We start from the raw sequence: 65,211 nt of genomic DNA on the forward strand, positions 1-65,211 counted from the left end.
CAAATTATATAGTGTCTAACGTTGGCAAAAAGCATAAAGTAGAGGACAAGCAAGTAATTGTGAGAGAAAAACCCACTATTTTGTATTTAACACAAGCATTTGAAAATTTTTTGCCTGTAAATATAAAGCACACTTTAAATGATGATCAAGGTGAATGACACATCCAGAATAACTACGGTGAAAATTGTAATATCATCCCCTGAAACAGTAACTTTCATAACGCAACTTCTTAGCAAGAACCAGTTTTTTCTTTTTTTCTGAGTCTACAGTTCTGTGAAATTTTCAATTGGTGAATCAATCTTCAAAGAACAGGTTTGAAGCCACCTGTCTTCCTGAATTCGTTCTAGGATTTTATTTGCACCAGGGTCCCGCCCTTTCCTTGTAGACATGGCTGCATGTCATACAGCTGCCACTAGAGGGCAGGAGGGACTCAGCAAGTTAATTCCTAGGTCAGAATTAATATATAACATACTGTCACTCCATTTAGGTTCTTTTCAATTCAATTCAGTTCAGTTCAGTTCAGTTGCTCAGTCATGTCTGACTCTTTGCGACCCCATAAACCGCAGCATGCCAGGCATCTCTGTCCATCACCAACTCCTGAAGCTTACCCAAACTCATCTCCATTGAGTCAGTGATGCCATCCAACCATTTCATCCTCTGTCATCTCCTTCTCCTCCTGCCTTCAATCTTTCCCAACATCAGGGTCTGTTCAAATGAGTCAGCTCTTCGCATCAGATGGCCAAAATATTGGAGTTTCAGCTTCAACATCAGTCCTTCCAATGAACACCCAGGACTGATTTCCTTTTAATTTTGTTTAAATATGAAAGTATGTATTAAGCATGTCTCCATGTACCAAGACCTGTGCTAGGAGATGGGAACACAGGGATGATAATGCTGTCCTCCCTCAGAGCTCACTGTCAACAAATCAACACGTCTACTCAAGACAGACTTCATTCACACATCCACTCTTTCACTCATTCATTCATTGAGCAGACTGTGGAAGGTTCAAAGATCTTGGCACTGTGCTAGGCACTGGATGTGATATGTCCTTGAGTTAACACTAATGGTGCCTTGAGGTGCCTTGAGGAGGGGAGAGGTGCAGTGAGCAGAGGTGGTGAAGGTGGTGGTCACTGGATTGAGCCTTGAGCATGTGGTCTGCGGAGGTGGGGGAAGGAACCACAAGAGAAGCTGAGTTGAGGAAGAGGAGCTATGATGGCTTACAGTAAACTGTATTGGATTCGTGATCTCTGAGGGAGAGAAGTTTGCTTTGGGACCAGAGAGGTGGCTTCAGTCACTCAGAGCTTTGTGTGGCAAAAGTTTTATTACTGTCACAAGGGACAGAGAAAGCTTCTGACATAGACATCAGAAGAAGGCAGAAAGTGTTGCTAGTCTTAAGGGATTTATATACTTTTTCAAAAGAATGTCTCAAGGTTGTAGAGGTCTTATCAGACCCACTCCCACAACATATTATCTTAAGATAATAGGATTAGTCAGAAGGTTCCTGTCAAGAAGGAGAAACATGTCCTGGATCAAGATACATTGTTGTTATGCAATCATTAGTACAAGCTTAAGGAAAAACACCCTTGAGTAAGATTTGGCCACCTCATGTGAAGAGTTGACTCATTGGAAAAGACCCTGATACTGGGAGGGATTGGGGGCAGGAGGAAAAAGGGACGACAGAGGATGAGATGGCTGGATGGCATCACCAACTCGATGGACATGAGTTTGAGTAAACTCCGGGAGTTGGTGATGGACAGGGAGGCCTGGCGTGCTGCGGTTCATGGGGTCGCAGAGTCGGACACAGCTGAGCAACTGAACTGACTGACATGTTTTGATTTGTTTTGTTTTCTGTAATCATTAGCTCTGGGCTTAAAGAAAGTTAGTCTTAGGCAATTTAGATTGTTAGCATAACAACTCAGAGCTTAAGAAAAAAATGTCTTTTGTGACTAAGATGAAGGAATGTAAGGGGAAAAAAGAGGTCTGTCCCTTTCTCCTCCTTAACGGCCCTGGTATCCTTATCAACCTGTGTAAGAAGAAGTTCTCTCCGCTAGACAGGACCCAGATGAGTAAGGAGCAATCCAGAGAGAGCTGTGATGCAGCTGCGGCACTGGGTGGTGTCCTCGTGATGGGGCACAGAACAGGCCTGGAGCTGCTGTGGCCTCAGTAGAGAGAGGGGATGCAGGGAGGCTGAAAGGATAGGTAAGAAGACCAAAGGATGGTTAGGGGGTCACTTCTAGGGTAGAATAGGAAGATTCCAGAACAGACTGACTGAAGGGCTGAGGGGAGACAGGAGATCAGTCCATTAATTAACTGGGAGGCAAATGGTCCAGCAGGTTCAGGGTCACTAATTCGTGTCCCAACAAGGAAGTTGTCTGTTGCCATTCTGATTTCTTGCACAATCCTCTCTTGTCCTCTCTGGAAATGGGAACCCCTATTTGTCTGCTTCAGAAGGTAAGGGCCTGAGCATGAAGCCCACCCAGCCCCATAGAGTGTCCTGGCCTGGCCTAAAACCAGAAACTGCCTGTGAACCAGTGAACAAAGTTCTAATTCACATTTCCTGACTTGCTTGACTTGATTCTGTGCTCAGGGTGCAGGTGCTTCCCAACAGGATTTCCTGCTGAGAGCAGAAGGAGGAGTTAGGAGCTAGTCTTTAGAGAGGTGGGCTTTGTCAGAAGACAGGGGGAGAGTGTGGGCCAAGGCCTAGGTGGCAAGTTCAGTGTGACCTATAGGGAAGGGATCACGGCTTGGTCATGTGGAGGACAGCCCTGAATCCCTGTCTCCAGCAGGGGTCAGAAGCCTCTGCTCACTTCCTTTTCCCATCCTGACCCAGGAACTGCTTAGGGAAGCAGTTCGCCACAAATGAGTTGAATGTGGCTGTGGCCCTTGGATTTGAACTGGCACCAGATCCCTCAAGAGTCCCAGTGCCCATTTGAAAACGTGTGTTGAAGTCTAAAAATGGGATCCACTTGTGGCTCAGGAAGATCCTCTGATCCTTTTGTGGACAGCACAAGCTCTGAGGGCCCCGCCTGCCAGCCTGCCTTGCTGTGTCTCTCTCCTGTCCTTGCCTCTTTGCCCACTTCCTGCTTCCATCTGCCCACCTACCAGCCTGCCTCATCTCCTGTTTCCTGCCCAGCAGACTTTCTGCCCTTCTCCTCTCACTTTTCTGAGAGCAGATAGGCTCCCTATCTGCTTATCTCTCCGTCTGTCTCTGACCTCCTGTATCTCTCACTGTCCACCTGAATCCCAATCATCAGCCCTCCTCCATTCTGTCTACTCCCTGCATTTCTCTCCTTCTGCCTGCCTATCTGTCCCTGTATTCATTTCCTTTTGCTGATAAAATAATGCACCACTGCCTTGGGGAATAGGCTCTGATAGCTCTGGAGTGAGAAATCTGAAATCTGTTAACCTTGAATATCCAAGATGTTGGCGAGCCCTCTCTCCAGGGATCTAGGACAGGGTCCCACTCTTTGCCTTTTCTGCATCGGGAGCTGCAATCTTTGCATTCCTTGGCTCCTGGTCCCTCCTCCACATTCAAATCCAGCGGCATCTCCAAATGTCCCTCTGCTTCTGTCTTTGCATCACGTTCTCTTTCATCATGACTTTGTGATTAGATGAACAATTCAGATAAGACAGGCTTGTTCTCCTGATCTGGGGTTGAGGACAAGGACACCTGGGCAGCCATTGCTGGACCTGCTAAGTCCTGTGACCAGCATCGGCCTGTCCCCTGCTCTCTCTCATGTGTGATGAGTCTTCCCATGTGTCACTCATACGGCTTCCCCTCTCTCGCCCTCCCTGGATAAAGTTCACAATGTCATATGGAGTGTGTGTGTCTTCTCTGAAAGGAGCTGGGAAGGGAGAGGGAAAGGATAGGGAAAGGGAGGGAAGACAGCGGAGAGGACAAGGGGAGATAACACCTGCTTTGTGGGACTGGAACCCCAGCAGGGAGAGCATGTCCGGCCCCCCTTCAGCCTCACACTCTGGCTTCCCTCATGCCCCACACCCTGCCCAGCGTCTGAGGCTTCTGTGACAGCTGAGTCAGGAGAAAATTCTCATCTCCAAAGGCTCAGAGGGAAGACGCTCACACCAACACCTGTCAGGGAAGGAGCCTGCCTCTTCCTCTGTGGTAGCTTTCTCACCACATCTGTAAAGGGGCCCAGCCAGCGCCCACCCTTTGCAGAGCAGGGAAGACTTACAGACTTGTTCAGGCACAAGGGTCTGATTCACCCCCGAAGAGATTTGAGAAGAGCCCCGCCTAGCCATGTCACCAGCCCCCTGGCAGCCCTTCCTCACAGACAGAACCTCAGGCTCCTCAGAGGCCACGGGTGATGGGGGCATGTGAGTACTGGACGGCCTGGGAGGAACCAAGTGGGCACAAATGTTGGCTGCTGGGAGAGGATGTCAGATCCAAGTCCAGGACAGCTGGTGGCACCTCCCACACAGGACAGAACCTTGGAGTCTCTGGTCTTTCTCCTCAGCCACCATGATGGAGGAGGGGCTTCTTCAGCCCTGGTATTCCCAGAGACTGGGAGGGGGTAGTCCTCCTGACATGGCCACTGACCAGAACAAGACCCCTGCACTCCTCCTCCAGCCTCTCTGCACCCAGCCCTGCTCTCTCCTGGCTCTGCACCCAGGTCCTCCTCCCTCCCACCCCTGCCCTTCCTAGCCCAGGGCCCTGGTGCCAGAGGAGACTTCCTGCAGCCCTGAGGCTGCGCTGTTATGGTGCCATGTGCCTCTTGAAGGGGCCTCTCCCCAGCCAGTGCCTGAAGCTGGAAACTTCAGACCAGTTTCCCTTTTCCCCCGCTCGCCCCAGGCCCTAGGGCTCAGGGCTATTTCATCTGCTGCAAGGATGGGCCAGATGGACATTCCGGGCTAGATGGAGCGTAGGGCAGGAGATTGACTGGGAGGGTCCTAGACAAGAAACTTCTCAGGTCCCCTGGTGTCAGGAGGCACAGAAGGGCTTTAGTTGGTCACTCTGAGAGCACATGACAATGGACTCACTCTCCTTTCTGTTCTTAGGGCTGAATCAAGATGCCGAACCAATAAAGGAAAATCTAGTCACTCAGAGTGTGGGGAGGAAGAGCTGCAGAGCCTTGAGAGGACCCAGGACAAGGAGGGGATGGATGGGCTGGAAACGGGTTGAGTGTAAGTGGTTACCCACCCCTGACCTTTAGTTTGGACAAGCTCCCCAAATGTGGCTCCATAGGTTGTGCATGAACCACCTATCAGGAGATCAGGCATTCAAGGAGAGTGTTGGGGTCAGAGTTACATAGGGTGGAAGAGTAGGTCAAGAGGAATCTTAAGGTTCCTGAGAGAGCTGGCTTCCAAGTAGATTTCATGGAAATCTTCGGTGTTTTACTTGGAATGGTAGGCATTGGATTTGATCTTAAGGGAGAGAATTAGGAAATAGTGATATAAGTCAATAAAGATGAAACTTCCCTCACCCCTTCCTCTTTTGCATCTGATCTCCATCTCTTTTCAGTACCCACTGCTCTAAAAGCACTCTCTGCTTGTTGAACTCTTATTCACCCTTCAATGCCCCATTCTTTTTTGGTTGGGGGAGCAGGTCAGTGTTTATTCCTGGACCACAAGAAGTATTTTTATTGTACTAGGGTAAGTTTCTACTTTTAATACAGCCTGTGAGCTCAAGAAATATTTGATGAATGAATGAATGACTGAAAGACCATTCCTGGGTGGTATGTAGGAAATAAATTATTATCCCACCTTTCAAAAGAGAAGCTGAGGCTCAGAGAGGACAAGTCACTAGTTTCACAAGTAGTAAAATTGCCCTGGGGCTGGGCCTCCTGGATCCAAGGCCAGTGCTCCGTCCATTGGCACAGTCATCCAGGACATACTCCATAGTGGACGGGACAAGCCCTGGGGAACTATTCAGAGGAGCTGAGGTGGGCAGTTCTGAGGTCCAACAGAGAAGGATTTCAAATTCACTGGGGTCTCTCAGAGGCTGTTTTCTGCTGACAACATCACTTTTCCTCTCTGAAGTTAGTTTTCCTCTCTGAAATGGGGATGATAATAAAACAAACCACATCTACTGAAAGTCTGCCAAAACAAACTGTGACTGACTAGTTTCAAGGCAGTTGAACACAGCTCTGCTTGCAGCTGTGTCTCAGCACCAGACAGATAGCACGGCACGTTGCACTTTCTCATTAAATATTTGGTAAGAAATAAGGAGAAGGAAAAGTGGGGGTATGCCTGGCCATTGTCACTGTCAGCTAAGAAAGTTTTTCTCCCACTCTTCCCCAAAGTGTACCCTGCACAATCAACTGAGTCCCAGGTCTGAGCTCTGCCTTCACCTTCACCCTCCCCCAGGTGGGCGGGGAGATCCTCCAGATCAGGCTGGGTGCTCAGGGAGGTCAGCCACAGTCAGGGAGAGTCAGTGATCCAGAAGCCACTGCACTATGAGTGTCTCTGCACTGAGCCCCACCAGAGGAGCCCTGGGCGGTGTCTCTGGGCTCCTACAGGTGGTCTCCCTGCTCGACCTGGTTCTGCTTCTGCTCAAGGCAACACAGCTCTACCTGCGCAGACAGTGGCTACTCAAAGCCCCTCATCAGTTCCCATCTCCTCCTTCCCACTGGTTCTATGGGCACGAGCAGGAGGTAGGATGGAGCTGGACCAGGGATTGGGAGGGCCAGGAGGGGCGGGGCTCTAGGGCATGGTCATGGTCAGTTAGTCCATGGGACAAAGGCTTGCTGTGTGACCAGCACATGGCTCCATGAAGTAACCCAGCTAACCTCTCAGGTCCTGGCTCCTCACCCAGTCCTGGGGGCTCACTCCTCCCAGGCCCTGTGCTGGTGTCCCCGCGTCTGTCAGACACCCCTTCCTCAGGGAGATCTCAGGCTGTCCTGGCAGCCCTGCCCTTTGAGGACAACGGTTGTTCCTTCCTGAGTCTCCCCGTTCTCCAGGCTGAGCACCTTCAGGTGTTCTCACAGGCTTCCAGATACTTCCCTGCCCCATCCCTCAATCCCACCCTCCCTGCCTGGCCCTGAGCTTTGCCTGGGAGCACAAATGTCAGTCTGATGGATCAGCCCTGTGGGTTCACTATGTGTGGAGACAACAGACAGGAATCTAAGACAGTGTCATGTCTCAGGAAAAGAGGCTCACTTGCTGGGTGGGGAATTATGTCCACTGAAGAGACAAACCAGGTCAGTTTGTTCAGACTGAGGGATTATACGATCTCATGATATCAGTGCCTAAACCCTGACATGGTCCTAGCACAGAAGAGTGAAGCTTCCCAGGATGGGGCCAGGTGAGAAGAAGTGAAATTTGAGTTGCCTGCCTGATGTCCTGTATCTGGACCCTGAGCTCTTGGAACTGAGCCTGTAATCCCCCTCACCCTGAGCACCCAGCACAGAGCCTGCACAGAGGGGTGTCAGTCCATTGTGTGGAGGGACGGGAAGGAGGGAAAGCAGCATTTTACAGGCTGGGAGGGCCAAGCAGCTCCCCACCCAGCACTGGCACCACTAGCCTCGGGGTTGGGAAGCTCAGAGCAAAGACAGAAGCCACGTGGAGAGGGGTCGCCAAGGGTGTGTGGCTTAAACAAGTGTTAGGAGACAGTCAGGGGTTGCAGAGAGCTGAGACCTCTGTTTCTCAACAGCACAATTAGAGCAGAGTGGAGCCAGAGACAGGAGCCCGAACCCCATGCGGCCTGGCCCAGTACCTCTCTCCTCTCTCCTTCCTAATCTCCAGCACCCTAGGTTACTCAAGGTCCTCCCCACCTGCCTATGCATTCCAGCTTCTGGGACTCTGCTCTCATGGGCCCTCTCCCTGGAATGCTGTTGTCCCTCATGTCCATCTACCAAGGCCCAACCCCAAGCCATCTCCTCCAAGATGGGTCACTCACAAATGCAGAGGACAACTTTTTTTCCCTTGCACATCCTTCTCCTAAGTCAGCGATAACCAGATTTAGCTATTTTAGTCTTCAGTCTTCTAAAGACTATTTTAGTCTTTAGTCTTCAGTCTTGAATACTATGAGCTCCTTCTGGGAGAGCCTGCCTCTGGTTAAACTTTGTAACCCAAAAGCATCTTGGTAAATGATGAGTCAAAGAATGAGCAAGTGGAGGAAAAAGAGCTTTCTAATGTCCAAGTCTGAGTTAGGCCCCCTTCCCCAAAGCTTCCCCATAGGCTCTGTCTTCCTTCCATCACACATTCATGACCCCCCTCCTGTTATGACTACTTCATTTATCAGTATCCTCCTCTAGCCTGCAGACTCCAAACAGATTAGCCACATCCTAATTCTGTGCCTTAAATCAGAGTCTGGCACAGAGTAAATGCTCAGTAAACACAAGCTTAGTGAAGGAACATGACCCACAGTAGACAGATTGCCTCAGAGCTCCTGAGTCCTGATGGGAGAAGGATGCAGTCAGAGATGAGACACCAAAGTGCAAAGGGTTGCTCTGAGTTACACAGAAGTCACTGAAATAAAGATGATGTGACTACATGGAACATGCCTGGGACCAAATGTTGGTGAGAAACCCAGAGGTGACCAAATAAAGCTGAGTCTCCAAAGTTGAGGAGAGACAGTTGCTCTCTGGCAAAGAGGACAGGCCACCAGGTAGAGGGAAGAACATGAGCAAAGACCTGGAAGATGAGCAGGTGGACCCAGTGCAAGAAGCGCTGGCAGCAGCATCCTGGGGGCAGAGCAATGGGTCCTGTGGAATCACCAGCCTGTCAGGCAAGAAGAGAGAGAGGAAAATCAGAAAGGAAAGGGCTTGGTGGTCAACATTCAGGGGTGTACAAAGATTCCACTACAAGATGGGAAGTGCACATAAATTTCTGGATATTAGTAAATTAAAATGAGGCAAAAAGTTCACATATCAAAATCTTAGTTCAATACAATTTTTATAGGTGTACATCCAGAAACTATCTTGCAACTGTGTACATACTCAATTAGCAAAATAACATTATATAGATACAATTTAGTACTTAATTATTTTAAGTAGCCATATACATTCCAAACATTCTTTCATATTAACAAATGTTTACATACTTACTGGGATAATATTGAAGATATATAATAATCAATATTTAATTTAAATATGAATTTAAATCATAAGTTTAAGTTTGCCATTTCTTCCTCCCTGGAATCATCCCAACCCAGGGATAGAATCCACGTCTCCTGTGTCTCCTACATTGCAGGCAGATTCATTACTTGCTGAACCATCAGGGAAGCCCTTTAAAATATAACCTATTTTATAATCTAAATAAAATTATATGACAAAACTGCTGACCAACTGATATGTTTTATCATAAATTGCTCATGCAAATGTTGTAAAGATAACTTCCAAAAGTTTTGTACACCAGGGGTTCTCCTGGTGTAAGTGTCTGTAGGTAATTTGTTTGTTTGTTTTATTTTTTTGGATGATTATACTCCAATTTTATTATTTTTCATTTATTTTTATTAGTTGGAGGCTAATTACTTTACAATATTGTAGTGGTTTTTGCCATACATTGACATGAATCAGCCATGGATTTACATGTGTTCCCCATCCCAATCCCCCCTCCCGCCTCCCTCTCCATTCCATCGCTCTGGGTCTTCCCAGTACACCAGCCCTGAGCACTTGTCTCATGCATCCAAACTGGGCTGGTGGTCTGTTTCACCCTTGATAGTATACTTGTTTCAATGCTATTCTCTATGAACATCCTACCCTCGCCTTCTCCCACAGAGTCCCAAAGTCTGTTCTGTACATCTGTGTCTCTTTTTCTGTTTTGCATATTGGGTTATCGTTATCATCTTTTAAAATTCCATATATATGTGTTAGTATATTGTAATGGTCTTTATCTTTCTGGCTTACTTCGCTCTGTATAATGGGCTCCAGTTTCATCCATCTCATTAGAACTGATTCAAAGGAATTATTTTCAATGGCTGAGTAATATTCCATGGTGTATATGTACCACAGCTTCCTTATCCATTCGTCTGCTGATGGGCATCTAGGTTGCTTCCATGTCCTGGCTATTATAAACAGTGCTGCGATGAACACTGGGGTGCACGTGTCTCTCAGATCTAGTTTCTTGGTGTGTATGCCCAGGAGTGGTATTGCTGGGTCATATGGCAGTTCTATTTCCAGTTTTTTAAGGAATCTCCACACTGTTCTCCATAGCGGCTGTACTAGTTTGCATTCCCACCAACAGTGTAAGAGGGTTCCCTTTTCTCCACACCCTCTCCAGCATTTATTGCTTGTAGACTTTTGGATAGCAGCCATCCTGACTGGCATGTAATGGTACCTCATTGTGGTTTTGATTTGCATTTCTCTGATAAGGAGTGATGTTGAGCATCTTTTCATGTGTTTGTTAGCCATCTCTATGTCTCCTTTGGAGAAATGTCTGTTTAGTTCTTTGGCCCATTTTTTGATTGGGTTATTTATTTTTCTGGAATTGAGCTGCAGGAGTTGCTTGTATATTTTTGAGATAAATCCTTTGTCAGTTGCTTTGTTTGTTATTATTTTCTCCCATTCTGAGGGCTGTCTTTTCACCTTGCTTATAGTTTCCTTCCTTGTGCAAAAGGTTTTAAGTTTAATTAGGTCCCATTGGTGTATTTTTGCTTTTATTTCCAATATTCTGGGAGGTGGGTCATAGAGGATCCTGCTGTGATTTATGTCGGAGAGTGTTTTGCCTATGTTCTCCTCTAGGAGTTTTATAGTTTCTGGTCTAAGTTTATCTTTGTGTATGGTGTTAGAAAGTGTTCTAGTTTCATTGTTTTACAAGTGGTTGACCAGTTTTCCCAGCACCACTTGTTAAAGAGGTTGTCTTTTTTCTATTGTATATCCTTGCCTCCTTTGTCAAAGATAAGGTGTCCATAGGTACGTGGATTTATCTCTGGGCTTTCTATTCTGTTCCATTGATCTATATTTCTGTCTTTGTGCCAGTACCATACTGTCTTGATGACTGTGGCTTTGTAGTAGAGCCTGAAGTCAGGCAGGTTGATTCCTCCAATTCCATTCTTCTTTCTCAAGATTGCTTTGACTATTCAAGGTTTTTTGTCTTTCCATACAAATTGTGAAATTATTTGTTCTAGTTCTGTGAAAAATACCGTTGGTAGTTTGATAGGGAATGCGTTGAATCTATAGATTGCTTTGGGTAGTATAGCCATTTTCATTAATATTGAGTCTTCCAATCCATGAACATGGTATATTTCTCCATCTGTTTGTGTCCTCTTTGATTTCTTTCATCAGTGTTTTATAGTTTTCTATATATATATATATAGGTCTTTTGTTTCTTTAGGTAGATTTACTCCTAAGTATTTTATTCTTTTTGTTGCAATGGTGAATGGTATTGTTTCCTTAATTTCTCTTTCTGTTTTCTCATTGTTAGCATATAGGAATGCAAGGGATTTCTGTGTGTTAATTTTATATCCTGCAACATTACTGTATTCATTGATTAGCTGTAGTAATTTCCTGGTAGACTCTTTAGGGTTTTCTATGTAGAGGATCATGTCATCTGCAAACAGTGAGAGTTTTACTTCTTTACCTATCTGGATTCCTTTTATTTCTTTTTCTGCTCTGATTGCTGTGGCCAACACTTCCAAAACTATGTTGAATATTAGTGGTGAGAGTGGACAGCTTTGTCTTGTTCCTGACTTTAAGGGAAATGCTTTCAATTTTTCACTATTGAGGATAATGTTTGCTGTGGGTTTGTCATATATAGCTTTTATTATGTTGAGGTATGTTCCTTCTATGCCTGCTTTCTGGAGAGTTTTTATCATAAATGGATGTTGAATTTTGTCAAAGGCTTTTCTGCATCTATTGAGATAATCATATGGTTTTTATCTTTCAATTTGTTAATGTGGTGTATTACATTGATTGATTTGTGGATATTAAAGAATCCTTGCATTCCTGGGATAAAGCCCACTTGGTCACGATGTATGATCTTTTTACTATGTTGTTGGATTCTGTTTGCTAGAATTTTGTTAAGGATTTTTGCATCTATGTTCATCAGTGATATTGGCCTGTAGTTTTCTTTTTTTGTGACATCCTTGTCTGGTTTTGGTATTAGGGTGATGGTGGCCTCATAGAATGAGTTTGGAAGTTTGCCTTCTTCTGCAATTTTCTGGAAGAGTTTGAGTAAGATAGGTGTTAGCTCTTCTCTAAATTTTTGGTAGAATTCAGCTGTGAAGCCATCTGGTCCTGGGCTTTTGTTTGCTGGAATATTTCTGATTACAGTTTCAATTTCTGTGCTTGTGATGGGTCTGTTAAGATCTTCTGTTTCTTCCTGGTTCAGTTTTGGAAAGTTATACTTTGCTAAGAATTTGTCCATTTCTTCCAAGTTGTCCATTTTATTGGCATAGAGCTGCTGGTTGTAGTCTCTTATGATCCTTTTTATTTCAGAGTTGTCTGTTGTGATCTCTCCATTTTCATTTCTAATTTTGTTAATTTGGTTCTTCTCCCTTTGTTTCTTGATGAGTCTGGCTAATGGCTTGTCAATTTTATTTACCTTTTCAAAAAACCAACTTTTAGCTTTGTTGATTTTTGCTATGGTCTCTTTTGTTTCTTTTGCATTTATTTCTGCCCTAATTTTTAAGATTTCCTTCCTTCTACTAACCCTGGGGTTCTTCATTTCTTCCTTCTCTAGTTGCTTTAGGTGTAGAGTTAAGTTATTTATTTGCCTTTTTTCTTGTTTCTTGAGGTAAGCCTGTATTGCTATGAACCTTCCCCTTAGCACTGCTTTTACAGTGTCCCATAGGTTTGGGGTTGTTGTGTTTTCATTTTCATTCATTTCATTTCATTCATTTCGTTTCATTCATTTCATTTCATTCATTTTCATTTCATTCATTTCATAGTTTGATTTCTTTTTTATTTCTTCTATGATTTGTTCATTATTCAGAAGCGTGTTATTTAGCCTCCATGTGTTGGAATTTTTAATAGTTTTTTTCCTGTAATTGAGATCTAATCTTACTGCATTGTGGTCAGAAAAGATGACTGGAATGATTTCAATTTTATTGAATTTACCAAGGCTAGATTTATGGCCCAGAATGTGATCTATTCTGGAGAAGGTTCCATGTGCACTTGAGAAGAAGGTGAAATTGATTGTTTTGGGGGTGAAATGTTCTATAGATATCAATTAGGTCTAGCTGGACCATTGTGTCATTTAAAGTTTGTTTCCTTGTTAATATTCTGTTTAGTTGATCTACCCATAGGTGTGAGTGGGGTATTAAAGTCTCCCACTATTATTGTGATTTTGTTGATTTCCCCCTTCATTCTTGTTAGCATTTGCCTTACATATTGTGGTGCTCCTATGTTGGGTGCATATATATTTATAATTGTTATATCTTCTTCTTGGATTGATCCTTTGATCATTATGTAGTGTCCTTCTTTGTCTCTTTTCACAGCCTTTATTTTGAAGTCTATTTTATCTGATATAAGTATTGCGACTTCTGCTTTCTTTTGGTCTCCATTTGCATGGAATATTTTTTTTCCAGCCCTTCACTTTCAGTCTGTATGTGTCCCTTGTTTTGAGGTGGGTCTCTTCTAGACAGCATATATAGGGGTCTTGTTTTTGTATCCATTCAGCCAGTCTTTGTCTTTTGGTTGGGGCATTCAACCCATTTACATTTAAGGTAATTATTGATAAGTATGGTCCTGTTGCCATTTACTTTGTTGTTTTGGGTTCATGTTCATACAGCCTTTCTGTGTTTCCTGTCTAGGGAAGATCCTTTAGCATTTGTTGAAGAGCTGGTTTGGTGGTGCTGAATTCTCTCAGCTTTTGCTTGTCTGTAAAGCTTTTAAATTCTCCTTCATATCTGAATGAAATCCTTGCTGGGTATAGTAATCTGGGCTGTATGTTATTCTCTTCCAAAACTTTAAGTATGTCCTGCCAGTCCCTTCTGGCCTGAAGAGTTTCTATTGAAAGATCAGCTGTTATCCTTATGGGAATCCCCTTGTGTGTTATTTGTTGTTTCTCCCTTGCTGCTTTTAATATTTGTTCTTTGTGTTTGATCTTTGTTAATTTGATTAATATGTGTCTTGGGGTGTTTTGCCTTGGGTTTATCCTGTTTGGGGCTCTCTGGGTTTCTTGGACTTGGGTGGCTGTTTCCTTCCCCATTTTGGGGAGGTTTTCAGCTATTATCTCCTCAAGTATCTTCTCATGGCCTTTCTTTTTGTCTTCTTCTTCTGGGAATCCTATGATTCGAATGTTGGGGCATTTCACATTGTCCCAGAGGTCCCTGAGGTTGTCCTCATTTCTTTTAATTCTTTTTTCTTTTTCCCTCTCTGCTTCATTTATTTCCACCATTCTGTCTTCTACCTCACTTATCCTATCTTCTGCCTCCGTTATTCTACTGTTGGTTCCCTCCAGAGTGTTTTTTATCTCATTTATTACATTATTTATTTTTAATTGACTCTTTTTTATTTCTTCTAGGTCCTTGTTAAACATTTTTTGCATCTTCTCAGTCCTTGTCTCCAGGTTATTTATCCGTAACTCCATTTCGTTTTCAAGATTTTGGATCATTTTTATTATCATTACTCTAAATTATTTTTCAGGTAGATTCCATATCTCCTCTTTTGTTTGGCTTGGTGGGCATTTTTCATGTTCCTTTACCTGCTGGATATTTCTCTGCCTTTTCATCTTATTTATATTGCTGGGTTTGGGGTGGCCTTTTTGTATTCTGGTAGTCTGTGGTTCCTTTTTATTGTGGAGGTTTCTCCCAGTGGGTGGGGCTGGGTGTTTGGCTTGTCGAGGTTTGCTGGTTAGAGAAGCTTGTGTCGGTGTTCTGTTGGGTGGAGCTGGATTTCTTTTCTCTGGAGTGCAATGGAGTGTCCTGTAGTGAGTTTTGAGATGAGTCTATGGGTTTGGTGTGACTTTGGGCAGCCTGTATATTGACTCTCAGGGCTATGTTCCTGTGTTGCTGGAGAATTTGGGTGATATGTCTTGCTCTGGAACTTATTGGCTCTTGGGTGATGGTTGGTTTCAGTGTAGGTATGGAGGCTTTTGGATGATCTCTTATTAATTAATGTTCCCTGTAGTCAGGAGTTCTCTGGTGTTCTCAGGTTTTGGGCTTAAGCCTCCTGCCTCTGGTTTTCAGTCTTATTCTTCCAGTAGCCTCAAGACTTCTCCATCCAAACAGCACTGATAATAAAATTTCTAGGTTAATGGTGAAAAGATTCTCTACTGTGAGGGACACCCAGAGAGGTTCACAGAGTTACATGAAGAAGAGGAGAAGGGAGGAAGGAGACAGAGGTGAGCAGGAGGAGAAAAAGGGGGATTCAAGAGAGGAGAGACAGATCTAGGTTGTACTATGTTCCCTAAGTGTTCTCTGCAGCCCAGAACACCCACAGAGATTCACAGAATTGGGTTGAGAAGGGGGAGGGAGGAGATAGAGGTGATCTGGGGTAGAAAAAGGAGAATCAAAAGGGGGAGAGAGTGATCAAACCAGTAATCACACTCCTGAGTAAAAATGGGTACTGAAGGTTGGATTCTTAAATGTCCAAAATTGGTATCAAATACTGAAAAACAAAGATTAAAAATCTAGAGTAGAGGTTAGACTCTTAAAAATACAATAGTAAAAAAAACCACAAAAACACAAAAAAAATTTAAGAAATATATATGGAGTTCACTTTAAAAATAGGATTCCTTTTTTTTTTTTTTTTTTGGCCAGGTTATAGTGGGTTATAAAAATGGAAATTGAGGAGTAATAGAGGACTTTAAAAAAAAAAAAGAAAGAAAGAAAGTAAAAAAAGAAAGAGAAAAAAAAATTTTAATTAAAAATTTAAAAAAATAGTAGTAAAAATATATCTAGGAATTTCTCTGGAGCTATTGCAGACAGTGTGGGTTCGGTTCAGTTTCAGATAGCTCCTTGTTCGAGCTTACACTTCTCGCTATCTATAGGCCCCTTCCAGTGTAGTCGGTGTTAACTACAGGGATTTTAATCTGTTACACCTGTCACTTCTGAAGCAGTTCCCTTCGTCTCTTTGGCTTCTGTTTGCAGGTCTCTTCAGTGTCTAATTTCTGCCCTGACACTCGCCGGCAGAGGTGGTCTCTTGTTTAGGTTCGCTTGTTCAGTCGTGCTGTGGGGAGGGGGGGCGCTGCAGACAAATGTCACTGGCCTGTGTGGGGAGCACTCGCGGTTTTCTGGCCACACTAGGTTTGCCCCCACTTGGGGCGGGTGTGTGTGCTTTCCCCGTCTACTCTGCTCAGGCTCCAGGCTGCTGTCCGGGGAGCGGGCCCTGCATTGTGTGCACTTCCAGGCCTATGCCACTCAGATTCAGGTTTTCGGATATTCCACAAAAGCACAGACTCAGTTGGGCCTGCGTTTTGTGCCTACCCCGGTCGGAGCAGCTCAGGCAGCCAGGAGCTTGATGAGCGCACTCTCCCTAGGGGCAGGGGGCCTTCTCCCCTCCGCGGTCCCAGCCTCAGTTTCTGTGTGCACCAGTCAGGTGCGCCTTGTGTCTGTTCTGGGGAGCTGGACTCTAGCTGCAACCCTCCCGGCGGATGTCGACCATCCAGAATCTCAGAAAGTCTTTGGTTAGAAACTGGAAGCTTGTTTGCAGTTTGGTAGGGGATGCCGTCTTTGGGACCGAGTTTGCCCCCTCTCCCCTCCCCCCTGCCTCCTGCCTCCAGCGGGGGATGGGCCGGTCCGCTGCCGGCTAGCTCTTCTCTGGCATTTGCTCAGTCCTTCGTTCTGGCAACCGGTGGGTAGTGCCTAAGTTTAGGGCTTTTCCCAACTCAATTCTTTCTCTCTTGCTATCCCACAGTTTAAGTTGCTATCTCACGTTAGCTCCCTCCAATTGCCCTCAGGGCATTCGGGCCCTGTCCTTACCCTAAGGACTGCTGCCCGCTCCTCTCCGTTCTGCCCCTACTTGCTGGTGGTGGATGCGAGCATCTGGGGTACTTTTCTGCTGGGAGTTGCTTTTAGGCATGTAATCTGTAGGTTTTATTTATTTTTCCTCCCAGTTAGGTTGCCCTCTAAGATTCAAAAACTTCTCCCAGACCCGCCAGTGAGAGGGTTTCCTGGTATTTGGAAACGTCCTCTATTAAGACTCCCTTCCCGGGACGGATCTCCATCCCTAACTCTATTGTCTCTCTTTTTATCTTTTATATTTTGTCCTACCTCCTTTCGAAGACAATGGGCTGCTTTTCTGGGTGTCTGATGTCCTCTGCTAGCAATCAGAAGTTGTTTTGTGGAGTTTGCTCAGCGTTCAAATATTCTTTCGATGAATTTGTAGGGGAGAAAGTGGTCTCCCCATCCTATTCCCCCGCCATCTTAGTTCCCTCCCCTCTCTGTAGGTAATTTGTAGTGCGGGCCCATAGGTTGACCAGATAGTGGGACAGAATCTGGTCTGAGGACAAGGATTTCCGGTCAGAAGAAATAGTTCTAAACTCTTAGTTCTGCTGGTGCATCCAGAGTGATCATCTAGTACCCATCCTGCCCTTCACCCCCACTCCAACTCTGGCAGTGAAATAAGGGTTTTATTGACTTGTTTTTCCCTTGGTGACAGTTCCAAGAGGAGATCAAGCTGCAAGCCCTACTCATACTGCAAAGTGTAAAGAAATATCTCAGAGCCTGTGCTCACTGGATGTGGGGAACTAACATCCTGACTAAATGAAAGTAGCCCTAGGAGATCAGGTGAGATGGAAACCCACATCCAAACAGGAGTAAGTCTCCCCTCTTGGGTACAAGCCACTGGGTATGAAATTCTACAAGAGACTGGCACTTGAGACATCAAGGTCTGAACTCTTCTTTAATCAGCTATGTGTAAAGCCTCCTCAGACAACCACTTTGCTTTCTTGCATTTCTTTTTCTTTGGGATGGCATTGGTCACTGCCTCCTGTACAAGATTACAAACCTCCACCCATAGTTCTTCAGACAATAGAGTGTCTAATCCTTTGAATCTATTCATTATTTCCACTGTATAAGGGATTTGATTTAGGTCATATCTGAATGGCCTAGTGGTTTTCCCTACTTTCTTCAATTTAAGCCTGAATTTGGCAATAAAGAACTAATGATCTGAGCCCCAGTCAGCTCCAGGTCTTGTTTTTCCTGACTGTGTAGAGCCTCTCCATCTTCAACTGCAAAGAATATAATCAATCTGATTTGTATATGGCCATTTAGTGATGTCCATGTGTAGAGTTGTCTCCTGTGCTGTTGGAAAAGGCTGTTCGCAATGACCAGCAAGTTCTCTTAACAAAACTCTGTTAACTTTTTCCCTGCTTCATTTTGTACTCTAAGGCCAAACTTGCCGTTACTCCAGTATCCCTAAACTTCCTACTTTTGCATTCCAGTACCCTATGATGAAAAGGACATCTTTTTTTTTTTTTTTTGGTGTTAATTCTAGAAGGTCTTGTAGGTCTTCACAGAATCAGTCAATTTCAGCTTCTTTGGCATTAGTGGTTGGGACATAGACTTGGATTACTATGGTGTTGAATGGTTTGCCTTGGAACAAGCCAAGATCATTCTCATTTTTGAGACTGTACCCAAGTACTTCATTTTGGACTTGCTTGTTTGTTATGAGGGCTACTCCATTTCTTCTAAAGGATTCTTTCCCACAGTAGTAGATATAATGGTCATCTTACTTAAATTCACCTATTCACATCCATTATAGTTCACTGATTCCTAAGATGTAACTGTTCACTTATGCCAGCTCCTCTTTGACTACATCCAACTTAACTCTATTCATGGACCTAACATTTCAGGTTCCTGTGTAATATTGTTCTTTACAGCGCTGTACTTAACTTTCACCACCAGACATATCCACAACTGAGTGTCATTTTTGCTTTGGCCCAGCCACTTGCTTCTTTCTGGACCTATTGCCCTCCGCTCTTCTCCAGTAGCATATTGGACATCTTCCTACCTGGGGGGTTCATCTTCAGGTGTCATTTTTTTTGCGTTATCATACTGTTCATGGGGTTCTTGCAGCAAAACTACTGGAGTGGCTTGCCATCCCTTCCTCCAGTGGATCACGTTTTGTCAGAACTCTCCCCTATAACTCATCCATCTTGGGTGGCCCTGCGTGGCATGGCTCATAGCTTCATTGATTATAAAAGCCCCTTCAACACAACAAGGTTGTTATCCATGAAGGGAAGATATCTGCTCAGTTCAGTTCAGTTCAGTCGCTCAGTCGTGTCCGACTCTTTGCAACCCCATGAATCACAGCACGCCAGTCCTCCCTGTCCACTGCTACATACTGCCAAATAAAATTCAAGATTATCAACTTATATAAGAGATCTGAGAACAAGGAAAGACTTACCAAATTCATTTGGACTCTACAAGGAGTGAGACAGGCACAAGAAGCCTCTGCTGATCCCTTGGCTCCAGTTCCTCATAGCTTTCAGGCAAAGAAGAGAAGCCCACTCTGGGTCCCTTTGTGGTCACCATAAAACTGTCAACTTAAAAAGTGCACAACATAAAAGCTGCGAGTTAAGTTTTGTCTGAATCAAAATGAGGACTGCAGCACAGGAGACAGCACCTCAGATAGCTCTGAGAAAGTGCTCCAGGGAAGCATGGCGGGGAGATATATATATATATATATATATATATATATATATATAGCAGAAAGTTTCTGGTAGTTACAAGGAACAGTCATCACCCAGAAGGGCTTTAGTGCTTTTCTAAATATGAGGAAACAAAACAATCGGGCTCATAAAATCAGCTTCTGAAAATATATAACTATCTGATGATCTACCAGTTTTTCCCCAAGTACAGAGTTCCTCATTTCTTCTGTCTACCCTGAACTATTTTCAGGGCATATTGAAGATCAGCAGCGGTGGGAGCACATGATTTAACCCCTGTAAAGGAAGATGGCAAATGCCAATGACACAGGCCAATTTGCAGTTGACAATATAAATACATATATGACACCTTTTCTAGTTGTCATAATTTTTTACAATAAAAAAAAATTTAGACTGTAATGAGCTGACTGCAGGATTTTAGTTTCCCACCAGGGATGGATCTAATAGACAGAGGGCCTGAAGAACTATGGATGGAGGTTTGTGACATTGTACAGGAGGTGATGATCAAAACCATCCCCAAGAAAAAGAAATGCAAAAAGGCAAAATGATTGTCTGAGAAGGGCTTACAAATAGCTGAGAAAAGAAGAGAAGTGAAAGGAAAAGGAGAAAAGGAAAGATATACCCATCTGAATGCAGAGTTCCAAAGAATAGCAAGTAGAGATAAGAACGCCTTTTTAAGTGATCAGTGCAAAGAAACAGAGGAAAACAATAGAATGGGAAAGACTAGAGATCTCTTCAAGAAAATCAGAGATACCAAGGGCACATTTCATGCAAAGATGGGCACAATAAAGGACAGAAACAGCATGGATGTAACAGAAGCAGAAGATATTAAGAAGAGGTAGGAAAAAATACACAGAAGAATTAAACAAAAGAGATCTTCATGATCCAGATAATCACGATGGTGTGACCACTCACCTAGAGCCAGACATCCTGGAGTATGAAGTCAAGTGGGCTTTAGGAAACATCACTGTGAACAAAGCTAGTGGAGATGATGGAATTCCAGCTGAGCTATTTCAAGTCCTGAAAGATGATGCTGTTAAAGTGCTACACTCAATATGCTAGAAAATTTGGAAAACTCAGCAGTGGCCACAGGACTGGAAAAAGTCAGTTTTCATTCCAATCCCAAAGAAATGCATGCCAAAGAATGTTCAAACTACTGCATAATTGCTCTCATCTCACACGCTAGCAAAGTAATGCTCAAAATTCTCCAAGCAAGGCTTCAATAGTAAGTGAACTGAGAATGTCCAGATGTTCAAGTTGGATATAGAAAAGGCAGAGGAACCAGAGATCAAATTGCCAATATCCATTGGATCATAGAAAAATCAAGAGAATTTCAGAAAAACATCTGCTTCATTGACTATGCTAAAGCCTTTGACTGTCTGGATCACAACAAACTGTGGAAAATTCTTCAAGCGATGGGAATACCAGATCACCTTACCTGCCTCCTGAGAAACCTGTGTGCATGTCAAGAAGCAACAGTTAGAACCGGACATGGAACAACTGACTGGTTCCAAACTGGGAAAGGAATACGTCAAAGCTGTATATTGTCACCCTGCTTATTTAACTTATATGCAGAGTACATCATGTGAAATGCCAGGCTGGATAAAGCACAACCTGGAATTAAGATTGCCAAGAGAAATATCAATAAACTCAGATACACAGATGACACCACCCATATGTCAGAAAGCCAAGAGGAACTAAAGAGCCTCTTGATGAAAGTCAAAGAGGAGAGTGAAAAGGCTGGCTTAAAACTTAGTATTCAAAAAACAAAGATCATGGCATCCTGTCCCATCACTTCATGGCAAACAGATGGGGCAACGATGGAAACAGTGACAGACTTCATTTTGGGGAGCTCCAAAATCACTGCTGGAGAAGGAAATGGCAACCCACTCCAGTATTCTTGCCTGGAGAATCCCAGGGAGAGAGGAGCCTGGTGGGCTGCCATCTATGGGATCGCACAGAGTTGTACACAACTGAAGTGACTTAGCAGAAGCAGCAGCAGCAAAATCACTGCAGATGGTAACTGCAGCCACAAAATTAAAAGATGCTTGATCTTTGGAAGAAAAGTTATGGGGGAGGAGCCAAGATGGCGGAGGAATAGGACGGAGAGACCACTTTCTCTCCTACAAATTCATCGAAAGAACATTTGAATGCTGAGCAAATTTCACAAAACAACTTCTAATCGCTAGCAGAGGACATCAGGCGCCCAGAAAAGCAGCCCATTGTCTTCGAAGGGAGGTAGGACAAAAAAATATAAACGATAATAAGGGAGTCAAAAGAGCTACGGACGGAGACCCGTCCCGGGAAGGGAGTCTTAATAGAGGAAGTTTCCAATCACCAGGAAACCCTCTCACTGGCGGGACTGGGGGAAGTTTTCTGCATTCTAACTGGGAGGAAAAATTAAACAAGGCCCACAGATTACGTGCCTAAAAGCAACTCCCAGCAGAAAAGTACCCCAGACGCCCGTACCCGCCAGCAACAAGCGGGGCCAAACGGAGAGGAGTGGGCGGTATTGCTTAGGGTGAGGTCCGGCCCAAAGACCCTGAGAGCAATCGGAGGGAGCTTTTTTAAACTGTGGGATAGCAAGGGACAAAATTAACCGGCCCGAACACACTGCCGGCGGTTCGCAAAACAAAGGGACTGAGAATCTCCAGAGAAGAGCCGGCCCATCCCCGCTGGAGGTAGGAGGCAGGGGGGAGGGGAAAAGGGCAAACTCAGCCCCTGAGAAGCCACCCCCTCCCACACTGCAAACAGGCCTCCGGGTTCCAGCTAAAGACTTCCTGAGACCCGACTGGCGGTGCGTGCTGGGGCCGCGGAGGGAAAAGGCGCGCCGCACCCGGGAGAGTACGCCCAAGCCTCGGGCTGCCTGAACCGCTCAGGCCGGGGAAGGCACAAAACGCAGGAGCAACCGAATCTGCGCTTTTGTGGAGTACCCGAAAACTGGAACCGCACTCAACGCAGGGCCCGCTCCATATAGAGCAGCCGGGAGCCTGAGCAGTGTAGACGGGGAAAGCACTGACACCCGTGAGCGGGGCAGACCCAGTGTGGCCGGAACACAGTGAGCGCTATCCACACGGAGCGGTATCTGTCTGCAGCGCCCCGCCCTCCCCGTAGCCGGACTGAACTGAATTAGAGAACCTAAATAAGAGATCACCTCCGCCCGCCTGTATCAGGGCGGAAATTAGACACCAAAGAGACAGCAAACAGAAGCCAAATAAACAAAGGGAACCGCTTCAGAAAGGACCGGTGCAACAGATTAAAATCCCTGAAGGTAACACCGACTACACGGGAAGGGGCCTACAGATATCGAGAAGTGTAAGCTGGAAAGAGGAGCTATCTGAAATTGAACTGAACCTACGCTGACTGCAACAACCTCAGAGAAATTCCTAGATATATATGTACATTTTTTTTTAATTAAAAAAAAAATTTTTTTTCTTTCCCTTTTTTTTTTAAAATTTTTTATTTTTTCTCTTTCATTTTCTTTTATAATTCCCTATTACTCCTCAACTTTCATTTTCATATATTTTTACGATTTTTTTATTTGGGAAAAAAAAATTTTTTTTTCTTTTCTTTTTTTTTTTTTTTTCTTTTTCTTGTTTTTCTCTCCTATTTCCTTTTAGAGTCCTCTAATACTCCTCTATTATTCCTTAACTTTCATTTTCATTTCACTATAGCCACAAAAAAAAAAGAGAGAGAGAGAGAGAAACCCTGTTTTTAAACTGAACTTCATATACAGTTCTAAATTTTTTTGTGTGTTTTTGTTTTTAAATATTGTATTTCAAAGAGTCTAACCTCTACACTAGATTTTCAATCTTTGTTATTCTCCCTCAGAACACCTCTATTTCCTCCATTCCCCTTCTCTTCCCAATCCAACTCTGTGAATTTTTGTGGGTGTCTGGGCTACGGAGAACACTTTGGGAACAGATAACTGCGTAGATTTGTCTCTCTCCTCTTGAGTCCCCTTTTTCTCCTCCTGCTCACCTCTATCTCCTTCCTCCCTCTCCTATTCTTCATGTAACTCTGTGAACCTCTCTGGTTGTCTCTCACGGTGGAGAATCTTTTCACCATTAACCTAGAAGTTTTATTATCAGTACTGTATAGTTGGAGAAGCCTTGAGACTATTAGAAGAATAAAACTGAAATCCAGAGGCAGGAGACTTGAGCCCAAATCCTGAGAAAACCAGAAAACTCCTGACTACACGGAACATTAAGGAATAAGAGTCCATCCAAAAGCTTCCATACCTACACCAAAACCAACCACCACCCAAGAGCCAATAAGCTCCAGTACAAGACATACCACGCAAGTTCTTTAGCAACGCAGGAACATAGACCTGAGTGTCAACATACAGGCTGTCCAAAGTCACACCTAACACATAGACCCATCGCAAAACTCATTACTGGGCACTCCATTGCACTCCAGAGAGAAGAAATCCAATTCCACGCACCAGAACGCTGACACAAGCTTCCCTAACCAGGAAACCTTGACAAACCAATCGTTCAACCCCACCCACTGGGTGAAACCTCCACAATAAAAAGGAACCTCAGACCACAAGAATACAGAAAGCCCACTCCAGACACAGCAATCTAAACATGATGAAAAGGCAGAGAAATACCCAACAGCTAAAGGAACATGAAAAAAGCCCACCAAGTCAAACAAAAGAGGAGGAAATAGGGAATCTACCTGAAAAAGAATTTAGAATAATGGAAGAAAAGTTATGATCAACCTAGACAGCATATTAAAAAGCAGAGACATTGCCAACAAAGATCTGTTTAGTCAAAGCTATGTTTTTTCCAGTAGTCATGTATAGATGTAAGAGTTGGACCGTAAACAAGGCTGAGTGTCAAAGAATTGATGCTTTTGAACTGTGCTGTTCAAGAGTCCCTTGGACTGCAAAGAGATCAAACCAGTCCATCCTAAAGGAAATCAGTCCTGAATATTCACTGGAAGGACTGATGCTTAAGCTGAGGCTCCAATCCTTTGGCCACCTGATGCAAAGAACTAACTCATTGGAAAAGATGCTGATGCTGGGAAAGATTGAAGGCAGAAGGAGAAGGAGATGACAGAGGATGAGATGGTTGCATGGCATCACTGACTCAATGGTCATGAGTTTGAGCAAGCTCCAGGAGATGGTGAAGGACAGGGAAGCCTGGTGTGCTGCAATCCATGGGGTCACAAAGAGTGGGACACAACTGAGCGACTGAACAACAACAGAAGGAGTTCTAACCTGTGCCCCTTGCATTGAGAGCACAGACTCTTAACCACTGAGCCACCTGGGAAATCCCATGTCAGAATCCCAGGATCTAGAGTCTTATCTTGGCAGAGAAAGAATAAAATGGAGGGATACCAAGAGCTTTAGAGAGACCATTTTGTATTTGACACATGTATTTGAAAAGTTAGTGGCATGTCAGATATAAAGCACACTTTAAATAACTGTTGTGCAGAGTGATACACTCCAAAATGACTGCTGTGAAAGTCTTCAAGGGCTACAGATACTCCCTGAAACAGTCATTTCCATAACTTTGTAACTACTTATTAAAACAAGCTTTTTCTGAGTCTATAATTCTGTGAAATTTTCCGTTGGTGAATCAATCTTCACAGAACAGGCTTAAAGCAGTTTCCCAGAATTTGCTTTAGGATTTGGTTTCTGCCAAGGTTGTGTTCTTCCTTGTAGACAATGGCTGCAAATTAGGCAGCTGCCACCTGAGGACAGGGGGTATTACACAACTCAGTTCCTAGGGCACAGCTAATATTTAATTTTTTTCAATTCATTTTGTTCAAATATAAAGCTATTTATTAAGACTGTCTCTGTATGCCAAGTCCTTTCTTAAGGGGGGGGGGGGGATGAAAGGCATTTTCCCTGCTTTGAAGAGCTCACAATCAAGAGATAAATACTGCTATCTAAGACAGATAGGCAGCACTCTCATGTTGTAGAGGTTCTGCCTTATAAGACAGAAATCATATGTTCATGACTTCTTTACTCTTTCATTCACTAAGCAGATTGTAGAAGGCTCCATGTTTCTGGCACTGTCCTGGACACTGCATGGTGATGTGGCCTTGAGTTAACACTAATGGTGTTTGGGGTCCAGGAAGGAAGAAGTGCAGCCAAGAGGGGATGGGAGTGGGTGGTCACTGGTTTGGGCTTTGTGCATATATGGCTGGCAGAGGTCAGGGAAGGGGACCTTAATGGCAGTTGAGTCATGAAGAGGAGCTGGACAGACCCCAGGTGAATGAGGAACAATCCAGACAAGGCTGTGATGCAGCTAGGCACTGGGATGTGTCCTCTCTGTGATGGAGGGCATGGGAGGCCTGGAGCCAATATGGCTTCAGTAGAAGATAATGAGGCAAGGAGACTGAAAAGGACAGATGAGGAGACCAAGGGATGGCTAGGGGGTCATTTCCAGAATAGAATAGGAAGACTCCAGAGGCAGATTGACTGAGGAGGCCAAACCATTAATTGGGAGGCAAATGGTCCAGCAGGTTCAAGGTCACTAACTCATGCCCTCTCCAGAAAGTCTCGCTGTTGCCATTCTGATTCCTTACCCAGCCCACTCTTGTTCTCTCAGGGGATTGGGAACCCTGTTTGTCTGCCTTCGATGGTGACAGCCTGGAAATGTGGCACTCCTTACCCCCGACAGTGCCCCGCCCAGCCTGAAACCAGAAACTGCCTGTGGGCGAGTGAACACAGCTCTGATTCACATTTCCTGATTCACCTGACTTGACTCTGAGACCTAGTGTGCTGATCCTCTCCAACAGGATTCCCTGCTGCTGAGACCAGAAGTAGGAGTTAGGAGTCCTCAGAGATGTAGGTATTGTCAAAGGTCACACGGGAGTGTGGACCAAGGCTTGGGTGGCGAGTTCAGTGTAGCCAGTAAGAAAGGGATCAGGGCTGGGCCACGTGGAGGACAGCCCTGAATGCCCTGTTTCTGGTCAGTGGCCAATGCCTACCTAGCTCAGAACAGGGTTTGAGACCACTTCTCATTTCATTTACCCTGCTAGCCCAGGAACTGCCCTGGAAAGCAGTTTGCCATCAATGAGATGAAGGTCCTGACCTTGCTTCACTTTGAGCTGTCACCAGATCCCTCCAGGGCCCATGTTCATTCAAAGACTTGTGTTGAAGTCTAAAAATGGGATCAACTTGCAGCTCAGGAAGCTCCTCTAATCCTTGTAGGAACAAGGGCAATCTCAGAGGGCCTCGGCCTGCCATCCTGTCTTGCTGTCACTCTCTCCTGTCCTTGCCTCTTTGCCCACTTCCTGCTTTGATCTGCCTGCCACCAGTGTGCCTCATCTTCTGCCTCCTGCCCAGCTGACTTTCTGTCCTCCTCTCACCTTTCTGGAGGCTCCCTATCTGCTCATCTCTCCATCTGTCTCTGACCCTCTGTATCTGACCCACTGTCCACCTGTATCCTGATTGCCTGCTCTCCTCCAGTCTGTCTAGTCTTTCCTGTGTTTCTCCCCTTCTGCCTGCCCGTCTGTACCTGTACTCACTTCCTTTTGCTGATAAAATAATTTGCCACTGCCTTAGGGACTTAGAACAACACAAAGTTATTCTCTGATGGCTCTGGAGTGAGAAGCCTGAAAGGGGTTTCCCTGGACAAAATAACATGTTGGTGGGGCCCCTCTCCAGGGATCTAGGACAGGATACTGCTCCTTGCCTTTTCTGCATCTAAAGCTACAATCCTTGCATTCCTTGGCTCCTGGGCCCTCCTCCCTACATGAATCCAGCAACATCTTCAAACGTCCCTTTGCTTCTGTCTTCACATCGCCTTCTCTTTCATCAGGACCTTTGTGATTAGATGAACAACTCAGATAAGACAGGCTTGTTCTCCTGATCTGGGGATTAGGACGAGGACACCTGGGCAGCCATTGCTGGACCTGCTAAGTCCTGTGACCAGCATCAGCCTGTCCCCCGCTCTCTCCCGTGTGTGATGGGTCTTCCTGTGTGTCAGCCACGTGGCTTCCCCTCTCTTTCCCTCCCTGGATATTGACTGTGTGTGTCTTCTCTGAAAGGAGCTGGATGAAACAGAAGAGAGAGGAAGGGAGGGAAGACAGTGGAGAAGAGGAGGGGAGATGACATCTGGGGAAAGTGTGCCTGGCCCCCCTGCAGCCTCACACTCTGGGGTCCCTCATGCCCCACACCCTGCCTGGTATCTGAGGCCCGCATGACAGCTGAGTCAGGAGAAAGGGCTCATCTCCAAAGGCTCAGAGGAAAGGCGCTCACACCAGCACCTGCCAGGGCAGGAGCCTCCTGCTCTTCTGTGGTGGCTTCTTCACCACATCTGTAGAGGGGCCCAGCCAGCACCCACCCTGTGCTGAGTAGGGAAGACTTTACAGGCTTGGCCAGGTACAAGGGTCTCCTTCACCCCAGAAGAGATTTGAGCAGAGCCCAGCCTGGCCAGGTCACCAGTCCCCTTCCTCACAGGCAGGGCCTGACTCCTCTGAGGACAAGAGTGGGTGGCTAAATTGGAAGGCCTGGGAGGAACCAGCTGGGCACAAGGCTTGGCTGTTGGGAACAGATGTCAGACCCACATCCAGGACAGCTGGTGGCACCTCCCCCCCCAGGATAGCACCTTGGAGTCCCTGGCATGCGGCCTGGCCACTCTGAGTGAGGACAGGCTTCTTCAACCCTGCCATTCCTGGAGACCATGTTGGGGCCTGTGCTCCTGACCCTGGGCACTGACCAGAACCAGGCCCCTTGAACTCCTCCTCCAGCTCTCTGCACCCAGCCCTGCTCTCTTCTGGTTCTGCACACAGGTCCTCCTCCCTCCCACCCCTGCCCTTCCTAAACCAGGGCCCTGGTGCCAGAGGAGACCTCCCAGCAGCACTGTGCTGTGCTGTGATGTTGCCATGTGCCTCCTGATGGGGCCTCTCCCCAGCCAGTGCCTGCAGCCGGGACCTTCAGACCAGTAATCTTCTCCCCATCTCCAGGTTCCTAGGTCTCCAGGCTAGCTCATTCTGCTTCTAGAAGTGACCAGGGGAAGGCTTCCTTCTTCAACAGGGTTGGATCACACTCTCGCTTGCTCTCTTTCTATGGCCATCTTGGTTCTGCACTCCCCATACAAAACACCCGGTGAAGTCACAGAAAACGTCCCTGCCCTAGAGCAGGAGTTGCCACAGTCCCAGGCTTAGACAAGGTCTGGAACAGAAACCAGAGCTTGAGAAACAGGATTCTACGCAAGCAACCACACAAGCCCAGCTGGCGGCAGCAGCTGAAACAGATGAAGAACCAGTCAGGAAAGCAAAACAGAGCTGGAGTGAAAAGAAGGCATGGAAGGCTATGTCCAAACTAGGTCTTCACCAGGTACAGGGGTTACTAGAGTGACTATCCAGACATCTAAGAATATCCTTTTTGTCATCAAGAAACCAGATGTGTACAAGAGCCCAGCTTTGAATACTTAGATAGTTTTGAGGAAAGCCAAGATCGAGGATTTATCTCAGCAAGCACAATTAGCAGCTGCTGAGAAATTCAACGTTCAAAGTGAAGCTGTTTCCAAAATTCAGGAAAACACACAGATTCTAACTGTATAAGAGGAAAGCGAAGAGGAAGAGGTTGATGAAACAGGTGTGGAAGTTAAGGACATAGAATTGGTCGTGTCACAAGCAAATGTGTCAAGAACAAAGGCAGTCTGAACCCTGAAGAACAACAGTAATGATATGGTAAGTGCTATTATGGAATTAACAATAACCATCTGAAAAAAAGGACCTTTTTTGATGCTTCAAAAGAGTAACTTCAGCTGACTTTGAAGTTTGTACTGTTTCTAACATTAATAAAGTTAAAGATTCTTGTTGAATGGAAAAAAAAAAGTGGCCAGTTAGACACTGTGTTTGACCAGGAATGGAGCAGTAGAGTTAGCTGGGTATGCCCTAGACAGGAAGTTTGACGGGTCCCCTGGAGCGAAGTGGCACAGAAGGGGTCAGGCTTGTCACTCTCAGAGCATGGGGTGACAGGAACTTTTTCTTCTATGTGGCCAGCCATGAACATGAGTTGTAATCACAGGATTTTACAGGAGCTGAAGAGAATGACTAAGAAGAGACCCGGCTTGTTGCAGGCAGTAGGAAAGACCCCAGTTGCATCCATACTCCTATGTGCATCTTCCAGGAGTGTGGATACAACTGGGGTTGTACATGTCATATACATGTATCAACTTGGGTTGTACATACACAGACATCCCTGTGCAACCTCAAGCTATATGTGCCCCTTACACATTCCACACTCTGCTCACACATATGTGCACAAACCCTGGATCCTATGAGGCAGCAGGATCTCTTTGGAGAGCTGGTAGGATTAAGTGGAATTCAGCTTTGGTGCCCACTGGTCCCCCAGCTCCCCTCTCACAGGGACCTTCCCCATTCCCTCTGACTCCAGAGCTCTCAGGGGCATGTGCCCTCAGAGAGAGATGCAATTCTACCCATAGAGTCTTAGTCAAAAGAGGGCAGAGTCAGGTTCTTTCCCTTAGTGTTTAAGTGGGATAACAGCTTCTTCCAGTCCTGCCTGACTGGCCTCCTGAAAATCCAGGGATCAGAGGAGTAGATGCATCTTAGACTTGAGTTCCACCCATGGGTCAGAGATGGATGGTACGCTGAGCTCTGCTTCCCAGGGATGCCTACTGAAACCATTTCTTCACTCGTGCAGGGAAAGTTCTGTCCAGGGCCAGGACAGAGGGGAAAATGGGTGGCATGGGAGACACTCTGGTGAGGCCTCAGCATCCCAGCCTCAGGTGAGCAAGGAGATCTGAGTCTTGACAAGGCTTTGTAGGAGTGAGCATGAGGCCCATGGCCTGACTCCCAAGGCTGTGACCTCCTTCTCAGACCTTCTTCATCAGCAGCAGGAAGGATGTGTCTCCAGATGGTCTATCCCCAGGGCAATATAAAGACATCCTCAAGTCCCAGGGCCAGAATTCCCCTTCTCTTGCCTCTCCCCTAAAGCCCAGTTCCCTTCCTTCCACACCTGTCCAGTTCCTGGACTGAAGCCCACTAATGGCTTTAGACTTGAACCCTAGAGGTGTATATGCCCCCAGCCATCAGGCAGGGACTACTTTGGGAAGAGCACTAATTCCCCATGTGGCCCCAGCCTGAGTCCTTCTCCAAAAGTCCCTCTTTGCATCCTCATACCTCACCCTGCCTTAAAGCCTGATTCAAGCACCATCTCTTCCAGGAAGTCACCCTTTAATGTCACTCTGCCACCTTCCCCAGCCAAAACTGACATGCCCAGGGCACCAGTGATACATGCCGAGGCCACAGTGATACAGATGCTGACGATGGCAGGAGTGCACCAGAGACCCATCTCAGAAGGGGCAGAATTTACAACCATGAAACCATAGTCCATATTCCTCAACCTCAACAGTGGTTACCAGGGAGTTTTCTCTAAAAATTCATTCTTATGTGTTTTTGGTTTAAGCAGTTTTTCCTTAGGTCTGTTATATTCCAGACACATACATACAAAGTTAAACAAAGAAACAGATCTCAGTGAAGGGGGCAAGCCCTGAAAGCCATCTGTCTATCATGTGGAGTGGATGAGTGTCTGATCATAACCACCAGTCCCAAGGCACAGATTCCATGTGAATGCTGTGTAAATTTTAGAAAGATGGACAATTATGGGAGATCAATAAAGGATCTAGAAGCAAGTAGGTATTCAGCATGTTTGTTAAATGAATGGGTGAGCTCAGGAACACATGTGCAGTAAGCATTTATAGACATACATGTTTACATGGCATTGCCTTTGAGGTGATTGTCTATCAGATGCCTATTCTGCTTCTAGTCTGCAAGCCTACAGAGGAACACAACTACTCTACAACCAGCTTGGAGAGGGCAGCATCCAGGAAGAGGCCAAAGATTGGGCTCTCTGGGGTCCTCATCTCAGCAGAGCTACTTCTCAGAGCCCGGGCCCAGCGGCTTCAGGTGGAGGTGGATGCCATTCTTGGAGCGTAGGACAAGTTGGGGCATCTGGATGGGTAGTCTCGAGGGATCCGGGGCAAACTCAAAACGGAGCAAGCAGAGGGCTATGACCACCTTTACCTCGTTCATAGCAAACTGCTGGCCAATGCAGTTCCTGCAATGAGCAGCACAAAATGACATCAGGCTATGAGATGCCCAGAGTGATGAAAATTAGCGCTCTAAGTGTCCAACAGAAATCAGTCACTATGGATGAATCACTGGCTGATCAATTGATTGGCCTGGGCTTCAGAAGCAGATCTTGGGGGCATAGTGAGGGTCCCAGACTAGATAGGTTCACAATGTGGGTTGTGACTTAGGGGTCTCTCTTGGAATGACTCACCCACCCCACCTGCCAAAGACACAAGTATGCTAATGGCAGGAAGAGGGTCCCTTGAACTTCCCTCACATCAGGGTCACCACACACCCAGCATGGCCGTCCTCATCCCAGAGTTCCCCCAAAGGATGTTCCATGACATCCTCCATCCTCACTTCTGGACAGGGACATTGGGCTCTCCTTACCTGGGCCCAGCAGAGAAGGGAATGAAGGCAAAGCTGTGGCGTCCGGCCACATTCTCAGGAGAAAAGCGCAAGGGGTCGAAGACCTGAGGGGACCAGGCTTGCTTGAATATCTGCCAAGTCCCAGGGCAGGCTGACCCCACAGAAGCACACACCACCCCGCCCAAACCCCGAGCCCAGGGACGGCATACCTCAGGGTCAGGCCACACTGTATTATTCCTATGGAGGGCATAGATGTGCAGAGAAATCAGGCTGCCTGTGGGCAGAGCAGAAGCCTGGTGACCAGACAGTCCTGGAACAGCCAGGCCCACCTCCTTACAGGGTCAGAATCCCCTAACTGGTGCCCCTAACTAAGCACCAGTCCCTCCCTCAGCACTGCCAGTGACAGAAAGTTCATAACCATCCTCAACACATCAAAGTGTGTTGGTCAACAGCACACCTACTTCCTATAGCTCCAGCACCAGGTATAGCACCTGACACAGACATTTGTAGAACAGAAAAGGAAAAGAGGACTGAACCTACCCCACCACGAGGAAGGACAGGCAAGGACTATTACCCACTTTCTACTTTCTCTTAACTGACTCTCAAGGGAAGTAGTTATTCATAATATTATGCCATCAGTAGTAACAACTACCATTCATTGGGTGCTTATTATATGTCAGATCCAGAGTCAAACACTCCTTACAAAGCCACCACACATAGTTTTTCAGCTTGTACATTGCACAGCATTATAGTCTAAGAGAATGATGCCTCCTGAAGCTGTTCAGGGCACAATCTGCTTGGTGGTACATGACAGCGCTGATGAATACTGTCTCTTTAATCCTGACAACAGCCCTGTATGGCAGGGACCCTTCTCACCCCCAGTTCATAGGAGACAGAGCAGAGGTGGAGAGGTTGGTGGAATTACCCACACATTGTGGAGCTAGGACTTTGATGCTGGCCAAGCACAAAGCCTGGTCTCCTCCCCTCTGGTACATGGGTAGAGAGAGCACCCACAAGGACTCTGGTTCCACCCCGAAATCTGCCCCATCCCACCTGCAGGCAGAGAGCGACCATCCACAAAGTCAACAGGCTTGCTGAGCTGGCGGTACACCTGGGGCACAGGCGGGTACAGGCGGAAGCTCTCCTTGATGCACATGGTCAGGTAGGTCATCTCTGCCAGATCGTCCCTGCCAGCAACACAAGCAGGGCTTTGTGGACTGGGGAGCAGCACAGTCCTGCAGGAAGGCAGGCCCAGCCAGAATCCCCACTTCACCGCCATCACACATCAGGGAGTCAGAGGGACACAAGTGTTCCAAGTGTCCAGGCCAGACGTGGAGTGGATGCTCAGGTGCAGGGGCCTGGCTCCACTTTTCTCCATCCCTCCCTCATCTTCCCTGCTAGGAAGGGAAAGCACAGGATCCTAGGGGTGTGTGTGCACCTGGCCATCAAAGGCAAGGTCACTCTTTCAGTGTCCCACAGAAACCCCACAAGGGACAGTTCTTTAGGTTCTGCTTCATTCCCCATGGAGCTGGAATGGAAAGGGTTAGGGCTGACATACATTGGCCGAATGAAGTAATAAATGCCAAACAATAACGAGCTTGGAGGGGGTGAGTAACTACATATAGATAGATAGATAGATAGACAGATGGATAGATATTTCTATCTTGCCACTAGGAAGTTCAGACCTCAAATGTGCTCCAGCTATAACGACTGTGCAAAAGCTTACTACAGAGCCCCAGATTCTAGGGTTTATTCCCCCAGTCCTCATTTTTCATTTGTGTTCTACATTTAATTAAATGTGCCCTTTAAGTTGCTTCAAGATTGAGATGGAATAAAATGAAAATTAAATAAATGTTTCAACTTCCTCCCTTCAGGCTGTGTTCACACTGTTCCCCAACACAGAGCACCCCGAGCACCCAACTCTCGCCCTTGGCCTTTCTGAGCTTCACACATCTCTTTAGAAAGCCAACTTGGGCCCACCCCTTTTGACTCCTCTGTTCTGAACATGGGGCCGCTCAATCTTACCCCACTCTGTGGTTTTCTCTAGCTTTTTGGTTCTGCAAGTTTGTCCTTCTAAAAACTCACCCAGGGCAGTATTGGCCACTCACCCTCATCCCCCACACTCCTAACAGCATCTGGCACCTGGCTGGACACCCTAGGACGCTTCCAACCTCTGACCAGTAAAACCACATCCTTCAAATCCCAGATACTGGAACTCTAAGTCAGTCTCCCTCAGTGAGTCTAAAGTTTCTCCCCTCGACTGAGCATTTTCTGTGGCCCCTGTTGTGTCCTATCCCTGGGCTGCAGGTAACACAGGACTCGAAAGCCCAAGGGGAAGAGGCAGAGAGAGGTGGGGCAGAGGGCACAGGCAGGAGGGGAGCCAGTCAAAATTGCCAAAGATCATTCTCCAGAGAGAGGTCAGCATCAACCAGCGTCATGATAGTGAGCTCAAGCTTGAACGAAAAAACAAAATAGTTATAAGTTTCTAAGTGATGAAGTTTGGGCAACAGCCTTTTCTCCTTCATCAGAGGAGTCTAGAGGCTGCACATGGCCACCCAAAAGCAGGTGAGAGGGAATCAGCTCTTCCTGCTACCCCAGCTCCGTTCATCCTCAGTTTTCAAATCCTTTCCAGTGCTCCCTGATCTATCTGGGAACCCAGGAGCGTCGTCAGGTTCTGCCACCAGAGGGAGCCAACCTAAAAGTCAGCCTCTTGACCACCTTTACAAGACACATCTGAAAATGGTCTGCGGTGAGAGAAAGGGCTCGGGGCTGTGTCCATGCATAGCTTCCCCTCAAAAGCCACAATCTGGAGGGGAAGATGACAAGGGCTAACTGCCCTCGCCTGGTTTCCAGGATGGCCCTGTAGGCGCAGCTCTTCCCTCGGACAGACTGGGCTCACCCACAGCCTCACTCACCACTTCAAGGAATCCCGGTCTCCAAGAATCTCTTGAATCTCTTCCCGACAACGACGCTGGTGCTCGGGATACAGGGACAGGCAGTAGAGAACCCATGAGATGGCACTGGTGGTGGTGTCATGGCCTGCGAACATGAATGTGTTCACCTCGGCCCGGAGGTCTTCGTCTGACAGCTTGATGCCTTCTTCATCCTGGGTCAGGAAAGCACAATGGGACAGCCCAAGGCATGTGAGGTAGTTCCAACAAGGCCTCACAAGAGTAGCTGTCAAATGAAGGTCTGGGAGAGGGAGGGAAATTCCTTTTCAGACTAGGGGTTTGGACCATCCTCTTGATTCCTATCTGTTCTCCCAAGGCCAGCTTGGATGACTCCTACTCCAGGAAGCCTTCTTTGATCCCTCTGGCCAAATGACTTGTGACCTTACTCAGTCCTATCAATTTGGCTCACCTGACACACACAATGCCTTCTGGAGGAGGAAGAGGTCTTTGTCAACATCTACCTCCTGTCCCTGCCACCTGTGAGAGTCAGGAGGCCAGGGCTAGGGCTTTCTCAGTGTCTGCATCCCTAGCATGAGAACTAATGCAGAATAGGGGTCAGTGAGCTTGTGGAATGAAAGGACCAACTGAATGAGTGAATAAATAAATGTTGCTGCAGGTGCTCAGTCACTTCAGTCATGTCCGACTCTGTGCGACCCTATGGACTCTAGCCCCACCCAGGCTCCTCTGTCCATGAGATTCTCCAAGCAAGGGTACTGAAGTGGGTTGCCATGACCACCTCGAATGAATGAATGAGTAATGTATAAAGTCCAAGGTTCTAGGTTGCTAAGATTCTTCAGAGTCTTCGAAGGCTGGAATTGGTCTTCTGTTTCATGTAGACCCAGTCTCCCTGCCACTACATCTCTCCCCAGCACCACACCAGTCACCTTCCCACCTCTGAGCCTTTGCTGATATATACCATGGGACAAGGGCTTCCCAGGTAGCTCAACTGGTAAAGAACCTGCCTGCAATGCAGGAGACTCCAGTTCGATTCCTGGGTCAGGAATATCCCCTGGAGAAAGGATAGGCTACCCACTCCAGTATTCTTGGGCTTCCCCGGTGGCTCAGACAGTAAAGAATCCACCTGCAATGCTGGAGATCTGGGTCCAAGTCCTGGGTTGGGAAGATCCCCTGGAGGAGGGCATGGCAACCCACTCTAGTATTGTTGCCTGGAGAATCCCCCATGGACAGAGGAGCCTGGCAGGCTACAGTCCACGGGGTTGCAAAGAGTTGGACACGGCTGAGTGACAGAGCACAGCCCAGCACCACAGGACAAGAAACAGGTCATATTTGCTGGGGAAAGAGGGAAAAGATGCTTAACAGCCCCTGCTGCTGTCTAGGGAGCCCTGTCCCAGGAGGACAGCCTGAAGACCCATGTCAGGGACACTTTATTAGGCAAGTGTGGGTGACTGCACACTCACCCGGGCCCCCAAGAGAATGTCCAGGAAGTCTAGGTGCCTCTTGCTCTGTATCTTCTCCCGCTCTTTCTCGTTCTGGAGAGCTGCTTTCCGTTCTCTGATGACCTGGTCTGGGCCGGGAGCACAGGGTGTCACTGCCTGGGGACCCACCCTCTGCCCAATAGGGGAACAGAGGTCTTGCAATGGGAGGGGTCCCCCAGGGGCCAGGAGGAGCTAGACCAGAACCTAGGCCTCCTGTGGGCGGGCGGTGCAGGAAAGGCCCACCTGTGTGGTCATGGGCCACCTGGCAGGCCCGCAGGAAGCGGCGGCCATGTGGGGTGAGAAAGTAGATGAAGTCATTGTGGTACTGGAAGGAATCGATGCGCTGCTGCATCAGCAGTGTGAGTTCACTGACCGCCAGGTAGTAGTTACTGTCCCTGCACAGTGGAGGGAGGGAGAGATGCTGAAACCCTGACCCGCAGCAGAGCCCCCGAGCAAGTGGAATCCAGTTCCAAGCACTGCACTCTCTGCCCGTCCTCTCCCCACCTCCCATGAAGCCCCATCAAGCCTCCCATGAAAGCCATGGGAAAGGCCCAGCTCCACCTGAGCTGGGGCTCCCTAGAGCAGGACCCCCCCCCCCCCTCAGACCAGGGCCCAGGAGTCCTGTCACCTCATACGCCCTCTGAGTCGACCCAGGTAGAGACCATGGTCAGCCCCCAGGGCCCCCTGACCTGTTGTTCAGGCCGCTGGTTCCTTTGCCAAAGGTGCATTTCATAAGCGAGTCTAGCGCCATGTGGCCCACATCACAGAAGATATCAAAGCTCTTTTGCTCACGAGCCTTTTTCTCCCATTTGTCCTAGAGCCCAGAGATGGAGGGTGATGTGGGGAGGGAGACCGCCAGGCTGCGGGACCCACCACTGTCCTCCCCACACAGACTCCGTGTCCCTGGCTTGGCCTCCATCCTACTCTTAAGAGTGGGGAGTGGGGGTGGTTCAGGCTCAGAGGGCAGAACCCACAGGCAGCCTCACCCAGCGCACACAGCCAGGGCAGCTGTGTATGAGGGAAGAGGAGGGCCAAGAGGTGGTAAGCTCCCCAGCACAGTCTGTGTGCGTCAGGCCTGCAGTAATGCTGGGGGGTCGGGAGGGGGTAGTCTCTTGCAAGCAGAAAGGCTAGCCCAGGGTATCTCGCGGATTATCCAGCTGTGAGGCTCTGAGCCTAACTCCTGACCCCTGACCCCCAGCATCCATTTCAGAGTTACTCTTGACATTATTTCAGGCAGTTGTGCTAGGCCGAGGATGAGGAGACACATTTTAGATATGAAAGGTCTTCCTAATATTCTCAAATATAGGCAGCCCTCCAGTCTGCTACAGTAGGAGCTTTCTTGGGGTCTCACAGAGGCCATTTGATGTGGGAAGAGGGAGTGCTGGTCTCCTGGTGGAGACAAAAGCCGGGGCTGTCAGGCGGCTTGGGGCGTCAGCACGTTGTCTGCACACAGCCGGCAGTAGATATCAGGCAGAGCAAGGCTCACACTGCTGCTGCAGGCAGAACAGGGCCTCGGGCCTCAGCAATTCCCCTCACTGCCCTCTCCCAGGAGAAACTGGGGGCGGGGGGCTGGCCCTGCAGCACAGGCTCCAGGATCCTGGCACAGGGAGCTCACCAGCATGACACGTGCGGACTCGGCGAACACGGCCACGTAGGGCTTCAGCACATCATAGTGGAAGCCAGGTGTGAGCAGCTTGCGATGCTGGAACCACTTAGGCCCTTGGAGAACCAGCAAGCCTTTCCCTGGGGAAGGCATGGGAGAGGGACGGCTAGTCAGTTCACACAATCCTGCCCCACCCCTGGCAACCTGGGATCAAGCACATGCCACCCTGCCTAACCCTACTCCCATCCTCCTGATCAGCCTGGCATCCAAACCCAGGTCTGCCTTTCAGTCACCCAGCCTCACAGTCTCTGGTGACATCAGCCTGGGTCCTGTCTTTCCACACTCCTTTCCACAGGCCCTTGCCCCAGCCAGCACCACCAGTAAAATCTCCTCCGATCACCTGTAGTGCCACCTCCTCCAGGAAGCTGTTCCTCACACTAAAACATTGCCCAGAGCCTTTGCCCTGCCTGCCCAGGAAAGAGGACACCCTGGCAGGACAAGTTGCCTGAGCTCCACCTCTCAGGCAGCCCGGAGGTCTCCTGCCTCCTCCGCTATTTCCTACTGAGAAGCTGAGCTTAGGGTGGCAACGTGGGGCCAGGTGGTCTGGTGGATGGAGTAACCAAAAGAGTGGACACTGGGCAAGGAGGGATCAGGCAGGGAAGGCTCCTGGTCACCCAGCACCAAGGACAGGGAGAGCAAGTGCCTACTCACCAATCCACTGGAGGAAGAAGTCATACAAATCTGGGGCCTTAGGGTCTATAACAGAAAGAGAAGCTTGGTCAAATGGGGACTGAGGGATTCCTGGAGGATGTTTGGTGATTTATAGGGTAGGGACCTCACCTGCCCAGACTTAGGGTGCAAGTCCAGGACCCCTCCCCACATGGCATCCCGAGCCCTCTGCTCTCAGGAAGCTCCAAATTCTCCCAGGAGTCCTCACCTCCTCGACTGTATACAGCTTTGGCATAGTCAGGATCATAGATGTTCAGGAAGCCAAGAAATTGTCCAAGCCAGAGTTGGTGGGCATAAGGGAACTGGTGAGTCCAGGACACCACCTTGTCCAAACTCCCGGTCTGCTGGATCTGAAATAGCAACAGAAGGCCAGGCCACTCAGGAACCCAGCATCACCAGCCAGGCCATCAGGGAAGAGAGGAGGCTGCCCGGGAAGGTGCAGGGAGCATCCCTCCCTCCTCCTGCAGCCCTTCCCTCCCAGCCAGTCACAGTCCTACACATCTCTGGGCTCAGTCCTCTCTCCAGCCCCAGAGCCACTGCTCTAAGTTCAAGCCATGCTTTATTGCCCCTGGGTGGGCACAGCAACCCCAAACTGGTCAACTTACTTCCATCTGGTACCTGCCACCAACCTATCTCCACTGCAGCCAAAAAGAGGTTTCTTTCAGCATCAAAGTTTTCATTAGAAAGATAATTCCATCTTGTTGTTCGATACACCTCAAAATCACCTCGATTCCACCCCTAAATCATGGGGCACTTTTTTTCTTTAATTGAGGACACACTATGTGCAGAGCACTGACTAGATGTCTCAGGGGAATGAGATAAACATAGTCCTTCCCATTCACTCTAGGGGGGGAAGAGTGATAATAAAACAAGTCAACAGAGTAAAATGACTGCAGACAGTAGTAAGTACTAACAAGGAAATAAATGAAGTGCTGGGAGAGAGACTTAACAGGGAGACCCTGCTGAGATAGAGGGACCCAGGAAGGACTCTTGTTGGAGAGGACATTCAAGGTCACACTGAAGGACGATACTGGAGCTGACCGTGTGAAGAGTAAGGGAGAGCACTTTAAGGCAGAGGGAGCAGCAAGCAGTGTCTAGCGGAGGAAAAAGTGTGGTGTGTCCCAAGAGCTGCCACTAGATGGGGCAGTGGCCGGAGACGAGGCTGGAGAGACCAACTTTGCAGGTTTTTCTAGCCTCATCTACTCATCCAGAGCTGCCTTATGTGAGTGCGGTATATGATAAATACCCTTCCAGGACATGCCTTTTTTATTTAAGATATTTGATGGCTCAGACGGTAAAGCATCTGCCTACAATGAGGGAGACCCGGGTTTGATCCCTGGGTTGGAAAGATCCTCTGGAGAAGGAAATGGCAACCCACTCCAGTACTCTTGCCTGGAAAATCCCATGGATGGAGGAGCGTGGTGGGCTATGGTCTATGGGATCGCAAAGAGTCGCACATGACTGAACAACTTCACTTTTTTTACAGTGTTTCCAACAACTGCCTAGTATTCCATTTCAGGGGTATACCATTATGTATCCATTTTCCCCTATTTTGAAGGAGCCTTTTAGAAGTACACTTTAAACTCTCCAGTGGCCTGCCCATGGGCTAGCGCCATAGTTTGGGAGACAGTATAGTAACAACTAATCTTCATTAAAAACCTGCTGTGTGCCAGGCCTACTTCTAAGCACCTTATAGCTTGACTCGTCACATCCTCAAAACCATTCTTCCCATTTCAGGGAAAAGTGAAGCTGTTCAGTCATGTCCAACTCTTTGTGACCCCATGGACCATATCCCACCAGGCTACTCTGTCCAAGGGATTTTCCAGGCAAGAATACTGGAGTGGGTTGCCATTTTCTTCTCCAGGGGATCTTCCTGACCTAAGGATCGAGCCCAAGTCTCCCGCATTGTAGGCAGATGCTTTACCATCTGAGCCACCAAGGAAGTAAGAGGAGCCTAAGTACAGAGATCTGAGGTTGCTTCCCAAGAACTCACAGCAATCTTTGGAGCCTGACAGACCTGGGTTTGAACATTGATTTCCCCTATTTTTCAGATGTGTGAACTTGGGCAAGTCACTGTGGCATTAATGAACACACAGGCAGGCATGTCATTAGTTGAGGTCATGTGGATCCTGGGTAAGGGAAACCCTTGACTGACCAGAAGTTTCCTCTCCTTCAAACCTTCCCTCCCATTCCCAATATCTTCCTCCAAGCCTCATCCCTGCATCTCCTGCACACATCCTCCTCCTCAATGCCCCTAAATTGCACTAAAGAGTATGGTCTGAACATGCCCTGAGGTACTTCCAACTAAAAGCATTCACCAAACCTTGTCTCATGTTACAAGGTAAACTGACCCTTGAGTTACACTCTCCAACCTATTCCCCTGGAAACTTGACAACTGTAGAACATCAACTGTGTTGCTAGGCAACATAGCTATGGCCAAATGAACGCTGGGAGGTAAATAACATCTGGACTTGGAAGAACCATGAACACCTATGAGAGCACCATGCTTTGGGCTTCTCTGAGTGTGGTGACTCTGGTAATGTGCATGACCTTGCAGGACACTTGGGACTGCTAGTGGACACAGGGATTCGGTGGGACTTGGAGATTCGAAAACAAGCTTGACCCACATCCAGGATGGGGAGCTTGTCTCCCTGCCTTTGGCTGGCCCCTGAGGAGCAGACAGTGGCTGATGGCTATGTGGAGGTTGTGAGGAATGCCTGATGTCGCCTTGCTGGCTGGCTGCCCATATCCTTGGAGGAGATGGATGCTAACTGTGCCTCTGGTAGCCTTGTGAGTCTGGGTGCTTGAAACTAAGTTGACCTCTTGGGGTGTGGCATCATCTCTGCACATTTGTTATATACCATTCCTCGCTCTTCGTACACTCTCTACCCAAGAAAGCCCATTGATGTTCTGTCTGTACCTTGGCATCCAGCCTGAATGACATCTCCAGGAACCTCTCTAACCTTCCACCAGCTGACATCTCTGCCTCCTCTGGACCTCTCCAGCCCTACCAGGGCCTTACCCGTATTCTGCCTTGCTTTTTATCTAAGACCCAAAAAATTTAATAAAACTAACATTTGGCATTCACCAAGTATTTGATGTGTTCAGATACTGAGCTAATGCTGCATGCAAATTCTTTTATTTAACTCTCAGGAAATTCTATAAGGTAGGCACCATCATAATCCCTACTTCAGAGTTGAGAACAAGTCAACTATGAGAAGCTTAGTCACACAGCTGGTTCTCAACAGACCTGTGACTCACACCCAGGACCCCTGACCTGACCCCACCCGTGGGCTGTGAGTTTCGCAGGAGTACAGATCATGTGTGGGGCATCCCTGGGTCACTATGGAGCTCAGCAGGGGGCTCCAGATACAGAGTATACTTGATAAACAGTGTGCTGGATGAACAGAATGAAAAAGGAGCTGACAAAGAAGACCAGAAAGGAGGGAGAAAGCATACAAAGCATCTGGCTAGTTTAAACATTGGCCAGAGATAGGCCATCTCATGAAGAACCAATCCAAGTCTCACTCAATCTGGGGAGTCAAAGAAGAAAGGCCACCATTAGCACTTCCTGTGTGGTAAACAGTACTGCAGATTTTTTTTTTTGTTTTCGCAGATGACCGTAGCCTGCCTACTCTGGCTAAAGTCCAGATTCACTGCTCATTTCCACATTCTTTCTCACGAAATAGGGGGTGGGAGGGGATAGATATTATTGTGTATCTCCCATAAGTCAGGTGCTACAGGAGTGAATTCATAGATCACTTCAGGTACCTAATACAGAGCAATTATTCCCATCTTACAGATGAGAAAACTGAGGCTCAGAGGTGTGAACTGACTTGCACTTTGCTTGTAGGTTAGTAGTACTCTGACTCGGGTTAGAGCCCCACGTTCTCTTCCCCATACTGAAACCTGTCAGGGTGGGGTTGCTGTGTTCAGATATATAAACTGTACACTGCACAATCCTAGGGTGTGCCGTTCATGACAAGGTCTGTGCAAGGATGGGCCCAGCTTTTCATCCTTGTAAAATTTCTTTTCATATTCCTCACCCACTCAATTAATCTATGTTGTATCTTCCAGAAAACAACCTTGAAGAAGAACACAGGACATTTGAAAATTTAGCCCCAGGAATCCTTGTCTAGACCAAGCTGCTTCTCCCAAAGGGGGACTGGGCTTGGCTACTTTGGCCTCCAGCCAATCATCTGTGGTTTTTCTAGGGTTCCTCTCCTTCCAGGCCATCTGTAGAGTCCTGTGTAATCTCCCCCTTGAGCCTTTCCCCCTCTGCCTCTGAACTCATTATTCTGAGTTCAACCCAAGGGCGTTTTAAGACTTTCACTGTCCTTGTGAACACAATGTCCAAAAGGTTACAAGTGAGCAACATAATCTCTGCCGATCAGTAAAAGAGAACCTTCCTTCTGGTGTCCCTGACCTCTTTCTTGCTTCCCTCTTGTTTGATATCCCTGGAAATAATCCCCTCCTCCTGTGTTTTTCTTATTTTTCCATCTGTGCTCCTGGGTTTTCCTTGCTGACTTTTTGATTACCATGACAGTGTCCTTTCTCTCCATCCCTCTCAAGTTCAATTGACAGGGGACAAGTAGAGGCTTAAATCACAAAGTCAGACTCACAGAATCTCAGGATTGGAAGAAACCCTTGGCTGATCTGGTTCATCTGTGCCTCATGTTTCTCCTCATTAGCTGTGAGTATCCCCCTGGCCCGCAGCATCCCCACCCAGGACGGAAGATTTGACCTCATGCTGACACATAGCACACGCACAGCACATACACAGCCTAAGCAAGCTCTGCCTCCCCACACCCAGATTTCTTCTGCATGCCCTTGATCACCCCAGGAGCCTGGCTGGAGTGAGGATAGCTCTTGGTACCTGGCCCCACTAGTGGAGCGGTTGCCCCATCAAAAGGGCTGGGGCATCCTCTTTCAAGGGGTCATGGCTTCTTGGCTAGCTTCTCTGGGTTACTTAACTGGACATCTCAGATCAGCCCTCAGATGACCCAAGTTGGGACGCCTACAGAACTCTGAGGTCTAGGCCAGCTTGTTTTTCTCCAAAAGGAAGGAAGCAGGAAAAGAGCAAGTCGTGGAGATAATTCACTGACCCGGGCTCCAGAGCCACACGCCACTCGTCCTCACATTTGCAGCCACTGTAGACATCACCAGGAATAAACAGGAGGGAATGGGAAGAGCAAGCATGGGCACCACTCTCTTCCCTGCCTCCTCAGAACTGGAGGAAGTTTTGCTCTGAGGAGTAGATCTGAAAGAGATCTCAACATTGCCACACCACAGTCCTTCTTTATGGGTGGGAATGGTACGTTCCAAAGAAAAAGAGAACCATTCCACAGGAGTTAGGCCGACTGGGATTCTGACAGAGGCACTTTCTGCTCCCCCCCCCTTTTAATGAGCCTGCCCAAGTTGTCAGTCAGTTGAGCCAAATCTCAGAGGGTGAGTGTTCCAGAAACAAGAAACCCGCTTAGCCAGCCTGCTGCAGCCACAGCTCTCCCATGGGGAACAAACAAATCTGTTCACAAAATGGGGCAGCAGTTCAGAAAAACAAATTGTTAAGGAGGGGAGGGGATGGGCTTTCCTCTTCCTCAGCCTGCGGGGCTCCCTTGAGGCAGGTCATGCTGATCTCCGGTTCCCAGAACCCAGAGTTGCCTGGCCCAGCTCCTTCACTACGTGGGAACTTCTGCCCCCAGAGCTCGAACATCTCAAGCAACCAAGAACTTACTGCTTTTCAAAATGTAGTAGTCCCAACCATCTCTGGATCATCTTAATTCTTACTTCCCTAGCAGTCCACTGCTTAAGACTCCTCACTCCCAGTGCAGAGGGCACAGGTTCAATCCATGGCCAGGGATCTAGGCTCCCCCATGCCACATAGTGTGGCAAAAAAAGAAAAAGATTTAAAAATTAAATAAAATAAAAATTAAAACCCTTTTTATATAAAAAAATTAAATAAAATAAAAATTTAAAAAGACTCCTTAGTCACTGAACTAAAAGCTGCCAGCTTGTGGCCTTCCCCATGAGTGTGCAGTCTGCTCTCTGGGGCTACACAGGCTTCTACTGTCACTTGGGAGTTGGGGGCCAAATCCTCCTGGGTCTGCTCTCCTCCAGTATGGACATTCCTAGATGCCCTAGGGTGCTGTAGTCTTCCCCACTCCATGCGCCCTGCCCTGCCCCACACACATACCAGATTCATGAGCACTCAGCATGTTTGTGAGCCCCAGGCAGTGTCAAGGACAGCAAATCTGTGTAGTCAAAGCCAGAGGGGTTGGGAGTACTTGACAAGAAGCAAAAATTGAGACGAGGCAGCATCCCTGAAAAAACCATGAAAATCAGTGAGGAAAAAAAAGACTCAATTTACACAAACTCTTTGGAGATTCAGCTATGAGGATGAGCAGGGAGCCATGGGGAGCTTGGAGGAAGCGATCTATGTGTGATGCTCCAAGGAGCAGAGAAATGGTTTCCCCCAACTCTAGAGATGAGTAAGTGACTTTATCCTCCATCTTCCCTTTCAGAGACAAGTATACTACTGCACATGTATCTGTGAATATATGTGAATGCATAACACATGGAAGCAACCCCTGGCTCAACAGATGGAGCTTGGGAAGCTTTGGATAAGGTTGACACAGGTCACCTCAACTCTTCTAGCACCACATATTGGCTGGGAAGTATGGTGGGCCTTGCCCAGTGGCACACAACTCTCAAGTCTAGGTTTTTCAGTCCCAAAGCCTGCGTATGCTCGACCTCCAACACCTGTCTCTGTCTTCAACACCAAAGATGAACTCCAGCACCAGGAATAACCAGATTGGAGTGGAGCACAGGAAGCAATCCAACACCTAAGAAGACAGAAGGGCAGAGATCCAAGAGGCACCCAGGAGTCCAGGGGAGTGTAAACATTGGCCCTCACCCTGTTGAGTGGCTTTGCTGCCCAGAGTTGGGTCTCCCAGGGATACACTCACACATTCAACAAATGGGTGTGGAGCACCCACTCTCAACGCCAGGACCTGGTGCTAGTTCCCAGGGACATAGTGTGAACAGGACAAAGCCCTGCCCTCCCCAAACTTACTTGCCAAGTAGGGAGAAAGGAAATCAACAAGAATCAAATACATCAGGCATACAATTTCAGGTAGTGGCAACTCTTGGAAGAAATATAAAGCAGAAAAGGGGTGCTATTGTAGACAAGGGATTAGAGGATCAAGGAAGCCCTCTCTTAGGTGACATTTGAGCAGAGGTTGACAGAAATACCTTCTAGAAAGCCTCATATTATTGGCCACAATCTGCCCCTCAAAAAATTCTTTTTCCTCAACTATCTCTCCACCCCTCTGCTCCTTGCTCCTGGTAATGCAGCCTTGCTCTGCTTCACAGAGAAAAGTAGAACCTTTCAGAAAAAAGATCCCTTAAAGTCAGCTATCAGACCTAAAGAACCACTGCCTGCTCCCAACCTTCTCTCCTATTCCAGCAGAGGAGGTATCCAGGGCTTGTCCAAGGTCACTCCCTTTGGATTCTAACCCTCCCCTCAGGTACCTCAACTGTCAGTCCCTCATCTCTTGCCTAACACAGACCCCACCCTCTCCCAGCTCCTTGCCATTTGACATTTAAAACATGTTCAAGTCTCTCGCCCTTGACCAAACAAAGCCTCCTTTGGTTCCGCTTCCTCCTCCAGCTACCAACCGTTGCCCTCCTCCCTTCATAGCCCAGTTCCTCAAATGGGCTGCCTCCAGGGTTTCCACTTGCTCCTGCCTCAGCCCCCACCTCTCCAGCAGTGATGGGACATGGTCAGCTCCCCCATCTCTCTTGAGCTCTCTCCTGGTTGTCCTCCTACCTCTCCTGATGCCCCTTCTCAGCAGCTCCTCACCTATCATTTGTTAATCAAAAACTGAGGCTCCCCAAAGTCCAGCCTCTAGTCTGCTCCCAAGATGCACTGTCTCCCTGAAGGCTCTTACCTACTTCCATTGCCTCCTCTGGCATCTACCTGACTGGCTCCTAAATGGATCTCTCATCCCAGCTTACCTTTCTCCTGAGCTCCAGAAACATGACCAGTCACCCCCTCAATATTTCTGCATAACATCCTCCAGGCCCCTCAAGCTCAGCATTTCTGAATGTGAACACAGCATGTTTGCCCCCCAAATCTGCCCCTCCTCCCGTACCTACGGATGGAAACACCATCCATGCTGATACCAATCAGAAACAAGGGATGATGTTTTCTCTGAGATTTATATTAATACTGAGGGAGACGCCCTGTGGAAGCTGCCCCTCTCCCCTGCAGATCCACGAAGAGACTTTTACATTGGAATCAGCTAACCAAAATTCAGAGAACCAAATGTAGCTGTTCTGGGGTTGGGGGCTGGTGTGGGGAGGAGGGAGGTCCTGCCAAGAAACACCCCAAATCCAGAACCTAAGGTTCCCATACCCAGACACTGACAGGTGCTGTCCACCCCTGAGCCCCTGCTTCCTGGGTCTCAGATCTCCACATTTCTACACATAGACAGACACAGAAATTGATTCCTCAAGGCTATCTAGCAGTCTTGTGGCTCAGGGGTCCTTTCTCTCTTTAGGTTACTTTGCCAAATTCTGCTCTGAGTCAGCTGTGTTGATGCCACAGTCTTAACAAAGCTCCCAGAGCAATCCTATGTCCCCCTTCTCTTGGTACATGAAGGGAGTCTCCCTTACATCTCATATCTGGCCACGGTGAAGGCATCAATGCCTCCTCTCCCCCCATGCCCACAACACCAAGACAGCCTGCTCTGCCTCTCATTTCCCTCATCCAGCTGGCTCACGCCATCAGCATTGCCCCAGCCTCCAACCTGCTCTCCCTGCCAATCTAGTCTTCACCCAGAAGCTAAAGTTTATCTTTCTACCACACAAATCTGAGCTCTTCACTCCCTTGCATTAATCCACTCCCTACTTCCCTGTTGTGCTCACAATAAAGCCTTTTGACCTGGCCTGTGAGGCCCCATGTGATCTGTCTCCAACCCCACTTCAGTTTTATTTTCTCCTCTTTGCCCTCTCTCTCACCCCTCCAGAAGCACAGAACTACCCACGCAGGCACATATAAGACTTTGAGAGACAAACATTTGTTAAACAAATTAATTTCTTAAACACACAATGCTCTTTGTGGCCTCTCCCTTTGGTATCATCATAGGTATCATCTTCCTCCCTTCCTTCCGCACTTTCATGGACTGCTACGTCCAGATTTTTCTCAGTCTCGGCACAGCAACCCCTCCCTGGGCCCTAGGATCTGGAACACTGTGCTGTGTTATCTCTCTCTCACAGACCGGGTTCCCCTAGGGCCCAGCTCCAGTATTGTTCCTTCCTCCTCTGGCCTCAACATAGGGCCAGACCCAGAGTAATTGGTCAAATAATGCTAGCTGCTTGGGAACAAAAGGACCTTATCTGGCTCCCGAAGACTGGGTTGATTTAGGAGGAAGGAAGAGGATGAAGAAAGCAAGTGCTTCCTTGTGTTTTGCAACAAGAGTCTGCCTACGATGACTGACACATGATGTCTATCTGCCCAGCAGTTTGCAGGATGAAGTGAACTCGCTCAGTTGTGTCCGACTCTTTGTGACCCTGTGGACTGTAGCCTACCAGGCTCCTCTGTCCATGGGATTCTCCAGGCAAGAATACTGGAGTGGGTTACCATTTCCTTCTACCTATACTTTATCTCTGTCGATCCTCTTCCAACCCAGCAAGGTAAAAAGGCTTTTCTCAATGTGGAGAAAAGGAAGTGGAAGCACAGAGAGGAAGCATGGTGAAGGCCCATGATCAATGTCTACTGAGTGAAAATAAGCCACATCCCCAGGCCAGCGCTCTTCACTAACCTGCACATGGTCAAGGGAACCGTCCCCAGCAATGAGCAGGACCAGGAAAGAGGGCTTTTACAGTCTCAGGAAATCACCTGCCCTGGGCTTGGAGTTGGCATTCTCCTTTCTCTCCTTCCAACATAGATTAGAGCCTTGGGCCCCTCCTGGGGGCCCCAACTTCCAGTCAACAATATGGCTGAGCACCTATTATGTGCTGGGTCCTCTCTGGGCCCCAGAGTGGGATGAGGTAGACCCTGAAAGAATCCCCCTGCCTCAAGATGATGCATTCTAAGAATTGAGGGGGCTGACGGGTAGAGGACAGACTGTAACTGGTGGCCAAGAGGGGAGAAGTGAATCCTGATGGACGTCTCTTCCTGGCCCCTGGGGCCCTTCCTTTTACCACCAGTCCTCCTCCTTTCTTTCCTGCTTCCATCACCACGAGGCCCGAGAATCAGACATGCAGTTACTCTGTACAGACTGACCATGTCCTGATCAGTCATGGACTGATCAGCAGACAAGTCCATTCATCTGAGAGCAGAGGTGCCAAGCCCTGGAAGAATGCAGGGGTGTTGAGCCTGCCATGGTTCCCCAGGAAATATTTGTTGTGTCTGAGAGAAACCACCTCTCCAGGCCTTGCCCACCCTTCCTGGCGCCAAGGCCCTTCAGATATTTGTGTGAGAGCCAAGATGCCAAAGCTAAGTTGTGTTCCAGGTCCTTAATACATTCTCAAGGTAAGGGCAGGAGCATCTGGGGGAAAGAGGGCAGACAGCACTGATGTGGGGTTCACGAAGCAAGGTCTCTGTCCTAGGAAAGCCCACAGGCTGTTGGCAAATCCAGCTTTGATGGAGGCAAGGAGAAGAGGAGGAGACACGAGAGGAAAGGGATTGAAGTTCTCCCTGAATGCCTCTTTTCCACATTAGGGTCATACCTCAACCTTCCCATGTAGAGAACATCCCTGTACTTAATACAGCACCCCCCAGATAAATCCTGGCCCCTCCACTTGTCTTCTCCATCATTGTCTCCTCTGTTGATACCCTGCCCTACTCACCCATGCTCACTGTCTGTTCATACAGTGATACCTACTTTGGGGAGGCTTGTGCTGTACCCTGAGGAGACAGGGAAGATTCAGACCGGATCTTCACGGTCAAGTGAGGATGATGAGCAAGCAAACAGAAGATGACAACCATACAGGACAAGTGCTGAGATACCAAACCCGGGGCTGATGCAAAACACTGGTGAGGCACCCCAGCCCCTAGGAACCTGGTGGCAGCAAAGGCTCTGGTGTCTGTTTTCCCCCTAGAAAGTAAGCTCTTTGAGAGCAGAGCCTGGGTCTGATTCATCTTCCAGACCTTTCTGTCCTTTTCTGGGTGTGTCTAGGATTCAGGTATGTTACTAGGCCATCCTAAGATGACAGTTATTTGTAGAGACTTCTTACCTGGGCTTCCCCACTGGTTCAACAGTAAAGAAACTGCCTACCAGTGCAGGAGATGCAGGTTTGATCCCTGGATTGGAATGGTCCCCTGGAGGAGGGCATGGCAACCCACTCCAGTATTCTTGCCTGCAGAATCCCATGGACAGAGGAGTCTGGAGGGCTACAGTCCATAGGGTCACAAAGAGTCAGACACAACTGAGCGACTGATCACATTCTTGATCCCACCCAAAGGTAAGGCTTATCCTGAGTGTCAATCATGAAGGAAAGGCAATTCCCTAGATTCCTTCTGGGAAAAGTTTACTCAGGATGTAGTAGAAGTCTATATTCCTCCCTCAAAACCTTAACTTCTGGCAGCTATACCTACTTTCCCAAGCCTGGCTCCAGATCAAAACACTTCGGGGCATTTTTTAACTCAGACCCCTAGCTCCAAAATGTCAGAGTCATCAGGGCTCAGGGGCCAAGGAATCTGCTTCTCCCAGTTGATTCCAATGCAGCTGGCCCTTTCTGTGTGTTCAGAAACCTCTACTCTAGATCCTCATGGAGGTAGGAACTAAGAGCTCTTCCTGACAAGGGGTGTTAAAGGTCCCCACCGCCCTGAGATAACTGGGAAGGATGAGTCAGAATATGAACCCAGGAAGTTGCCTAGCCCCTGACCCAGTCCATAGGCATGGCAGGGAGAACTCCACCTCTGGGGGCACCAACTTTTTAAATGGTTCAGGAGGTCTCTCAGGGGAGAGCACTTGTCCCTGCCTTCACTTCCATTTTCTGCCGTAAAAAGGGAAATATTTACAGTGTACAAAATAAGAGGATACTGGTTAAGCTCTAAATGAGATTGCCTAGTTGGATCAGACTATCCAGAAAAATTTTTTCCCCAGGTTATCCCTGAGTCCTTAGCAGAGCTCTCTCTGAACCTTGAGCCTCAGAATGATGGGGAGGAGTCTGTGGCCCTTCTGGATTCCAGGTTTTAAATGCCACCCCCCATTCCCCACCCCCACCTGAGGCCAGCTTGGAAAGTGAGAGTGAAGGGGAGACCCAGTGGGAAAGATGAATTGGAATCACGGCTCACAGAACCCCATTCCTCTGCCCAAGCATAGGATCTCCTTCCATAGCCCCCAGCAGGTTAGGCCAGACTCCCAGAGGGGAAGGAGGCTGGTTTCTTTCTCTATCCTCCGCCCAGTCACTTACCTCAAGGGCATGCCCAAAGAGCCAGTGGGTGGGGGGCCCTGAGAATCTGTCCATAGCTCTGGCTAGCATCTGCCTCCGCAGCAGCAGGCGAGTGAGCTTAAGGAAGCCTAAGACCAAGACCAGTCCAAAAGCCCACAGGCTCAGGTGGGAGAGACTCAGGGAGAGCAAAACCATGGCTGGAGTCGCAGTCGCCCAGGTTTCTGCCTGCCTCCTACTGCCCTCAAGTTCCCTTATACTATGAGCCCAGGCACCCTGCCAGCTCCCACTCCAGCCACGCCCTGCAATCAGAGACAGCCCAGGCTGGGCTGAGCTCCACAGGGCAGAGACAACAGTCTCTAGATTCACAGATGACAGAGGAGACAGCCTGGCTGATTTCTACCAAAACTCAAATGAAGAAAACTAGGTAGTGGACTTCAAAGAAATGAGGCAATGGGTTCCTTAGAGGAACAAATAGAAGGCAATTCTTGGTATGATCACTGGCATGATAATGACTACCTTTTCATGTAAGCCACCTTGGATGCTTCAGGTACTTGCCACACACTATCTCATTTAACCCAAACAAGGTCAGAAAAGTTTGTACACACAAGTTTGTACTATGATCTTGGGAGTAGAGTTGGCCTTTCTCTGACCTAGGCCCTCCCTTCTAGGGCTTGAACCTTGCTCCTGAAGATGACTCAACGAAACAAAAAACAAAAAGGACTTAAAGCATCATGAGCCTGGTGTAAATGCAAGCTCTCCCAGCAGTCCATGTTCAAAGGGAACAATGGAAGCTCTCTTGCAAGAAATCACAGGCAAGCTTAGCCTCAGTTTCATTATCTGGAAAATGAGTTTTAAAAGCAAGTACTGAGTTGGCCTGTCTCTGACCCAGGCTCTCCCTTCTAGGGCTTGAACCTTGCTCCTGAATGTGACTCAATGAAAAAAAAAAAGACTTAAAACATCATGAGCCTGACATAAGTGCAAGCTCTCCCAGCAGTCTGTGTCCAAAGGGAACAATGGAAGCTCTCTTTCAAGAAGGCACAGGCAAGCTGAGCCTCAGTTTCATTATCTGGAAAATGAGTTTAAAAAGCAAGTACTGATGACCTTCTTGTTTGAGTTAAATGAGATAGTGTGTAACATTCAAGGTAACTTGTGTGAAATGGTGGTCATTATTATGCCGATGGCACACACCTCGTCACACACCCTGCTATACACACGGTGACTGAAATCTGGCAACCATCCCCACTTCTAGCACCAGAGAGAGGTCACCACATTGCCAGAATCAGAGACTCGCCAGAATTCAATTCCTAGGCCCTGATGCTACCAGCTACCCCTTGCGCTACCTTGGCAGTGTGATTCTTGAAACCAAAATGTGCCTTCCTGGAGCTTTCACTGGCTATGCCCTCAAGGACCCAGTAGAAAATGTCAACAGGAAAGAAAAACTTAGAGATAACCTCCAGTCCAGTAGTTACCTGGGTTAAGGAGATAGAGACATTGAGCCTCTGCCTTTATCCAAATGCTTTCCAAAAGCTCTTCTCCTCCAGAAAGGCTTCCTCCACACCCTTCCTCCATTTCAGAAACACAAACTAGAGCCAGTCTTCTAACCATCTTCAACTCTTCTTGGGTTTGTTCACATTTTGCCTTGCAGCAATTGTCTTATTTAGAATGTCTGTCTTGGCCTCAAATCTCCCCATTCTACTGCGTTAGAGGTTGGGCTGGTCTTTTCCTTTGTTTTCATGGCTGAGCCAGGACAGACAGGATACAAGCAAGCATTCAGTGAAACCTATGATCAGGTGGATGAGTGAAAGGATGGACACCCTGGAGGGTTCTGTAGGCCCTGGGTTTTACTGGAGTTAGGAGAATATTGGCAACATGCACCCAACTGCACTGCCCCACTTTTACCCATAGTTCAGTAACTTTTCAAGGGAGGCTTTGTGTCAGGGTTCTCTCCTCTTCCCCAACACCCAGCACAGTAGACACTTAATAAATAATTGTTTGTTGAATGGATTTTGATGGGATTGGCTCTTATAGTGGGAGATAGGGGGAAGAGAAAGTGAGAAAAGGTTTATCGACCAATGTGAAATATGCTGGAACTGCCATACTGGTACCTCCCTGGACAGTGAATTTGGCCCCTCTTGTGGCTGGGTCCCAGGGATTGCTGCCTAGTGAGGAGCCCAGAGCTCACGACTGCCCTCAATCTGACGCTTACTATGCTTGCTTCAATTTCCTAGGGATGTCAGACATATAGAGTGAGTGATAAGTTTGAATTCTTGATAGGAGTGAGGAGGTATCAGATTATATCCAAGGAAAGAAAAGAAGTGTCTAGAACAATAGTCCTCCATCCTGATTCACATTGGAATCACCTAGAGAGTTTCAGAAACATCTGATGTTCTCAATGCATCCCCACCTCTGAGCTCACCTGCATCTGTCTTCTGCTCTCATGACCTTCTTCATGGGGTTGTGGTGAGGATCCTGAGAGTGTGACAATGGTCTGTGCTCATTGCTGGTTTTCTCTGCTAGTCAGGGCCCGAAGTGAGTTGGGGGAGGCAGTGGGGGAGGCGGGGGGGATGGCTCCTCTACCTGGCACCTGGGACTCCCAGATCTGTGTCGTCAGCCCAGGTCCTTCCACTTGTGCTATGTTTGCTCACAAGCATTCCCAACCAGCTCTGGCCAAGTACCTTGGTCCTGAAAGTGTGAGATATAGGGGAGGCAAGTGTGAAGCGTGTAGATGGGGAAGGCAAGAGGAATGTGACAGGGTTGGGCTGGATCAAAGTTGGTTGTTTTGCAGGCTCTGTCCAGAGAGAGGTGGGGTTCTTCCAAGGTGTTCTGATCCACCCTAAGATGGCTTTGTCACAAGGACAGCTAAAGATGCACATATTGGAGGAAGACTTGGCTTAGAATCCCTGATCTCCCCAGGACACCAGACCCCAGCCCTTTCACCTAGAACAGTATGGTAATTTAGGTTCTGGGTAAAACATAGAGCTGTGTAAGGTTCTGAAACAAAACAAATGAGTTAAGAGATGCCTCAACCCTGGGAAAGATAGATACAGTGTTGGCAAATAGGAGGAGAAAAAAAGGTGCGGGAGCAGAACAGATAAAACTCAGCAGACACAAGTTACACACAGCAAATGAACCTGTTGGTGCCTGAGAAGCTAAACGTCAAAGAGGAGATCAGCAGACAAGAGGAACCAAGAATGGTGCCAGTTTTCTGTGATCAGTCATCAAACTGATTCATTTGTTTACCGACATGTATATATTGAGTAACTTCTATGTGCAGATATTTCACTAAGTACTCAAATGATAAACAAAACAGACAAAGAGCTCATATTCTAACATTGTTCTGCAAAAAAAATAAATAAATAAATAAAGACTTATCCCAGTATTCCCAAGAGCCTGGGTCCAGAACTCCATTCCTCTGTCTGCCAAGTGACCCTGTTCCTGGGAAGATGGCTTCTAGGAAGCCCAGTAAACTGAAGATTCCTGAGAGAGTGTCAGGAAATATGAGTTCTGGTTTTAATTCTGTCTGTGGGTCACTGAGTGACCTCAAATGAAACCCCACTGCCCTTGGTGACTCTGTTGACCCCTGTCATTGCATTATATGGTGTCTAGAGGTTTGTGGGACTGTGGTGAAGATCCTGAGATAATGGCAATGCTCAGTGCTCTCCAGAGGACAAGTGATGATACCTCTGCTCCAGCAGTTTTTATAAGCCATCCCACTGCCTCTCTGCCTGCCAGTATGCTCTGGCCATTTCTACAGCAGCCAGCTGCACACATATGTAACCTGTTGGCACCTCACCTCCTTCTCATATCTCTCATTTTCTGTTCCTGCATCTGCCAAGTGAGACACCTGGTGGGAGTCTGTGCAGTCGTGCCTTCACAGGTGCACACACCTGTTTGGACCAGACAGCTAACCCTGAGGCAACCTTTGACTGTTGGGGAAGGAGAACCTTTCCCCCAAACACACACCCATCTTGAGTTCTTGTGGTTAGACTAATAATAAAATTGATCCAAGACAGATTTAACAGGAAAAAAAAGAAACCAATTTGCTTTCTGTGTTCAGAGGTCTCGTAGAAATAGAACCTGAGAAGTGACCAAAGCAGGCAGCTTTTCTGATTTTTTAGACATAGAAACAATAGATTTGAGAGGAATTTTCAGGAAAGAAACTTAGGTTTGGGTGCTTAACTAGCAAAGAATTTCGGCAAAGTTTGGGCTTGGGTATGAAACTGAGCAGGACCCTATGGGGCCTTCCTGGGACAGGCCTTTCCCCCATATCCTCTGCTTTAGCTCCTCTCTGAAGTACCTGGATAGCAGTATTTGATGCACATTTCCTGAGTTTTACAGATGTGAAAAGCCCCCACCAGGGGCTTTCCAGATGGCTCAGTGATTAAAAAAATCCATCTGCTAATGCAGGAGACATGGGTTCAATCCCTGGTGTAAGAAGACCCCTCATGCTATGGAGCAACTAAGCTCTTGTGCCATAACTATTGAGCCTGTGCTCCAGAGTCTGAGAAGCACAATTACTGAGTCCACGTGCCACAGCTACTGAGACCGCAAGCCCTGGAGCATGAGCTCTGCAACAAGAAGCCAGTGGACCACAGTTGGAGAGGGGCACCCGCTCACAGCAACTAGAGAAAAGCCCCTGAAGCAATGGAGACCCGACACAACCAAAAATTAATTAATTAATTCAAAAAAACAAACAAAAAAACCCAACCAAATGGAAGATGCTAACTTCTTGATGCCTAAGGACTGGAAAGGTTAACCTCTGTGACACCACTCTGTTCCCTCACCAACAGCCAGAGAGCTGTGGAAGCTGATCCCTTATCCTGTGACACCACCCCCCCCGCCAATTGCCTTTTCACCTGGCTTTTAAAATTGATTTTCCAAAACCCTTCGGGGAGCTTGGGGCTCGTGAGAACCTGAGCCACTCGTGTCCTTGCTTGCCCCTGCAATAAACCTTTCTCTGCTCCAAACTCTGAGTTTCAGTTTGTTTGGCCTCACTGAGTGTCAGGCACATGAACTTGGGCTAACCCTTTTGGCAAGCCAGCCTAGGAATCAACCCTAGCTAGGGACAGCCCCTTCCCTGACTGAGCCTCCAGCAGCTGCCCATGCTCATTTCACTCCAGGGATCTCAGAAGAACTATCCCCAACAGGTGCCAGCCATCCAAGACACGAGGCAATTTGGAGCTGAGAACTATCCAGAGTTGTGGTCCATATTAGGTGTCGTTGGGTGAATTGCTCCAGCTTTCTCAGGCTGGGAATTCTCTCCATTCCATCCGGGCTGCTTCCCTTTCAGGAACTGAGCCACTTGATCTGTTCTATTTCAAGAGCCCACCCAGTATGTTTGGAGGCCTCTGTCTGAGAGTAGGAGTGGAATTTCAGACTATCCCACCTCTGATTTTCTGTCTGTGTGCCTGGAGCTTAGTTGTTGTTTGTGTTCTTGTGTGTATCATTTTGAGGTGAGCCACTTGTGGTCCATTCTCTTTCAGGAGCCAGGCCACTCTGGGCCTCCATCTGGGAATGAAAGTGGAAATTCTGAACTATGCCTTGTCTGATCCTCTGTTTTGGGACCTTATGTTTGTTGTGTGTATGTGTGTTAGTACTTGCATTGACCAGTTGAGACATCTTTGGTGAATAAGGGGCTCGTGAATTATGAAGCCAGAGTAACCTCCATTGCATTGATTTTGCCTTTGGAGGAGCATTGGTTGGGAATTTTTTCCCTTTTGAACTAGCCTTGGTCATTCATTCAGCTTCATCTCCAATGGGGGCATTGGTTGGGGTTCTTCTCTTTTGGACTGATGGGGCACTGGTTGGGAATCTTTCTTTTGGGGGCTAGGAAACTGTGACCCCAAGAGAAAAATTTGGATTGCCATTTACTTGATATTTTATAAAATGGCTGTGAATAATTGTGAGTGATCAGAACTCTGTTCCCTCTTATAGCCCCTGGGGTGTCTTTGCAAAACTAGGAGCTCTCTATGGGCTTCCCAGCTGGCTCAGATGGTAAAGAATCTGACTGCCATTACAGGGTACCCGGGTTTGATCTCCGGGTCAAGAAGATCCTCTGGAGAAGGAAATGGCAATCCAGTATTCTTGCCTGGAGAATTCCATGGACAGAGGAGCCTGGCGGGATACTGTCCATGGGGTCGCAAAGAGTCGGACACAACTGAGCAACTAACACACACACACACAGGAGCTCTTTAGCTATGCTCCCTAAACAAAAGAAAATGCCTCAATACTCCCCAAGATCTGGAGAGCAAAGGTCCCTAACAGCTTGATTTTTAATCAAAGTGGGTCTTTTGTAATTGCTTTTATCTTGAGACTTGGATTACCATGATATTGAATGTTTTGCCTTGGAAACGAACAGAGATCATTCTGTCGTTTTTGAGATTGCATCCAGGTACTGAATTTCGGACTCTTTTGTTGACCATGATGGCTACTCCATTTCTTCTAAGGGATTCCTGCCCACAGTAGTAGATACAATGGTCATCTGAGTTAAATTCACCCATTCCAGTCCATTTTAGTTTGCTGATTCCTAGAATGTCGATGTTCACTCTTGTCATCTCCTGTTTGACCACTTCCAGTTTGCCTTGATTCATGGACCTAACATTCCAGGTTCCTATGCAACATTGCTCTTTACAGTATCGGACCTTGCTTCCATCACCAGTCACATCCACAACTGGGTATGGTTTTTGCTTTGACTCCATCCCTTCATTCTTTCTGGAGTTATTTCTCCACTGATCTCCAGTAGCATATTGGGCACCTACCAACCTGGGGAGTTCCTCTTTCAGTATCCTATTGTTTTGCCTTCTCATACTATTCATGGGGTTCTCAAGGCAAGAATACTGAAGTGGTTTGCCATTCCCTTCTCCAGTGGACCACATTATGTCAGACCTTTGCAGCATGAACCTGTCCATCTTGGTTGGCCCCACATGGCAGGGCTTAGTTTCATTCGCGGTGGCTGCGACAGACAGCGCAGAAGTGCAGCCAGATGAGCTATCCCACGTCTGAGGTCAGGGGCGGTGGTCCAAAGCCTTTGACTGTGTGGATTACAATAAACTAAAAATTCTGGAAGAGATGGGAATACCAGACCACCTGACCTGCCTCTTGAGAAACCTATGTGCAGGTCAGGAAGCAACAGTTAGAACTGGACATGGAACAATAGACTGGTTCCAAATAGAAAAAGGAGTACGTCAAGGCTGTATATTGTCACCCTGCTTATTTAACTTATATGCAGAGTACATCATGAGAAACACTGGGCTGGAAGAAGCACAAGCTGGAATCAAGATTGCCGGGAGAAATAGCAGTAACCTCAGATATGCAGATGACACCACCTCTATGGCAGAAAGTGAAGAGGAACTAAAGAGCCTCTTGATGAAAGTGAAAGAGGAGAGTGAAAAACTTGGTGTAAAGCTTAACATTCAGAAAACTAAGATCATGGCATCTGGTCCCATCACCTCATGGGAAATAGATGGGGAGACAGTGGAAACAGTGTCAGACTTTATTTTTTTGGGCTCCAAAATCACTGCAGATGGTGACTGCAGCCATGAAATGAAAAGACGTTTACTCCTTGGAAGGAAAGTTATGACCAACCTAGATAGCATATTAAAAAGCAGAGACATTACTTTGCCAACCAAGGTTCATCTGGTCAAGGCTATGGTTTTTCCAGTGGTCATGTATGGATGTGAGAGTTGGACTGTGAAGAAAGCTGAGTGCCTAAAAATTGATGCTTTTGAACTGTGGTGTTGGAGAAGACTCTTGAGAGTCCCTCGGACTGCAAGGAGATCCAACCAGTCCATCCTAAAGGAGATCAGTCCTGGGTGTTCATTGGAAGGACTGATGCTGAAGCTGAAACTCCAGTACTTTGGCCACCTCATGCAAAGAGTTGACTCATTGGAAAAGACCCTGATGCTGGGAGGGATTGAGGGCAGGAGGAGGAGGGGACGACAGAGGATGAGATGGCTGGATGGCATCACCAACTCGGTGGACATGAGTTTGAATGAACTCCGGGAGTTGGTGATGGACAGGGAGGCCTGGCATGCTGCAATTTATGGCGTCGCAAAGAGTCAGACATGACTGAGCGACTGAACTGAACTGATCTGAATCACTCCAATGATGTTGCCTATCCTTTAAACTATACACACTGGCCGGTCTCAGGGAGCCCTGCCCCCATGCTTGAATGTTCAACTAAAACAACTTTTTTCAGCTCACAGGAAACACCCTGACCTAGCTCACTTGTGAACATTTGCAGAAAAGAAGAAATTAATATATCCCCCAAACCAGGAGATATTTGCAATAACTTATGATTGATATTGCCTGTTTTACAAATTTGTTGTTTCTTGCATTAACAAATGTATAACTGAGCCTCTGATAAAATGATGATACATAGTTCCATATGAGATTAATGATAGTGTAGCTCTAGATATGGGAAGAAGCAACAAGAGGGAACATTTTCCTGGACCATAAGAGACTAGTAAGACAGGTGGTCCAGAGTACCTAGATAACAGTATTAGAGACACATTTCCTGAAATACCTAGATAACAATATTAGAGACACATTTCCTGAGTTGTTTTACAGATGTGGAATCCCCTGCCCCCATCAAATGGAAGGTATTAACTACTTGATGACCATGAGAATATAGGCCTAGGCCTCCCAGAGCCTAAGGACTGACAAGGTTAACCTCTATGACTCCACCCTGTTCCCTCACCATCAGCCAATCAGAGAATTGTGCATGAGCTGATCACATATCCTGTGATCCGCTCCCTCACCTGGGTTTTTAAAATGCTGTGCCAAAATCCTTCAGGGAGCTTGGGGCTTTTTAGGGCATGTCTCCTTGCATGGCCCTGCAATAAGCCTTTCTCTGCTCCAAACTCTGAGTTTTGGCTTATTTGGGTCACTGTGCATTGAGCACACTATCTTGTAGCAACAGGTAGTAAATTAGTAAAGAAATAAACTCTCTGGCTGATTCATGTCAATATATGGCAAAAACCACTACAATATTGTAAAGTAATTAGCCTCCAACTAATAAAAATAAATGGGAAAAAAAAATGAACTCTCAACCCTGATTCCATATCTCTGCGGATAATAAAGAGATTTATTTCCTTCCACATGAGAGTTATTTCCTACTCTCAAGGATACAGAGAGGAGAGCCAAAATGTTCTCCTTGCATACAGACCGTTTCTTAAATAGCTTTAATTCAAAATAATCAATATGAAATTGAGGCATATTCTGGGACTGCCCTGAACCCTAACATAACCAGTGAAGAACAGGTGGTTATGGATAAATGAATACTCTCCCCTCCCATGCCCCAGGTAAGCAGTACTGAGGTGTATTCTAAACAGGTCCTCAGAGGGTCCCCCAGCAGGACTGAGCCCTCTTGCCTCCAGTGGTAAGTAGCTCAGTAACACACCTCAGACTGGCTTTGCCTTCTCTCCCGGTCACTCTTCCCAGCCACCCACCCCTCCTATTTTCTGAGGTGAATGATCTGCTTTCCCTTTGGGGGAGACCCAAGTTAAGACCTAGAGCTGTGTGACTCACGGTTATATGATTAAGTGCATGGGAAGAGCTGGGGTGACAGGTATCAGAAGCAGAGGGTGGGGCCTATATGGTATGCTATTTTATTGGTCAAATGGACCCTGAGTCAATGGTCAGCTCTACCAGCCTGGTCCTGGAGAGTCAGAAACTTGGAAACCCTGTGTAAATGCCCAGTTTCCCAGGTGTAAAGAAAAGGGATATAGGTATTTCTCAATTGCTTCAGAATGCGTAGGGGAAAGGGTGTGTGTGGTACATCAGAGAAAACTTCATCTGACACTTCAAAAAGACCTATTTCCTTGTCTCTCATCCCCCCGCTCCCTTCCTTCTCTTCTTTCCTCCTTTGCCTTTCTCTAGCCCGTCAGGGATGATGACTCCGCACTTTTCCTCTAGGGACAGCTAGAGCTATTGGCAAACGGGGTTTCTGTTCCCCTCTGGTGGAACCCAAGAAGGAGGGTGTGTTTCCCCACGAGGGTGACTCTTACAGCCCTCCCCGCAGGTCCTGTCCAGCTCCACCCCATGTGATATCCCCCAGATATAAGTTTCCAGTAGCTTCTGCCCTTAGAGATCTGGCTGGGGCAGCCAAACCCCGACCTTGGTGTTCAAGCCATGTGCTGGCCAAGCTTTGCCTGGCCCCCACTACTTCCTCATCAGACACACTAGCTGCCTGGAACAAACAAGAGCACCAGTTAGGAGCATCGTCTTGGGTTTCTGATTGTTCTTAGGTACACATTCAACCCTGAACAAGTTCCTTGACCTCTTTAAATCTCAGGTTGCTAATCTGTGAAACAGTGGTTATAATAGTAGCCGCCTCACAAGGTTGTGTGAAGGATTAAATGAGTAGCACAGAAATTCTCTGGTAGCACAATGGATAAGAATCTACTTGCCAATGCAGGGGACACAGGTTCGATCCCTGGTCTGGGAAGATTCCACATGTGATGGAGCAACTGAGTCCTGTGCTACTCTTTGCAGGCCTATAAATGTGGAGCTTCCCTTTCTGCCCCCAATTTCTATGAATTTTAATCTCAGGGAGATATGGGGCCAGAAATTTGTTGGTCTTAATAAAATGCCAAGGCTGCAACAAATATATTCAGAACTGCAGACTTTGGAAAGATTTTCCTGAGTATAATCTCTACTGATTCTCACAAAACCTTGTGAGCTCATTAAAGAAGGAAAACTAACATTTGTCTCAGTAGCCACGAGGTAGAGAGGTAATACATGGAAAAATAAACCAAATCCAAGGAGGGAAGGCTTAATATTTCAAAATGGCACTTCTTAAAGCAGTCTATAACTCTAATGCCATTCCAAACAAGTCTCAACAGGAATTTCCACAGCACTTAATGAATTGATCCTAAAATTTTTACAGAAAAATAAAGGGCCAAGTATAGCCAGAGGAATTTGAAAAAGAATGAGTAGATTTACCCCCATAGGATATGAAGACATTTTATAGGTCTAGTAATATTTTTTAAATGTACTCATACAATGGAACAGAAAAACTAACAATGATATCAAAATATCATAAATGACAAAAGTAGCATTACAAGTCAGTAAAGGTAAATGAAACACTCAGTAGATGGTTCTGTTACTACTGACTGTCCCCAAGGAAACAGGGAAAACAGGTCTCTATCTTATATCATATACAAAAATTCCAAGTGGTTCAAAGACATGAACATTAAATCTTTAAAAATGTGTCAAAACTTTTAAAATAATATCAAATCATAAAGTCGTGATAAATAATACATTTGACCACATTAAAAAGTGGGAAATTAAACATTAAAATTTGAAGTTTGTGCATAGAAAAGATATAAAGAGCAAAATTAAAAGATCACAGACTGAACCACATATTTACAAAGCATGTACTAGCAACAAATTAGTCTCTCAAATACATAAAGATCTACAAATAATAAATGAAACACAAACAGCCTAAGGATAATTGACAAAAGATATGAAAAGGCAATTCATAAAAGAAACCTCAGTGGCCAAAAGCATGGGGAAATGTTCAAACTCATTAGAAATCAGGGAAGTGAAAATTTAATCTACAATGAGATTTTAGTTCATATCAAACAAATTAGGAAAAATTTTTAAGTTTGATAGTACCAGGCATCAGTGAGGATGTAAGGAAATGGAAACCCTCATATATTTCTAGTAAGAATGTAAGTATGAGAGCAATGTGACAGTGCTTGGTAAAGCTGCAGAAGTGCAAACCTCACCACCCAGCAATTCTTTAGGCATATACCCAATTTCCACACTCATGCCTGGAGACCATGAAAGCAAGTTTACAGTGGTAAAAAAGTAGAAACATTCCAACTTTCCCTTGGTAAGGAAATGGATACCTAAACTGAATAATTCATACCGTGAATAACCATACAAATGAGTAACCCAGGTCTACATATATCAATATGAATGAATCTCAAAAACAAAGCTGGAGGGGGGCAGAGAAGTTGAAAAGGCAAGTAAACACTTATGTAAAATTTTAATGCAAAAAACCATACTCTGTATTACACACATACAATTTTCAAGTATAATACATATGGAAACATGTTGATTTCAGGTTAGACTTTGTGGAGAGAGCAAGGGAAGAGGAATGATCAGGGTAGGATTTTAGCCATATCTAGCATTTACTTGCTTTTAAAGGAGAAAAAGGCATCTGAAACAAATATGGAAATATTCACATCTGTTAGATCTGGAAGGTGGTTTATAGGCTTCTGTTACAATATTTTTATATTTTCTGTGTGTTTGGAATCTTGTCTCATAATGTAAAAGTTAAATTTGAAATATCTCCTTGGTACAGGCAACGTGTACCCTAGCTCCATGGTGGGAATTAAAGTTGCGTGGGGAGCAGCCTCAGATGGGACCTGATGTGACAGGTGTCAGCAGCAGCCATGGCAGTGCAGTGAGGAGGTGGTAGCTATGATGCTCTGAGCCTCTGGTGGTAGCTATGATGTCCTCCTGACTTCAAGGAGACCCTTCTGAGCTAAATACAAACCAGAAGTAGTCTTTTGACCCCAGCAAACTCCTGGGGATTTCCTGAGAGGGTCATAGTAGCAGGAACATCAGGGAGAAGCAAAAGGCATTCTCAGAGACTGGGGAGATGGGCAATCCAGCCATTTCACTGGAATATTAAAAAGGAATAGAAAGAAAGTAGTCCACTTCCATGCTTTTTGAATGGAAGATGAACTCATTCTCTCTTCGGGGCCACAGGCTAAGAAGTACTTTCTCTTACTGAGATGACCCAGAGAGTCCTGCAAGTAGAGCCGAGTCCTGGTTCTCAGCTGACCCAGCTCCCAGCTTCCAGCTGAGCAAATGCCCAGCATCCCACAGCCCCCAGAATAATAGAAGGTTCCAATTTGGCAGTGAGGTAGGATTGTTCCCTAGAGTTAACAGGTACAGTGTTGAGAAATGAAAACCATTCCCTCTGCCATGAATTGAAGCCTCTAAAGTTCCTTGAGAATCTGAGATACTTCCCTCAAATTTGTTCTGTCCCCAGGAAAACACAAGAGAACATCCCCATCCTAACTCCCAGCTTGTTGGTCATTGGTCAATTTATCAGTTTCCTGTCACCAGAACTACAGACTTCAGAGCTGGGAACTTTAGCAATAAGTCTTTCAGTTTCTAGATAAGTTCTGGACAAGAAAGGAACTTGGCCAGCAAGTCACTGAAAGACCTGGAAGGAGAAATTCCATCTCTACATTTGTGCGATCTCTGATATGGAAAGTCTCTGGCAGAGCTGGAGGCCCAAAGGGTCAATGTCCAGGGAAGGGAGGAGAGAAGTTGGAGCTAGTCAGGAATGGAGTCCAGAGACAGGACACAGTGTACTGGGCAGAGTTCCTGGCAGCTGAGAGTAGCCAGAAATTCCTGATCTCTGTTGCCCAGAGGGAAAGGGCCCTAGGGACAAACTCCAGGACCTTCTCTAAATCTCTAATCTACCCAGAAGGTGCAACCTGAGTCCAAAAGGGAAAAGCAAACCTCCAGCTTCTGCAAAGCAATGGGGAGGCAAAAACTGGGGGGTGGGGAGGGGGTGGTGCCAGCACGGGGTCTGAACCAACAAGTGTTCACATGGCCAACTCCACAGGCTGATATGAGGCTGAGTCACAGCAGAGAGTCTGGCAGGGATGACCACTGTGGCTGGTCACTCCTTGGCTTTATCTTTTTCTCCAGCACTATCTTGTTGCCTTGATGTGATGGCAGGGGTGCTGCCTGTATGAGTCTTGGTTCTCCAAACAGAGCTTTTCTATGGTTTCTTTCCATTGCCCTTTACTAAAAGATAAAGTCTGGAATGCAGCCCTCATGTAACTGCCAACCCAGCTCCTATACCCACAACTGAGCTTCATCCTCTGTCCATGCCCTCTTCCCCTGCAACTGTCACCTATCTTCCTCTAGGTCTGCCAGGGCACTCTGCTCCATCTTGTCTTCACACATGTGCTTCCCTCAGCCAGGAATCCTCTTTCCCTTCTCTTTGCTAAGATGAATCACAAGGTGGAATCAAGACAGAAAGGGGAGAGTGAAAAATCTGGCTTAAAACTCAACATTCAAGATGCTAATATCATGCCATCCAGTCCCATCACTTCCTGGCAAATAGAAGGGGGGAAAGTGGAAGCAATGACAGATTTTATTTTCTTGGGCTCCAAACTCACTGTGGATGGTGACTGCAACCATGAAATTAAAAGACGCTTGCTCCTTGGAAGAA

At 47.0% G+C, this 65,211-nt stretch overlaps 1 protein-coding gene, 1 long non-coding RNA gene and 2 pseudogenes across 2 annotated transcripts; 3 read left to right on the top strand and 1 right to left on the bottom strand.

Moving 5' to 3' along the window:
* LOC110126278 (cytochrome P450 4A11-like) overlaps positions 1-2,990 on the top strand; it is an 11,281-nt pseudogene extending 8,291 nt beyond the window's left edge.
* Positions 2,991-28,455: 25,465 nt separating this feature from the next.
* LOC139035246 (nascent polypeptide-associated complex subunit alpha pseudogene) lies at positions 28,456-29,085 on the top strand (annotated as a pseudogene).
* Positions 29,086-31,074: 1,989 nt separating this feature from the next.
* Positions 31,075-51,242, bottom strand: CYP4B1 (cytochrome P450 family 4 subfamily B member 1). The gene is made up of 12 exons (XM_020877137.2): positions 51,024-51,242; positions 38,809-38,950; positions 38,583-38,627; positions 37,884-38,011; positions 36,958-37,082; positions 36,512-36,663; positions 36,251-36,357; positions 34,797-34,987; positions 32,935-33,068; positions 32,091-32,155; positions 31,903-31,985; positions 31,075-31,498 (listed from the first exon to the last, which is right to left on the bottom strand). The coding sequence occupies exons 1-12, from the start codon at positions 51,195-51,197 to the stop codon at positions 31,315-31,317; spliced, it is 1,530 nt and encodes a 509-aa protein (XP_020732796.2). The 5' UTR covers positions 51,198-51,242; the 3' UTR covers positions 31,075-31,314.
* LOC110127075 (uncharacterized) lies at positions 40,470-41,687 on the top strand. The gene is made up of 2 exons (XR_002310631.2): positions 40,470-41,390; positions 41,495-41,687. It is a non-coding gene; the product is annotated as an uncharacterized lncRNA (long non-coding RNA).
* Positions 51,243-65,211: the final 13,969 nt, after the last annotated feature.

The sequence above is a fragment of the Odocoileus virginianus genome, chromosome 5, assembly GCF_023699985.2.
Source record: "Odocoileus virginianus isolate 20LAN1187 ecotype Illinois chromosome 5, Ovbor_1.2, whole genome shotgun sequence".
NCBI lineage: Eukaryota > Metazoa > Chordata > Mammalia > Artiodactyla > Cervidae > Odocoileus > Odocoileus virginianus.

Bases quoted from the DNA above. Each gene is read 5' to 3' on its own strand.
- CYP4B1 (XM_020877137.2), bottom strand. From the start codon at position 51,197: ATGGTTTTGCTCTCCCTGAGTCTCTCCCACCTGAGCCTGTGGGCTTTT. The intron at 38,628-38,808 runs GTGAGGACTCCT...TTTCTGTTATAG, and splicing joins AGCTGTATACAGTCGAGGAG to ACCCTAAGGCCCCAGATTTG. The intron at 36,358-36,511 runs GTGGGCCTTTCC...CTCCCGGCCCAG, and splicing joins GGTGGCCCATGACCACACAG to ACCAGGTCATCAGAGAACGG.